The sequence below is a fragment of the Medicago sativa genome, chromosome 5 (assembly GCF_051527215.1).
Source record: "Medicago sativa cultivar Bolivia chromosome 5, Bolivia_mono, whole genome shotgun sequence".
Classification (NCBI taxonomy): domain Eukaryota; kingdom Viridiplantae; phylum Streptophyta; class Magnoliopsida; order Fabales; family Fabaceae; genus Medicago; species Medicago sativa.
Genome location: NC_140753.1, coordinates 66,637,408 through 66,709,496, shown reverse-complemented (window position 1 = coordinate 66,709,496; position 72,089 = coordinate 66,637,408). Strand labels below are relative to the sequence as shown.

At 33.5% G+C, this 72,089-nt stretch overlaps 3 protein-coding genes and 1 long non-coding RNA gene across 4 annotated transcripts; 2 read left to right on the top strand and 2 right to left on the bottom strand.

Annotated features, from left to right (window-relative positions):
- Positions 1-2,925: 2,925 nt before the first annotated feature.
- On the top strand, positions 2,926-3,312 carry LOC146924183 (uncharacterized). Its single transcript, XR_015010059.1, has 2 exons — positions 2,926-2,982; positions 3,092-3,312. It is a non-coding gene; the product is annotated as an uncharacterized LOC146924183 (long non-coding RNA).
- Positions 3,313-6,412: 3,100 nt separating this feature from the next.
- Positions 6,413-8,053, bottom strand: LOC146924182 (uncharacterized). The gene is made up of 2 exons (XM_085709204.1): positions 7,697-8,053; positions 6,413-7,539 (listed from the first exon to the last, which is right to left on the bottom strand). The coding sequence occupies exon 2, from the start codon at positions 7,525-7,527 to the stop codon at positions 6,643-6,645; it is 885 nt and encodes a 294-aa protein (XP_085565330.1). The 5' UTR covers positions 7,528-7,539; positions 7,697-8,053; the 3' UTR covers positions 6,413-6,642.
- Positions 8,054-11,612: 3,559 nt separating this feature from the next.
- On the bottom strand, positions 11,613-25,262 carry LOC146924181 (clathrin heavy chain 1-like). Its single transcript, XM_085709203.1, has 30 exons — positions 25,031-25,262; positions 24,231-24,435; positions 22,791-22,879; positions 22,607-22,685; positions 22,352-22,479; positions 22,033-22,131; positions 21,800-21,908; positions 20,471-20,550; positions 20,154-20,381; positions 20,000-20,065; positions 19,165-19,281; positions 18,557-18,754; positions 18,283-18,399; positions 18,097-18,156; positions 17,809-17,895; positions 17,604-17,687; positions 17,373-17,507; positions 17,225-17,287; positions 17,030-17,134; positions 16,837-16,949; positions 16,486-16,738; positions 16,266-16,402; positions 15,904-16,182; positions 14,818-15,820; positions 13,997-14,482; positions 13,737-13,907; positions 13,470-13,655; positions 12,959-13,081; positions 12,326-12,436; positions 11,613-12,110 (listed from the first exon to the last, which is right to left on the bottom strand). Exons 1-30 carry the CDS (start codon positions 25,073-25,075, stop codon positions 11,946-11,948), a joined length of 5,121 nt encoding a protein of 1,706 aa, XP_085565329.1. The 5' UTR covers positions 25,076-25,262; the 3' UTR covers positions 11,613-11,945.
- Positions 25,263-41,280: 16,018 nt separating this feature from the next.
- EMB2771 (E3 ubiquitin ligase) lies at positions 41,281-71,724 on the top strand. Its single transcript, XM_085709200.1, has 37 exons — positions 41,281-41,576; positions 42,414-42,477; positions 44,590-44,674; positions 45,289-45,527; positions 45,681-45,786; positions 45,878-46,038; positions 46,882-47,069; positions 47,148-47,217; positions 48,019-48,189; positions 48,318-48,808; positions 50,082-50,541; positions 50,898-51,236; positions 52,293-52,376; positions 53,623-53,715; positions 54,380-54,439; positions 54,549-54,647; positions 55,333-55,473; positions 58,687-58,767; positions 61,734-61,805; positions 62,724-62,795; positions 64,471-64,564; positions 64,646-64,725; positions 64,917-64,970; positions 65,093-65,170; positions 65,424-65,545; positions 65,635-65,795; positions 66,020-66,096; positions 66,173-66,286; positions 66,380-66,481; positions 67,011-67,151; positions 67,251-67,424; positions 67,593-67,656; positions 67,765-67,904; positions 67,987-68,144; positions 69,455-69,533; positions 69,683-69,781; positions 70,883-71,724. The coding sequence occupies exons 1-37, from the start codon at positions 41,350-41,352 to the stop codon at positions 71,258-71,260; spliced, it is 5,418 nt and encodes a 1,805-aa protein (XP_085565326.1). The 5' UTR covers positions 41,281-41,349; the 3' UTR covers positions 71,261-71,724.
- Positions 71,725-72,089: the final 365 nt, after the last annotated feature.

The following is a 72,089-nucleotide window of genomic DNA, read 5'->3' as shown; positions in this document are numbered from 1 at the left end:
ATAAGTTAAGGGACCAAAACGAAACTTTTAATAGTTAAGGGACCAAAAGAAAACCCAAAAATAAGTTAAGGGACCGAAACGAAACTTTTAATAGTTAAGAGACCAAAACGAAACCAAAAAATAAATTAAGGGACCAAAAAAGTAATTAAGCCAATGAGAAACACATACAAAGACATATCGTTTTATATAATTTTGGACAAGAATTTGTTCCGAGAAATGTAAATCTAAGACGTAATATTTGAGATGTTAATAATAGTGAATTATTTTGGATTGAAATTTGTGAACCTATTAAGTTTGAAGTTTGTGGACCATATTGCTGCTTTCATTTTGTTTTGGTGAACAAATAACACTCTAACTAATTAAGAACACTAGAGATCAAAAGGGGGATATGTTAATGGAAAATCAGCCCAAACAGATAAAGATAAAAGGAACACAAGAATGCGAAACCATGTATTTATCTTCATGTGACAAAGTCGTGTGAAGAAAATTTGTGTAACAAAGAATGTAAAGAGTACATTGATTTGAAACTTCATGTTCCAATTAGGCTATGAGTTTGAAAAGGGGGAATATTCTTACGGTCGTTGTCTTTTGCATTTTTAACTGGAGCGTTACATGCATGTCACTCTGACACTAGAATGCGTTTGATATGCTAAAAAATAAGGACGGACAGTACATGACAACTCAAGTTGCATTGTGTTTGATTTTGTAAAACTATTTTTAGGATAAGACAATTTGGAGACAAGAGACAAATGGGAATGTCGGGTGTATGTTGGGGAACTGGCGTTTAGCCAGATTGAATTTCCATTTCAGGGTAAGACAATTGTTGTAGTTGGAATGTGCATTCCAACTACAACAATTATCATACCTTTGAATAGAGCAAATTCAAACTTGCTGATAGAGCCAAACCGCAAGCGCACGGCCTATCGAAGTAATAGTAGTAAGTAGAGTATCGTTCCGCTAGGGAGTTGGTCAATTTAATTAACTTTTAATGAATGATTAGAGGAGAGAAAGTTGATTAGAAAGGGTTTGATTGCTGAAGGTAAAAACAATAATAATAATGGGGCCTTAGGATCATTGGTTCATCTTAATAACTAATCCTTCACTAGACAAAACCTAAACATCTAATTTCATGATTTACACACTAATTTCTAAAGACCGGTTTCCCTTAGCCCCTCACCTTTCCGATGAAAGTCCGGTGAGAGTTTACTTCTAGCAACCAAGCCTATTTCACTGACATGATTACTAGAAGATGCATAGAGGATTGAAACTACTCTTTGTCTCAATAGTTGCAAAGACTATTTCACTGTTTTGCAACTATTGTCTAGATTCACTTGTTCCAACATCAAAGCTCCGCTCTCGCTTTATGAATTGATGTTTGGGATGATGGATTAACGATTATCAAACCCTCCGCTTTCGCTTCCACAGTTTGATAATTGTTAATCCACGTTAAGACGGTGAATCTAGATTAGAAATTAGGGTTACATAGAAATTAGGGTTTAGACATGTTTTGTTTAGGATTGAGTCATTAGACTCCCCAATAATCCTAAGACTAAGAAGTCTACTCACTCATGTTCATCGTAGACATGGAGGAAGAAGAGAGAAATACGGTAAAATAAATTGCAAAGAAAGTAAAAGAGAAATAAAAGACTTTTATTAAAATTGCAATTGAAATAAACAAAGTAAAGGATTATTGTTTATGGTGGAGAGCTACTCTATTTATAGCTTTACATCTGACTTAGAAACTAAGCAACTAGAAGGATAAAACGGTAAAGCTGCAACAGGGTAACTTGGGCTTGAAGAAAAGCAGCAAAAGAGTATCCTGGGGACGGGCACGGCCGTGCCACATGTTGGCACGGGCCGTGCCAAGCTTCTGAGTTTGGGGGAACTTATTTTTGTCCCGTATCTTCGTATTCTTGCGCTGTATTTGCTCCAGTCCTCTTTCTTTTGCTCCAAGGCACCTTCCACCATATATTTATTCCTAAAATAAAATAAAAGACAATTTGAAGTAAAATATTCTAAACTAAAATAAAATGCAATAAAATCGAATCAAATCTAAAATAAAACTAAACTAAATAAGGCAATAAATAATACTATCTATAACTCATCACTTGCCAAACAGCAGGACTCCAACATTCGACCGACATTACCATTGTTCCATTCAAAAGATTAAATTCTTGTTAGGTTTGGTTTAAATAACGGTATTCAAGTGTCAAAAGAATGAGGTCCATTCCTTGACACTTCAATACCTTCATCTAAAAAAATCAAAATTTAAACAAACCCTAAATCTAAAAAAATTCTCTAAAACTCAAAACTACAACATAAACATGCAAACATCTAAACATTTAAGCAACACAAGTCATTTTCATGTAAACATTGTATGATTTCTTGCCAAAAAAACCAAAATTTAAACAAACCCTAAATCTAAAAATTTCTAATTTAAGAGAAAATATATAACATATAAACATAAAAGGTTAATGGTGTTTGATTATGAAAACTTACTTGTTATTGGAGTGTTGTTTGATTTGAACTTGAAGGAATTTTGGTTTTGGGTGATTTGAGAGAGGTTTTTGAGATTTTAGATGAAAAATGAGAAAATGAGGTGTTCTGCCTTGTTTAAGACAAGCGTGAGTTAACTAACGATGCGGTAGTTAACTCATGCAGCGTTAGTTAAGTAATGCAGTGTTTAACACTTGCGTTAGTTAACTAATGCAAGAACATTTTTGGCATGGCTGCAGGGCGCGAGCGAAAAGTGCAGGGGGAATAGCTTAATTCTTGTTCAAATTTGGGCTTACATCCCAAAAACTTAGAAGCCCGCCAAAAACAGAAAATAGGTCCAATTGATTAAAGCCCATTTACGTGCTTATTATCTGCTAGGGTTTCTTATCTTCCCTATAAATCGTTGCAACCTTGTCTTTTTCATCTTTCAGCGGCCATCAACTAGGTTTACGACAAAGCAAAACACCGTTCAAGATGAGAGCCAAGGTAAACTATTTCACTGCTTTACTCATCTTACACATGAATTATAATCACTTATTCTGATTTTATCTTAATTTTGGTGTCTGATTTGAACTCTATTGTTTGCTTTTATCAGTGGAAGAAGAAGCGTATGAGGAGATTGAAGAGGAAGCGCCGAAAGATGAGACAGAGATCTAAGTAGTGAGCTTTGGATAATCGATCGTAGTTTGTTTCTTGTTGTTCTTTCGTATGTTTTTGTTGTCAAATGAATCCTATTAATAATTTTGTTGGATATTTTTCATGTTTTGATACATTATGGGTTTTACATCTTAATCTCATTAGTTTTGGTTTAAGCAATTATTTTATTTCTTTGTGTGCCTTAGAATCTCGTTATATTCGGTTTTATTATCGTCTAGTAACTACTTTGATAATTTTTTTGGGAGTAGAGATTCACATTTCATTTTCTTAAATTATAGCGATGCAGTCTAGCAGAAATTGGGAAAATTTATAATTTATACTACTGTACACTTCATGGGTATTGAATATTACAATTTAGCTTAACTTAACCAGAGCGCTATTTTCTGTTATGATAGAGTGACAGTATACTGAAATTTAAACAAACTGCTTATGTTTTGTGATATTTTACTCGGTGTATGTTTATTTTCACTTTAAAGGGGCCAAGATTGATTCTAGAAATGTAGAATTGATTACGACATTATGGTTTCTTTTTAGTAGTTTTGATTTGCATCCAGAACTGATGTTATTTCTGGAAATTGTAACTTCTGAGCTTAGAATGATTTTAAACTCAAATTTGTTCAACTCTTTTACATAAATGTGTTTAAACATAAATTGCTTTGTTTTCGACTCTTAATTATGCATAACCAATTCACTCAAAATCAGTTTTGTCAATATAGAACCAACCATAGACTTATTACTGCAATGCAGCTGAACTTTATCATACTTCTGTATTTGCAACATGGAAAATTGCATCAGTAGACTGCTGCATTACCGTTTTCAATGTGTTGTTTTTGCACTTTTGCTTTTTCTTTTCTAGCATTTTGGATTTTGAGCTGAACTTTGTGTTTATTACTGGGCTGTTTAGTGGGATTGGAGCATAAGCTCCTTAGTTTACTGTAAACAACCGTATGTGTCGAAGGGATTGATACAAATCATTTAGAAGATATATGCATAGATTTCTGTCAGTGGTGTAGACAAGAAATTGTATATTATATAATCTAGAGATTAATTTGCGATGATTTATAAAGATACTGCGTCTTGGTCTATTTTAGATTGTCTAAAATATTCTGACTCTGTTTTAGAATATTAGAAAAAAAATTGAATGTGTATTTTGGTTATCTGGTGGACTTGTGTAAATGATACTGAAATTAAAACTATTTAGCAAGTAAAGATTATCAGTTTATCGAAGTTTTTGTGTTTATATTCAAAATTGGATTGAACATATATATTAGATGAGTGGAAGATATCCACCTGTAAAGTTTAGAATAGATGAATTACAATGATATATATTAGATGAGTGGAAGATATCCACCTGTAAAGTTTAGAATCCCTGTTTGATAATGCATTTGATATGATTACTTAGTTACATTCAAGGTTATTTTCCTAGAAATATTTGTTGAATTGTTGTATATTGAAACATACAAACCTTAGCAACTTAAATGTTACTCCGTATGAGTTTCTGTCTGCAATTGCACCACGCAACAGCACACTTGAAAGCTTTTAGATCTTATAGAAAGAATGAATTTTGTCTCTTGGATCCATTCAAATGAATCTGTAACATGTGCGATGCATTCCTACAAAGAGAAATGCTAGCAACACTCTCTTTTGAACACTCTCTTTATTACTCACTCTCTTATTGGTTTAAATCATTGTGGGTCTACACTTTGAAAATTGAACCTCCACAAAGTGGTGGGACATACATTGATTTCATCCAATAAACGAGTGAGTGTTAGAGAGAGTGTTGAAAAGTGAGTGTTCCTAGCATTCCTCTTCCTACAAATCCCATTTCCTCCATTTGTGAAACTAATTTAGGGGCTCTTATCTTTGTGTTGCGTGAGTGCTACAATATGATATCACATTGCTTTTGAGTAATGTTTTCATTTTACTCCAATGTTACTGAAAGTGAAAACAAGTCAAATGCCCCCCCAAAATCAATCCATGTGATGTGGCAATGAGATGGATGCAAGCTGACGTTGCCATGTAAAGAGTTAAACAGTCATGTCATCTCCTGTAATGTTATGACTAAAAAGTCAAAACACCAAGTAAATTGGGGGCATTCACTCCAAAAATTATAATCAGCCTCAATTTGATCAAATTGAGATCAAATAACTTCAATTCGTTCTAATTAAATAGCTATATTTGCTTATATAAGCAGTTTTATATAAGCAATATCTTCTTTAAACTTTAGAAATCATGATCGTCAGTTCGACATGTAGCATAATATAACGGGTGGTATAAAATAAATAAAACGAGTTCTCATGTTTAAAAGCTCTTTCACCGGTCAGATACATAGGATATGCATTCATATTAGGATGAATGTTTTATACGATCACACCATTGTGAGTTACTCATAGTGTACCACTGCACCGTACATTTTGAACATTACAGATTTTGTATTATATGCGCATGTTCCGACATCTCATATTTATTTTGCCATATGCTAGGATCAAAACTATGTTTTCTCATTAAAGTATAGAGATCGTGATTTTCTGCAAACAATTTTTGAAGCTCGTAAGCATGTTTGAGCCTTCTAGGATCAAAACTAACTGTTTTCTCATTAAAGTAGAGACATCATGATTTCCTACAAACAATTTTTCAAGCACGTTAGCATGTTTGAGCCTTCCTGCCAACTTAATATGTTTCCATATACACTAGCTAGGGATCGATTCAAGGACCACTTGTGTCGCACTATGTTGGAAAAAAACATTTAATTTATAATAACAGTAGAATTGATAGAATCACGTTGTGCCATCATGATTTTTGTAGATACTATAGTGTGAGGTTACATCTAAATCAGAGTGAACCCAAACATATACTCAATCAAATCTTACATGATGTCATTTTCTTGTAGATGCTTATATAAAATCAAACTAGACTCTTGAAAGGTGCCCAAATTAGCATCTCGATGAATATGATGACTACGAACTCTCCCATTCCTCTAGCCATATTCCCTAGTTACAACCTCGTAATCAACATTGAGCTACATTTGTCTAAGCTTTAATAATTCTATATACACCGACAATATATACAAATTAAATCCTTTGTTATTTTACTTCTAAATATCTGTGCAAATATCTACATGATAAGAAATTATTTAACCTGTTTTTTTCCATTAATAGTAGAGGCTATAAACATGACATCCACATACAAATTGGAAATGCAAAATTCATATTTCACATTCTGCTTATTTAACTTATCATTACTCAGTTTCACATTGCACTAAATCAAAACATGGAATCGTTTTTGCGCTATATAATCAACTTTTGAACAAAATTAAAACATGCCGTAAAGAGGAAGAAAATTTACAAGACAGTATTAATAAGAAACCATAAAGAAAATTAAATTAAATGTCATATAGAACTCCAAAAATATATAAAACTAAAAACTAAAAACTTGTCATGTTATAACGAAAAAAGAAAGAAGGAAAAGGAAAAAAAAATTGAAATTTTTTCACTTTCTAAGTGTTGAATCAGGAGCAAACCCACCACCAAGGCGCATGTTATCAACATAATTCCTAACTTCCTCTGCTATCATGCGCTGAAGAACCGACCTCAATTTCTCATTTTTCAGTAACTTCAAATCATCATTACTATCTTCAAAATCTTCAATTTCTTTTTCTTTTTCTTTTTCTTTTCTCTCTTCTTCTTCTTTCAGAAAACCAGGTGGAAACAAACTTAACGACGTCCTAACCACGTTAACACCTTTATTCCCTGCGTCATCATCTTCCGTTACCGTTTCTTCACCGTCACGTGACCCACGTGACCCGCTATTATTCTCAACCATAACACAAGGACGTTTATAACGTGTGCCGAGACTCAACAAATCCTTATAATAATCACCGTCGTAACTTTCATTCACACGTTTTCCGGTTATCACACCGGTGGGAATCACCGGCACCGCCGTTGGAACCCTTTGAACAACCGTTGCAACCGGTGGAACCGTTGTAACCGGTGAAACCGCTGCAAGAGCCGCCGTGCGACGACGGCGGAGAGTTGAATTCCAGTGATTTTTTATCGCGTTGTCTGTTCTACCTGGAAGAAGACGAGAAATCGTCGCCCATTTGTTTCCATGAAGTGCATGTGCTTCAATGATGATGTTATCCTCCGCCGGTGTAAAAGGAAGGTGTTGAACGGTTGGACTCAGCTGATTACACCACCGCAGACGGCAAGACTTCCCAGAACGACCGGGGATTCCGTTGCTTATCACAGACCAGTTTCTTGCACCGTTTTCCTTTACCAGTTTCACCAATGTTTCATCTTCAGTTTTACTCCATGAACCCTTCACTTTATCACCGTTTTCATCACCACCATTTGAATTGGAATTTTCACTGATCATCTTTTCTTCTACCTGTTTGTGAAAATACCAAAGAGAAAGAAAACAGAAAATATTTGAGTTTATGAAATGATAATGATGATGATTATGGTTTAATAATAAAAAGAAAATAACGAATAAAGAAACAGAAAAACTGTAATTGAAAGATATGAATTGGAATTAAGTAATTAACCTTAAAACTGTTTTTGTTGTGTGTGTGTATGTAACTACTTCCAACGTGTTTTGTTTCTGTTCTTCAACTTCTTCTTCTACGCATTCTTTTTCTGAATCTTGAATCTTCGGTTACTAATTTTTGTTTTTTCTGTTTATAACTATGGGGAAAAAATGATAGAAGTTGGGTGTTTTTTCGTTTGGAGTAGTTAGGTAGAAGGTTATGGGTGGGTTATAGTTATATATATTGTTTAATATTAGGGTTTATGAAATTGGATTTGGAAGAAGTGGGTGATTAATAATAGTGGAAGTTGTAACTTCCACACACCTTTATCTAACTGACTCAAATAACGTTTTTTCCTATAAACTCTTAACTAAGATGGATGGATAATTTTTGACTAGTTCGGTTTGTTAAATTTAATTATCATTATCGTCTTAATTAATAATTATCATGATTTGAAAGTTTGTAGGTGGCAGTTAGGATGGAGTGATCATTTTTTCTGGATGGCATGAAATATGAATATAATTTTGACTTTTATAATTTAATTAATTTTTGAAAATGAAAATTATTAAATATTTATGATTTATAAATTATAACCCCTCAAAACAAAAATTATGATTTTTGATGGAGCCAGAGAGGCTAACTAACTGATGAGAAGTCAAAATGAAGAGGAAGTTGTAACTGATGTCGGTTACTAAAGTGTGGTGAAATATAGTTAGAAGGTTTTGGATGAGTGAGGAAAGAAAGGAGTTTTGTAACTGTAAGTTGTTATTGCGGTTAGACATGCATAACATATGGTACTTATTCCTTAATTAAGGAGTTTTTTAGTTTTAATTAACTAAATAACTAGATTTATTCACAAGCAATGCCCCAGTATTAATCCAACTAATTTTTTTGGTTTTTTGGCGATTAAAAATGTTAGATGAAGGAAGCTTTTCACGTGATAAACTCAAAATAAGTCACAAATCTTATACCAAGAGCTTATGATATCGATATACGTAAGAAGTTGTTAGAAATCTTGTCAAAAGAAATGAATTCGATAGAAACATATTGTTATACCTCCCTCAATTTTACCATTTTAATTGATCATCGTAGAAGTATTCAATATTGGGAAATTCTTGTTTACCCATCAATAAAAGATGGGTAACACCACTCATGCTGAGTTGGTCCAATCACAACCATATATTTGTATAACATTAAAAATAAAAAAACAAATAAATAACTTTGATGGTGTTAACTCAGCATGTGTTGTGTTACCCATCTTTTATTGATGGGTAAGGAAGTTGTCACCTTATTTCATATTAAAAAAAATAGGCTTAAATATGTGATTCGTCCCTGCAAATAGGGGTCGCTTAAAATTTCGTCCTTGCAATCGCTAATCCTTTTTTTTTACCCCTGCAAAGTTTAATCAGTTAAAAATTCGTCCTTTGACCCAGTTAATCACCGCCACGTCAGCAATTTACCAAAAATGGCATGGGAATTGACGAAAATACCCCTGGCTTATTTTTTTCCTTAAAAAAAATTTTCAATTTTTTTTTTAAATTAAAAAAAATCTGAAAAAATAATTAAAAATTTCGGACAAAAAAATGTTAAAATTAAAACTGAAATTTTTCGGAGAAAAAATTGTAAAAAAAAATTCGGGAAAAATCAGGAAAAAAAATTTTTTGAAGGAAAAAAAAAATAAACCAGGGGTATTTTCGTCAATTCCCATGCCATTTTTGGTAAATTGCTGACGTGGCAGTGATTAATTGGGTCAAAGGACGAATTTTTAACTGATTAAACTTTGCAGGGGCAAAAAAAAAGGATTATCGATTGCAGGGACGAAATTTTAAGCGACCCCTATTTACAGGGACGAATAACGTATTTAAGCCAAAAAAATATATGAAAGATAAGACACGCTAAAAAAGCCATGTGTTTGACGACACATTTATTACACTGACAATATATATAAATTATACCCTTTAAAAAAGAGTATATACATTGTGAATAATTTAAATCTAGACTTGTTAAATATTTTTTAAATTGTATTTTGTGGGTTCATCATAACCATCACAGTAGGTTTAGTTAGCTTGTTTAGACAAGTTAAACATTAGACAAGGCTGTATTGTCCTACCGTCATTTCAAAAAACATGTGTTTGTCTCATTTACGTGTGGTATTTTATGTTAAACTAATTATATTTAATTTGCTTAAGTTGGTAGCGGGATATAGTTGGAGACGAAAGTTAGAAAAAAAATTATATTTTATTTTATATGACTGAATCAAGTACTTTTTTTCGGTGCAAGACCAAATCAATTAGTTTAACCTTATATGATTTTGAATATTTATTATCAGCCAAAATGTGTTTAAAGATTGGGAAATACGTTCTTTAATGTTCGAGAGTAAGCCTAAGCAAGTTCAAAGTGCTTATTGTCAACAACCATGGGCCATTCGGGTATTTGATTTGATACGAGTTAGATGTAGAAACAGGTACAACAAACTCAACAGAACCTAACTAAAAACTAAAAGGTAGTTAGTTAATTAGTTGGAATTGTAACAAACTACGATTCTATAGTTGTTGAATAATAATGATGTTAAGCATTGGTGCATAAAACAGAAAAGGGAGGTTGAGGACGAAGGTTAAAATATAGTGATGACAATAGTAAAGGAGCAAATAGTCATTTCCTGTGCTGCCAACAATTTTATTAGTGGTTACTAACCGCCAAGCTATAGAAATTAATTAAAGATAAAGATAGCAAGCTTTACTCCCAAATGAGACAAGACAGGTGAAGAACTTGGTAGCCTAAGCCAATTAAGAATGCAAGGAAACAAAAGGATTTCAGCATTGTTAACTTTACTCACAAAGAATAACTCTTATCAGCCTCACAATTGTCACAAAGGTAGCCTATGGTTTGTGTATAAGGAGAAGCATTCCCTTATATTTCTAATTTAGCGAGGAATAAAAATGGGTGTTGTAAATGCATGTTTGAATTTCCAGTGGGTTTAACAAAATTATGGTATCATCGTGATTTTGTTAAAACTCTAGTATTATAATCTTTGTTAGTGGTGGTATCGCGAAGATGCGCCACTTAATATCACAAGTCATTTGGTTTGCTACAGTTCGAGAAATTTGGAAAGAAAGAAATAACAGGCTTTTTAACGACAAAGAATGCTCGGTAATTCAGGTGGTGGATAAGATTAAGGCCCTCGCCTTTAGGTGGTTGAAGGCGAAATTTGTTACACTCCCCTTCAATTACCATGGTTGGTGGTTTAGCTCGTTCACTATGCTGGAAATAGGCTAGCAATTATTTCTTTTCTTGTTTTTTACTTGTACAGTTCCATCATGTAAATATTGTTTCGACTTTGTTGTCTTACTTCAGTACACCTTGTGCTAGGAAAGACACTTTGATTTGGTAATATATTCCATTTAGCCTCTTCAAAAAAAACACTTTTTAAAATCACAATGACTTTCCCTAATTTTACCAAAGTCAAACCAATCCAAACATCCAGTGAAGAGTGAAAAATCCATTTGAGTGGTTTGGATCGGATGATGTATCTATTTTCTAGAACTAGAAGTATGCTGATAGTGAAATATCTCAAATGGAACCTAATTATAAAACAAAGTTCATTTGATGGATAATTTGAGTTTCTAATTTGATAAACTCATTAATCGCTCTTACCACGTATATTAACTACATTAAACATTTAGTATAACAAAATTATTAATTATTAACATTTAAGTGTCGCAGATTGATATTGGAATAGCATTTTTATGTGTACCAGTTATTGCATAACATAAATAACATCTCACCCTTTTTATTTCTCGCAAATCATATTTAATTATCTTTTCGGAATATATTCTGTTTACTATATCTCAGAATCTTGATCATAAGTTGGCATATCTTGATAATACTACCTTAATGACTGAAATAACCCAAGGCCATGACAGGAATATATAAATTTGTTAAAGTCGGTAAATTTCGTATTATACCTTAAATACAAGAAAAATGTTAGAATAAAGAAATTTATCGACTAGCTCAAACCAGCAGCCCAGAAAATACCTCGGCTTAGCTACAACCCGAGAAAGAAAAAGGACTTGCTAGTTGCTATACTATTATTACAACCTTCACAAGAACATGAAATTAACTAGAATCTACACCTCCGCCAGAAGCAAAAAAAAGAATGCTGCATCCAATTCGCACAGAAAATCTACACAAAAATTTGAAAGCAGCAGCTATATTGCTCTCCATAAAATCTCAGATTCATGCTATACTTGCCCACATTGCATACTGGTTAGTAACTGCTACCCATGGGTGGCATCCCAAAAGGAGGCATTTGGGGCATCCCCATTCCACTCACTGGAGGGGGAGGCCCATAGCTTCCTCCAAAACCTGGTCCTCCCATTCCAGGCATTGGTGGTGCAGGCAAAGCAAGAGGTAACAATTGAGCATACATGTTCTGCGACAGAAAACACATTCATATCAGTACTACTCTAAATCAGTACTACTCTAATGTCCAATCTCTTGAAAAGGAAGACTATGATTAAAAAAACAGGGTTTATCAATGGCAAATTAATCTGAAGAATGAAACTGCTGATATTATTATCAGATATATTCTGCAAAGTCACGACAAAAACTATTTTAATTTCAACAGGAAATAGGCAAGATAATTACCTGCTGTGCAACTACATCCTTTTCTTCTTTCTCTTTAGACTTCACTTCATTTTGTGCTTCAATTCTGTCTTTCACTAGCTCATCAACTTTGCCAGTGTATTCACGGATAAACTACAATAGCAAAGAGAAGTGAATGAGAGAACTAGATAGAATGCCAATAAATATATCCATTTTGGTCCAAGGAAGAATAGAGAAATTCAATTGTCAGACTAGAATTCTTTGGATATCCCATGCAATACCACAATTACATAAGACCATCCACAACCTTAATTAGCTAAGCATAGTAGTAACTCATGTTAACCTTATTTTAGTTATCAGTTTATCAATATGAATCTTAAACCCCAACCAACATACATCTAAAAGCAGTTCAAAGCACCTGTTTTAAGCATCTGTTTTAAAACTGCAACCTATAAACTACTGGACTTGGCAAAGACAAACAAATTCACATTTAAGGAAAATTGGGGTTTAAGCAAGCTAGCATGATTCTCAGCAAAACAATCAGGGATGGGAGAGGTAATATCCAGGAATATAAGTTTCTTAAGCCTGATAACAACAAAGTTGTTATAATAATAATAACACATATATCAACTGAAATAGAGTGATACAAATCAGCAACATAGACAAAGCGTGAACCTGCAAGACGTATGGGAAGGCAAAGTCAATCATGTTGTGCATCCAAGCTAGTTCAAGAACAATGTCTGCCCGTATTAAATCATAGCAAACAAATAGACATGAGGCAAAGCATTCCTTCTTTCCCTGCAAAATTATGTGAAAGGATAAATTAGAAAACTATGAGCTAAAAGGAAACAGCTTAGACCCTCAAGCAAGAACACCAGAAGGCTATCCTTCAATAAATTGTTAATTGTAAAGCCCTGATGTGCGAGACCAAAGTTACTAGATTTGATCCAAAAAAAATAAAAATTGAATAGTTGTCAAACCATTTATCTACATGATTTAAAATTGCACAAGCCACATATGGCACCACTGGTATGCAATTTGCATACTGAACATGTTAGACATGATGATTCATATGCTCTTCGTAATTAACAAAACGTGTTGGTCAAGAATGATAGTAAGCCTAAGCAAATGGGATATTGCAAAAAGATTAATTGTATATGCATTTTCAAACTGAACAATTTAGTACCTGATCAATGAAATAAACAAGCAACTCCTCGGCAAGTTCACGCTCGCCAGATTGTGAAGCTGTCTCCATGGCATCTTTGTAAAGGTTGTCCTTCTTTGATAAAGCAATGGACTGCTTCCACCTTCCTGCCTTCTTGTAAATATAAGCAGCAACACGCCTCATCTCAAGAAGCTCATGCTTTTCAATCTACATCATACATAAATAATCTATCAGTTTTCCATAATAGAAACAAAAAAAAAGTCACCCTTAAGAGCAAACGTGCATCACCTTTTGTGCAAGGCCTATTTGATCGAAATTATCATGCAAATCAATTGACTCCCGCAATCTATCATAATCTTCCTCCTCAACATATATCTCGTTCAGGGCTTCATTAACGGCAGAAACGTTGCTGCTCTGAACTGCAACCATGTATGGCTTCACAAGACGGAGGTGACCAGCCTATAGTACATTACAGGGAAAATATCCGAAGGTGTTATAGCAGGCAAATCGCAAACTAATATCTAACAAAACTTTTGTTATGATCCTACCTTACGCATGATGTCAACAACACGTGTGTGGTCCACACGAAGTGCAAGGACATTCAAAATATCATTGATGAGGTCTGGATGTTCTTCCAAATAGAAGTGAACAGCCTTGTAATACAACTCAACATTAGCAACTTTGACAGCAACATCCTTGAACTGCATGTGATCCCACGCTTCGGGTGAATGGTTCATGATGGTAGTTGCGGCATTATCAAACTCATCATATTGGATATACAAAAAGGTCAATTCTTTCCAATGTTGTTGTTCATCACATGCTCTAATAAGTTTTGGGATATTGAGGCGGGTTGAGAATAGTTTGATATGCTCCATAAGCTTCTCAGGGCGGTATCTAGCATAAAGAACTCCTAGCTCGGTGAAGATGCCCATATGTGCTCGTTCTAACCCTAAACCACTCTCCATGAGAGATATTAACTCATTGAAGTAACCTCTATTTTGGTAATATTCACTGACCTCTTCCAAGTCATCCACCTACATAATTAACAGACAATTTGACACAGTAAGCATTGGAAAGTAATAAGCTCACTCCTAGTAATATAGTAGCAGACCAACAAAAGACCCAGATAACATGTGCAAAAGCCCTCCAATGACTAAGCACTACACATTACATTTTGCCCTCCAATGACTAAGCACTACACATTACATATTTGCATACTCCAAGGGAGAAGGGTTCAAATTACAATATGAAGCCCTTTATTCAAATGCTCTAAAGAGAAATCATATGGGAACTGAAATCAAGATAAAGCTTCCTACTTTATTCTTAAAAATATCTGTAGTTCCTTAGAAATTCTGAAATTAACAGATACCTGAATAATAATGTTGAGTCCACATATCTGGGCCAAACGAAACTCCTCTGCATCAACACACGCGAAACAAACTTCCTTCCATGTTTTTGAGCTGTTAGCTTTCCTAGCTGCATCAACTGCCCCTTGGAATTGTTGTAATTTGACCAGTGTAATAGCCAACTTTGCCCAGTTAGATATAAAGGCAAATATTATTTTTGCAGCCTCGTATAATGCTTCATCATACAACCGGTCCCCAACAGTTTGCAAATTAGCAACATTTGGCATCAGAATGAACTCTTCAATGTCACTAAGCCTATCAATTTTTGCATATGCATAAATGAGCTCGCCATCAACCTTTGGTTCTTTTGCCTTCTGTCTTGCCATTAACAAGTATTTAACCAAGTCATGGTAAACATTGGCATCTTCAGCAGCACGGATAACATCCAAAAATTGTGTAGTATCATCTGCTCGTATAAATGACTCTATTGCATCGCTTACAAGCCCTTCCCTGAGTTGAGCCTTCGCTGTCTGACTCCAAACAGCATCTTCTTCAACTCTGAAAGCAAACTCAACAGCTCTATCAATGCTACGAATATTATCAAGCAACACATTGACTGCTTGAACATTCAAGTTGAACTTCTTGTAAATTGCAAATGCTTCCTCATACAACTGCGCTTCTACAGCCATTTCTCCAACTGAAGGCCCGTCAAAATTATCCAGTCTATTGACATAATCCATAACTCTGGATGAATCAGCCTTTATCGCTGTCAAAATGAGAAGATTCTGCAAATTGTGGTTCCCACTGAATGCAGAATTCTGAAGGACAATCTTCTCAAGAAGTTCAATCAATTCATGAGGCAGATCAGCTGTCATGAAAGCCCTAACAGTAGCAGAAACCTGTTCAGGGCTTGAGCTTTCAGGTAAAGCAGTAGATACAACCTGATCAATAAGTTGCCTTCTATATTCATTATCAGGATTAAGAACTTTATCCCAAAGATCGCCATCCATTCTCTCAACGACATACCTGTCACCACAAGTATAAGCATGTGAGCAATGGATACAAGCAAATTGACTTGGTCAAAAAAGACGTACATATACACTACATACCTTGCTTGCAGTTTGAACAAAGAATTTTTACTAGTGACATTGATAAGTTCTTCATCACATTGTCCTCGCCGGTAAGCTACAACTGCCAAGGTTGGGTCGCGTTTCTCACAATACTTGCCCACAACTCGAGAATCATAGTAAGGGTTGGTTGTGAGAAAATTTTCTGGGTTGTTGTTGCTATCAATGATAATTTTACCCAGGGCGTTGTGAACATGTACATCCTGGCTTCCCTCACTCACGAGATGTTCCAAAAACTGTGTGAGCAAACGAAGGCGATTCCTGCATATTAAATAATCATGGATTAAAAAATCATAAATGTGAATGCAAATCAACAATACATAAGATTAAAGGACAACCCTCACCTCTTCTCACACTCCTCCACAAGGGGCTCCACTGGCAGCAAGGAACGAACAGAAAGAATCAAACCTTTGATAAAATCTTCAGGGCACTCATCATCTAGCAGCTGCCCAACAACTAAAGGAGCATTCCCTGGGTTCACCTATAAAGAAAGATATAAGTGCCGACGGGCAGAAAAAGAGGTGGTAGATATCACTCATGAGATAAGCAAGGCTATTATGATACCTTCTGAACATAACCTTCAATGTAGCGAAGCATGTTGTTTGTGTATAGGTAGTGTGTCAGATCTGGAACAAACCCAAACCGATCACAAACATTGATTAAAGGTCGTGCATCTGGAAGCTTAGCCTCCATTAGGAAGTTCTTTGTTTTTTCGGCATCATAGAAATTGGATTCTCTTGTCACACGCTCAACCTCCTTGATTTGACCAGTCTTTGCTGCTGCCTCGATATACTTGAAATGAATGTCGGGGTCCTCGCTGTCCCATATTAAGCATGTATGATGTCAGCATAAAAACATCGGAAAATATATCAGGTATAAACAGGGTCAATTACCGATAGAAAAAAATATATAAACCTGGAGCTCAAATATGATCCAAGAAAAAAGTACAGCCCTTCATATGACCTAAACTGCTCAAAAATTTTAATGCAGCCTTCAACGCTCAATTGTTCAGAATATTCTTTAGCAACCTGAACAAACATAAGCAAGCTTAGGTATCAGTTATTTATTAGTAAGCTCCAAATCATAGAAGACAATGACTCTTCTATACCTGCACAATAATCTGTAAATTGCCCCTAAGATTGGCCAGTAATAAATCTTTCATGCACTCTAATGCCCATTCTCGTGAGAGAGTGCCAAAAAATTCTACAAGTGACTGCAATAACAAAATAATGAGCAAGTATTAGGCTTGTGTTATGTATTGTAAACCCTTAAATTGATAAGAGCAACACAAATCAAAAATAACCTGAGGCTCAATAGCGTGTGTATTAACAATCACACGTTTTATATCTGGCAACTCTGTGTAATGCTGCACCAAGAGAGATGAAGTCAGCAAAGAAACTTAAGCTTTTTTAAGTAGGGAAAATACAGGAAAGCGTTTAGTAAGGCATTACTTGCAAAGCTCGCACGTAAAGGCCAGCTTTTTCACAAAGCTGGGCAACACGAGGACGGTCATAATGGCTGAACATGCCATTAGCCAAAATAGCATCAGCAACATTAGGGAAAGTGACCAGATTTATCTCCAACACCTGAACAACAATCCACAAGAAAATTGTATCACTGCAAAGAAAAAATTATTAACAGAGTAACATAAGGCGTATCAACTAGAAAACAAAGGCCCCAACCTTTGTCTGAAGGAACCCATGTTCAGGTAAATTTGGCTTTAAAACATCCAGGAGAAAAGCTGTTGCCTCACGGATCAGGTTTCTCTGAGCAGACCAAAGAAAATCATGACGCAAATGTCAATAGTGTAGCGTAATAACTCAATGATGAAGCTAAAATATTAAATTACTACTAGTCATGATAACCTAATTAGAGTAGACAATCGACCTGAAGAAACAGATCAGTTATGGTGTTGTAATCAATTGGGCTACCTCCCTCCATTTGAGACATCATTAATGCAAAATTAACAGCACCCTGGAGAGCAAAATAGAAATTATAACTTGTAGAGTTTCTCCTTAGACAAAAATCACGTGACATTATAAACTTAATGTATAAATACTGTTCAAAAAGCACAGGTACAATGCATCCAAAAAGGTGGGCACACAATGGGAAAATTACAGAAAATGTTCAAATAAAATAATTAATCAACATAAACTGCAGAGCTTTCTCTCAAACCTGAGGATCTGTTCGGAGAATTGTTTGCAAGAGGAAAAGGTAGTCAGGTGTGTACCCAACCTATAGCAACAACAAATAAGAAATAAAAGTATTCAGGACCAAATGTTTCCAGTAAATTGGAAATGTAATAGCATTGAAGTAGCTTTGCATCAAATTCAATATATTCTCTAATAAATAAACAAGAACCTGCTTAGAGTAGACCAGAATCTTATCAAACTCCCTCCTCTCAGCAAAAGCAGCAACAACTTTCGGAGTAGCTCTGGCTTTGATGTATATTTTTAAAGCAAGATCATTGTCCACAGTCTACAAGGGAGCATACCCATGAAAATTAATAGAAACTCGCCAATTCAAAAACGCAAATAAGATAAGCAGCAGTACCTCATTAGGCAGCTAATTAGAAAGACGAACATACAAACATAAAAATAATTTGAATTCTTCAAAATGTTTAATCCAACTAAACCTTAACGAGATCTCCTAGCTCCTCACTGCATTCAAGCTTGTCCTCTGCCAACCAATTTTCCAACAGGTTTTTCTTGTTCTGGTTCACAACCAACCGAGACAATTCTAATGATTCGAAGGCATTCAGCTTTCCCCTCGTTAAAAGTGTTCCAAAATACTGCAGCAGCGGCGGAGTTTGACCAGCTTGCACGGGAACACTCTGCGAAATAGAACAGAAAATCACATTTTAAAACACTACTATTAGTTGAGCAGAACCAAAAATGCAGGAAATTGATGGAAAAAGAGAGAAAATTTAGAGTAAAAGAGAATACTTTCAAAAACTGAAACTGAGTTTATTCACTTGAGAGAAATTACAGTGATTAATCAATTTTTGGAGGTCTAGTTCAGATTAACTGATTTGTACTACCCAAGTGAAGCTACTGTATCTGATACAGTTTAACCAAAGTGAAGCTGATGTCAGAATTCATCAGTTTAACTACCCAAGTGAAGCTGATGTCAGAATTCATGAATTACACATGTGTCTGAAAGTTAAACGAGCTACTGTATCTGTAACTAAAGTAACAGAGAGAGCATTATAAAATCCTGAATAGCTACATCTTATCAAAAAACCTGAAATTTGGCAACTGTGTCAGGGGTACGAAGGATTCCTTGTGGAGATTCAGCAGCAAGCTCAGCTGCTTCTTTATACTTTGTTTGAGAAAACAATTCATGAAAACGCTCCACAACCTGTAATTACAACAATTATTGCCATCATGCTATAAATAATAAAGGAACAAAAATACAACAGTCGCCATTTCTTAAGAAGCTAATGCATAACACAGCATAACCAAATTATCAATCTCAAGTAATATGTGAAAGGAGTAAAAACAGATAAAGCATTTAGATTGAGTTGATCAAGACAATGACAAAAGAAGCAACAAAATTGCAGCATACATCACTAAGATTACTTGTGGTGCAAAACATGAAATAAAATATCTAGATAAAATGGTTGATGGTGCAAAACAAATTACAACAAATGCTGGTATGGTAAGGAAACGTATGTTAAACACCCGTGAAATAAACTGCACTACAGACAGACAAAAAGAAACAATGGCATTTAGTTTGAGAAAACAATTCATGAAAACGCTCCACATATTAAGAAATTATAAATTTAGACAAGTTTATAGCTTTCTACCTTTAATTCATTTAGTAAAAGTAAAATGCATTTAATGCATGCTACTGGTTTTGTATGGGTATAAAACACAAAAAATATCATTAATTGTATATTGCATTTTTTATTGGAAGCATATAAGCAAACTTCATTCAAGTTAGTATTTAGCATTTATATGAAACCGAATAACATTTAAAAGACAATGCTTCAAAGCTCTTGGGATCTCCCTGACAACTCCCCCGGTTAAAAAACAGTATTATTACTAAAGCTGAGTTCTACACAAAAGTGGCATACCAGCTTCTCAGCACCAGGAAGATTTCCTCTTTTCGCAAGACTAACAGCTAGCTCCAAATTGTTTAACTGTAACAGTAACCAGCATGCAATGTGTTAAATGCTGATACATTCCCTGCTTCGCATAATTAAAGTTACAAAAAGGTTAGAAACATACTTGACCGCTGACAAAATTCACAATTGTTTGTTCATTGACAGTGGCCAACAAAACTTGGCCTCTCCTATTAATGGCATAAAAGCCTCCTGCTGATGTGGCTTCTGATGTCAAAAATATAGGATCTGGACTAATCCTGTTCCTATATACAGCGGTAGCTGTCTCCAAATCATATACAAAAAGTAGCCCAAGTTTGGTGATCACATAGATCAAACTATATTTGTGGGATATCTGAAAGAAAAAAATTAAAGTAGAAATCAGTTATCTACAGCTTTTTATAAAAATGAACAACACTGACTAGTAAGTAACAACTTCAGTACCTGCATTGCAACTGGAAAGTCATCAGCAAAATCTGGAGGGAAGAAGAGATCTGCTTGTTTCTTTGTAAATGATGGCTTCCCTGACAACAAATTTTAAAAGGTAAACTCCAGAAGTATGATCAATTTAATCACATGTGATATAATGATACACAGTTCAATTTCGCAAAACATCTCTTACAATTTCGGCTTTGGGACTAGAGGTGGGGATTGTCCAAGGGGCATTAGGCCTAGAGGTGAGGATTGTCCAAGCTTTATAAGGCCTTCTTTGGCCATACCTCTAGTCGACGTGGGATCTCAACACACACCCTCACACTTGAGACTGGACATTTTAAGCGTGGTAAAATGTGGGTGGAATAAAATAGATCATGGCTCCATAACAGAATCAGGATACTCTTTGATGCAATCTTAGAATTTAAGTGGGGTTTAACTCAACCCCAAAAGCTCACAAAAGAAATGGGGACTACCCAAGCTTTTATTAGGACTACTATGGTCATATCACTATTTAATGTGGGATCTCAACAATACGAGTCCATCTTCAGATGCCTGATTTTGATACATACAGCTTCTTACGCTTATGAAAGTAGTTACAAAATGCAACTCATATATAATACATGCAATAAATATTTACGGATTCATCTACCAGCCACTTTTAGGACTACATATGTTTATTACTACAATTGAAAACTCAATATGGAACCATTATAAATGCAAAAGGAAAAAAAAAACACATCTGCCACATTCAAATATTCCAATCAGTCAAACACAGGGTAACAGGCGAAGAAGCAACCCTTGAAGCATGGACTAACAAAAAAAATATTATGTGTTTCATCAGGCAAAACAAATACATTGTAACAATTGGGAAAATAATCCTTGTAGCGTGGTCGAACGGAAAAAATAATATACTCATCTGAAATCATTAGCCATAATGAGTAGCTTCCTCCACCCTCTTACATGGATCACTATATTTCATATTTCATCCATTCGCATATGAAATTTATAAAATTCTTATATTGAGTTAAATTATAGCAAGACAGAAGTGTCGTTGTAGTATCTTGAGATATTAAATAAGCGGGTCATTCTTGTTACTAATATGATCACTCTACCTCTAGCTATAGATCAAGCATGATAAATACATATTGATGTAAATAACTAATTTAAATGTTAGATTTTTTTTAAAACAATTTAAAGTTTAGATTTAACAGAAATATTAAATTCGGAAACTCTAGATAGGACACTAGGTTGGCATTACAATATAGATTTAAGTCGAAACCATATTGCCCATAAAATAAAGCATGAGAGATGGATGTGAATGAGGTAAAAATATCAGACCTGGCTGTGCGCCAAGTTCAATGACATGTAACTTCGATATAACTTGACCAGCATTAAATGTCTTCGAGGCAAAAGAAATCAAAACAGACGGATTTTCATTCCCAGGAACCTGTTCAAAAAACAATTAAAATATGCCCAACACATAGTAGCATAGTTTAGTACAATTCCAATTATTTAGGTAATATTTATAAATAATTATATGAAGATTAGCACAGAATCATAAGAAAACATACTTTGAATTGGGCAAATGATGCAGCATGAGCTTCAAGAGCCTGACTACGCTGCTGATCCACGGAGAAAAGCTGCATGTTCCCTTTAACCAATTGTGCCCTCTAAAGCAAAAGAATATGAAGAAACAAACCAAATAGATTAGGCTAGCAAAAATCACAGTTGAAAGATCATAATTCTTATACAATTATACACAATATATGCTGCAAAAACAGAAGTCAAGATAAGCAGTTATGGTCTGAATGAAAAAAGCTAGTTATAGTTGAAAAATTGAAATGTGTTTCACAATGATAGCCACAACTATGACAGGAAGCAGAGATATACCTCGGGGGAACCAGGAGCGATACCAATCAAAACCAACCATTTTTCTGTAGGGTCGCATCGATAATTGATTATCTGGTTGTTTGCCAAATTCGCTGTTCTCTCAAATACCTTAACAGGTTCAGAATCACCTGCAGGTTACCGAGACCAGGGACCATATATCACTCAAAAATTTGCAAACAAACTAGAAGCGCATGAAAAATGTGTATAATAGCAACAAAAATGAGCATAAGCAGATTATAATCATCATTATCTTACCTTCAATGGACCAGTGGTATACAGAGGTTTGTGTCACGAGGCCCAACATTTTGGGGCTAATCCACTTCCAAAAGACTACCTATACATGAAAAAATAAAAATAAGGGCACTCTACATGGATTAAAAATGTCATTCTTATGGATCTAATATGTTACTGCTTATGTATCCTAACACATTATAATTACCTGCTCAGGCATCTGATGTGATTTCATCTTTGTTTTCAATTCAATGTTAAATATTTGTAGGTGATCTTGTGTAGTCCCTTGGAGTTGAGCTTCAAGATAATGATGTAGCTTGTAAGTAATGATAATCCAAAAGCAATAATATTTTAAATACAGCACCAGCAAAAGCAATTGGCACAGAAGCTAGAAACCCGAAGATTGCTTATATTTGGGATTCGGGAGACTTGTGATTTATCTAAATACTGACTATTTAATCTTTTCTTTAAATCACTCCAATCCAAACCAGGTCAAACATTGACAATGTGAAAAATATGTCTAAATGCAACATCTAAAATGCCTAGTGTGAAATTAGGGATGATTAATACGGTAGAAAATGTAATAAACATGGAGAAAATATATTTATCAAATACATTGAATTAAAAGCAATAATTTTCATATATCTCCAAGAAAACTGACTAATAAAATCATAGGTTAACCCTTAAAACAAACCATTACTTCTTTCTCATATATTCCTAAATAAACTCATCTAACAGACTCCCTTCTTGCATCCCTTACAAAAATAACACCCCATTGTTACCACTAAGAACAAAGATGTGTTATTTTTTTTTTCCTAATTTTTTTTTTATTATAGCACTTAAAGGCATGGTCTCTAACTTCTTCAGTATATAGAATATAAAATTTAAAAATAAGTAAGCCAGTTGACTTCAGTTTCTCAAATTAATCGAACATCTCAACATCACAGCTCTGTGTCCCTAACAATCAGGAATTGTGATTTTAAAAAGCTCGCGATTTGTTATGATGTGTGTACAATGTCTACCTTTGATTTGTTATTGAACGGTTGATATTAGTCCCTTTGCACTCTAAAGTGAGTTGTTCACTTTAGAGAAGTCAGATCCACCAATCAGGGTGCCTATAATAGTTGACTGAGCTAGACACGGTCAACTTTTATACTCTAGCTCAAGGTATCAGAAATATGGGCCATAAAAGAATCAGTGTTTATAGTCTAACTCAAGTCTACATCTCGGGATGAAGTACATACTACAGACAATTAGATGCATTCATGTGCTTTGTAGTTAATAGCAGATGGCAGAAAACAGCTGTTGTTCGACAACACTTTGTACTAAATAGTGCATCGCAGAAGAATAACGGTTTGTTCAAATTCCGCTACGCAATAGCGTTGTAGCCGCTATCCAACAACACTTTCATATCAAGTCAAACTAGTCAAAATAAAGTAGTTTGTTTCGTTTCACCCAAGAGTCACATAAACAAAATGATACAGCTATAGTAAGGGAAAAAAAACGAGAACTCAAACATACTACTACAACAAAGCTTCGAATAAATTTTGATGTTTATAATGACTAACAAACTTCTTATGAATATCAGAGTGCAAGTAGATGAAATAACATATAAAATACTCCACTCTACACAAAACACAAAATCTACCTTTCAAAGCAAGGATTCTAGAATTAGGATTCATAAGAGCGGAATCCGCGGTAATCGGCCTCCTCAAAGGTTGATTTGGCATGTTCATATCAACAATAACAACACTATTCTGTGGAGACGTTTCTCGAACACATATATACTTGTCTGATTCCATCGTCACATGCGTGAATGTGATGAATTGTGCATTGATTCCGACACTCGGTAACTGTAATCACAAATCACATCACTCAATTCATCAAAACGATAAAGCTTCTCACTTTCTATAGTTCATAATCATAAATCAGATCGCGCAAATCACATCGCTCGAAACGATTAACCTTCTCACTCAATAATTCATAATTATTCAAAAAAAAATGAAAAAAAAATAATAAACTCAGATCTACATGAATTTCACACATTAAGCAATAAACAAACTAGTGGAGTAAAACTGAAGATTATTCTATTCAACTTGAAAGAAGACAAAATTGAGCAAAATATAAGAACGAGTAATCAATAATTCAATTATTATTTTTCAGTGCGATCAAGCTTCTTACTCAATAGTTCGTAATTAATCAAAAAATACGAAAAAAAATATATACACTCAGATCTGCATGAATTTCATATTAAACAGTAATCAAGCTTTTTTTGAGCAAAAACAGTAATCAACCTAGTAAAGTAAAACTGAAGAGTACTCAATTGCGAACTATAAGCATGAATAATCGATTATTCAAAAAAAAAAATTACGTGTTCGTGTTCTTCGTTGTTCTTCGTTTCGTAGCTAGAAAACTGTTAAACGAAATCTATGAAGGAAGAGGACTTACGGTTAGGACTTCTTTCATGGCGATCGGAGCGTTCGCGGCCGCCATGATTGCTGAGATCGAAGAACTGGAAATGGAAGATGAGAGAGAATGCGAGATCTATGAGTAGAAGAGGTGAAGACTTGGACCCTCTAGAGAGAGAGAGTCGTTGAAAGTTGAATTGGGTTTTGACACGAAATGAAGGAAAGAAACGGGGTGAAGTGAAATTGCTCTTACGAGAAGAGATTAACCGTATATCTCGCTCTACGATCACTCTTTTGGTTTTATACTTAAGTCGTTCTATGACTTTTTGTTGTTTCAACGTTTCTAGGTACCACCCCTAAAAAAAAACGTTTATAGGTAACGTTTGGCCTTATTTTATTGTATTTTCCTCGTATTTTCCTTAAAATCATAAGTTAGGACAAACATTGTTTTTTTAAAAACTCTTATAAAAAAAGTTTTTTTTTTTAAGTTAATAAATGCTTGTGAATTTTTTTATAGAAGTTGTAGAGAGTTACTTTTGAATAATTTTATTTGACTCTTTCAGTATTGCGGTTCTTTTTTTTTTTGGTCTTGCGATTCTCGTGTCAGTATTTTTTATTTTTCCTTAAAATGAGAAGTTAAGCCAAACATTATATCTTTTTTTTGACAAACACATTATATCTTTTAAAAACTCTAGTAAATAAAGAAAAATTTTGTTTTAGCTAAAAAAATGCATATGATATAGTTTCTATGCAAGATGTTGGGAGTTACTTTTGAATAACTTCTCAAGCTTTCTTTCAATCTTCGGTCTTGCGATTCTTGGGGTCAATATTTTTTATTAAACATTTTTCTTGTCTAATATTCTTCGTATTGTCTTTTGAAACAATGAGTTTGATAGAGGAAAAGGAGTGAGAATAGATAAAGAGTTGAGAAAAGGAGATAAAGTAGATTTGCCAACACCCCTACCAATAAAGAAAGGGTTTTTATAACGAGTACTATTAGGACACTCTTTAATAAATCAGGAAATTTTTCTTAAGAAAGGTTAAATATTTTAATTTTTAATGCAATGACTACAAATATTTTCAAAAAAAAAAAGGTAACTCGTAACTTTGATATGTACAAAGCAGAGAAAAAAATAGCACCATTGAATAAAGATGTACACAACAGAAACTGATATTTTTCTAATTAGTATATCAATATATTGATTATAATTTAAAAAATGTATATATCATCTTTGATCAAAATATGAATTATAGAGTTTTGTCTAAATCAAAAAAAAAAAAATTGACAATCAAATCAAAATTTGTTTTGATCCCTATGATGGGATAAAGAGTGTCATGAAAGTAACTTAAAACAAATTTTAACAATACATCCTCCGGTCACTATTATAAGCAAAAAAAATTATTTTAGGTTCATTCATTAAATGATGTATGTGGTCTATAAAAAAGATCGTATACATCATTAATTGAACGAATCTAAAATGCAAAGTCTTGCTTATAATTGTGACCGGAGGGTGCATGTGGTAGCCAACAGTTAAAAAACGTGTTAATAAGCTACTATCTAATGCTAACGGTTTCATTATCTTCTCCTTCATTGTCATCGTCCACAAAAGGCATAGTTTCCCAGTCTAATTTATCAAGACTCGATTATGCTAATTTAGGAAGTCCAACACCGTCATTAAGTTGATTACGTACATCTCTATTGATGTCTCAAAATTTTGTTGCACCTTTATTTGACCCTTCATCATTCCTAGACATAATACAAAAATTAAAGTGCACGTAAACCAATCCTAGGCTCTTTTTGGATCCATTTTATGTTTCTTCAAACAATTTATAAAACCATATGTACTTCAATTCCTTTCACAACAAGAGGAAGAAGATAGCTGCAAAAAAAAAATAAAGTAATCATTTGATGTTGTTGATAAAGTCATCATTTGATGTTTTAAATATTACAAACATATTAAATTTATCCAACCTTGTTTTCTTCTAACTTGTTTGTGTTGATTGTTTTGTGAGAATGATTTGGCCGTATGAACAAGAACATTCAAGTTTCACAAAGAAAATAAAACATTTACATCAAAAGACAGATCAGCAAAAAGACGAAATTTGGCTTTACAATATTACTTAACTTTTGAATCATTGAAATCAAAATCAAGACATTTGTGTTGTCTCACCCACCCAAAGAAGACATTTTATCGTGAACGATAACATGGCATGAACCAGACATTGACTCTTTGCAAAGGGAAAGTTTTATCTTGGACCTTAATGATATTTTCAATCCATTAAGGAAAATAAAACAAGTCCATCCAAGATAAATGTCTCATGAAAGTTTAAAAACACGTAAGAAATTAACACGACGTCATCAAAAGGACAACATAAGCATGTCATAATTAGACAACAACAAACAACTCACTACAGTTGGATGGCTTTCACGTGAATGCATAAAGTTATTGGATATCCATAACGTTATGGGTGTGTAAAAAAACGTCATGGACAAAATGCACTTTATTTTTAGAAGAAAGGAGAAATCAAAGGAGCCTGTGACATCTGGTTTTTGTTGTTTAAACAACCCCTCTACAATTGGTCACCGAGCCTAGCTAAATCTATAAATACAAGATGAATTGAAGGATCAACCATGAGTTTGAAAAGCAAATATATTATCGCTTTAGTGAAATCTTCATTACGCATAAACTCTTCACATACGACAAACTCCAAGCTTTCTCACGATATCATTGGATCACAATCATTCAAGTTTGTTTGTTAGAATCTCAAACATGAGTTAAGAAACATCTTTTGATCCAAAACCCATTAATCATACAAATTGTATTTTATTCTCAAGTCTATTTGTTACAATAATTCTCAAAATAATTGTACCAACCTTTCTTGTGCGAAAGCAAATAACTGTAGAAGCATGTTTAGGTTAATAATAAAAAGTGCGACAGACTGATCTAGTGTGATCAATAACACACAATGATAGTCATAAGTTTTTATAGCTGGATATTATAGTGGACAATCTCGCACAATGTGTGAGACTGAAAGTAGTCGGTTTTGACGAATCAAGATAAATTTCTTGCGTTCTCTTTTTACCTTTATCTTTTTATTATTTGCTCTAACACAACTCACACACTTACATAATATTAATCTTTATTGATAATCTATTCAGAACATTTTGGTCCTAGCTAAATATAATTACTTAAAATCTACATTCATCCAGAGTATCCTAGGTTTAAATCAATTATTAATATCGTCCCGCGTCTAAATTAATCATACAACTGTTATCCAGAACATTATGATCTTGGATAAAACACTTGCTAAATATCTAAGACTCACACTTAATTAATCATACAATTGTTATCCAACACATTATGGTCCTTGATAAAACAACTATTTAATATTCGACACTTAACTGTTTTAATCATTCTTTGCATAAGTTAACTATTATCCACTAGCGAAAAGACGGACACTCACTTAGGGGTGTTGAAAATCGAACCAATCGAATAGAAAAACCGTAAACCAAATCAATCCAAAGTGAAACAGCAAAAAATTGCATTTGGCGGAAGTATACATATCGTTTTCTTCCTCAACCGCATAATTTGGTTCGGTCTGCAGTTTTTTGTTTTAGCAACCAAACCAAACCGCAACATATGAAAAACACTAATTAAACATATGTCACATAGACCAATATTCATAGAAACTCAATGGTAACTTTTATAAAATGACATGTTTTTCTCTTGTTAAGTTTTTTCTTAACTTTTTATTTCAAAAATATGTTTATGTGTTACTTGAACTTTTAGAGAATGGTAAAATCTTATTATTTACATTTCTTATATAATAAGATTAATTTTGCACACGTTGTTAATTTAATTTATGTTGTTGAGAATATTGTTAATTAGATGAAAATGAAATTTTAATATTGGATGAAATTTAAAACACAATTGGAAATATTACTGAAAATTTGTTGTGTTTTAACTATTTAACTTGATTTTAATATTGAAAACAAAAAATTGTATTGACTCGATAAAAACCGCGCAAACCGATCACACCAAAACCGCATCGGTTTAGTTCGGATTGTATTTTAGAGGTCAACCAAACAAAACCAAACCACATGTTTTTTTATCTTGCGGTTTGAATGACTTTTAGCCTCAAACCAAACCAAACTGCACCGTGAACTTCCCTACACTCTAGTGTCCGCATTTTTACACTTTTTATTACGTTAACGCATGTAAAATATGATCGGTATTTTATATAAAATTATGATTTTGATTAAAATTATAAGTACAAATATCTATGACTTTCAAATTGTAACAAACCTAAAATATCATGTTTATTTTTTTTCAACAACAATAATTTAACAAATATAATATAAATCTCTGTCTTTTTTAACACCACCAACAATATAATATATACTAACAATATATAAAAATTGAAGTCCGGTAAAATTTTACAATCATCCTTATTAAAACTCATGATCTCCTTAATTTTATGTGCATAATAATCATTTTGCAATATTTAATTTCTTTGTTTTTTAAAAAAATTAATTGCGTATAATGGTCATCACAAGTGTAACTGTAACACCCCGTTTTCCCAACGTAAAAATTTCTTAATAAAATCAGAGTTTTTCTTCACAAAACGGAATGTCACATTTCTTAAAAATCATAATGGAATAAATAAATATTTATCCTTCAAATTCAATCAACAAATTATTTACTATCTCACAGCGGAATTAATTCAACATCTAAAATATTCTTGGCACGCAGGCCTCATCATAAAAGTCTCATAAATCTTAGTTCAATAATAATTATTAAACTTCAAAAGCAATACGTAAAGGAACAGAAAGTAGTATTAAAATCCCCATCCCGTTACGTATCAGAGCACCTAAAGACACACACTTGTGAGGAGTCCACTCACGACCACAACTACTCTTGATTACCTGCAAGTTACTCATACGAAGAGCAACATTTTCAAGCAGAAGGGGTGAGATTTCTCAAACAATAATATTAAGCTTATAAATCATAAATTACATTTAACAACTTAAATATCATCACATATCTTAACAATAATCATGTAACATCATAGGATTATCTAAACATAGTATTATCATACACATAACATTATCATAATCAACTTCATAATCAAATTCATAAACAACTTCATAATCAATCATCATAAACATCATAATCATTCATAAAGCACTTCATTAATAGCTCATCAACTTGAGATCTTAACATCTTAACAACTCGACAACTTGACGACTTAACATCTTAACAACTCGACAACTTGACTTGACAATGCATCTAAACTCGACTATGCAACTCTTAACATCTTAAACCATCTCGAATCATCATGAAATGCAAATGCATGTGGTACCATTTTAGGGTATAAACCCTCATCGTCGTGGTTGAGCATAAATATACTCTTAGGGCATAAGCCCTCATCGTCGTGGTTGAGCAAAAGCTCCATCGTCGTGGTTGAGCAAAAGCTCCAGGGCATCAAGCCCCCATCTTTAATGAGTATGCAAATGGACTCAACATCTTACGTCTTAGAAAACTTCATGAACATCTTACAACTCTTTGACTTAGACCGACATTTACATCTTAATAAAGATCAACAGCAACATATGCACATATTTATATAACTCGACAACTACACATCTTTAAATAGCATCATCGTCAAACATCACATCTTTTATATAACACATTCTTTAAATCACATATCTTCAAATAGCACATCGTCAAATAGACATCATTATACATCATCAACTAATATATCAATTCAAACCATTTAATACCTTACCAATTCAATTTATAATTTTAAATCCTGTTATATTCAATATCACGATTCTACCATAGTTTAACATGATAACTAGTATCACAATTCTAGTCCAAAAATATATACATATGAGTAGGGCCATTGAATACCACTAATCAAATACAATATCCAGTAAATAACAAAGATCACGTAAATCGAAACGATTCATAAAGGTCACGTAATTCATATATATATTCTCATCGAAGTCTCTAGTTCAAATGAATATGAATAAAACAAATAATAGCTACATAATGTTTTTCGAATTAAAAATTGAATTCTGTTATTGAAAACAACGAAGGTTCACGCAGACAAATTGATGTGCTAAAACCGATCACAAGCTCTTACCGATCCATATTCAAAATTAAAGCAGATAATTATAAAGGATGGACAGGCACACAAAATTCAAGTATAACTATTAAAATATCAAAATATAATTATAGCAGCACAAAGGAACACAATTTAATCAAAGGTTCATCAAAGGGAATAAGAAAACAATAAAATTAAAAACCCTTCACTACCCATATGTTCATACAACGCTTTGGTGAATAGAAATTTCCCCCTTACATCAATTCAGCAGTTTTCCATCATCTAATCATCAATTCTCACTCAAACCCTAATTCCTCATAACCTCACAAATTCATCCTAAAACATGTTAGATGCAATCTAATGATCTACAGACTTAATATTAGTGAAAGATAGTCTCACCCTTACCTTAGATTGTTTTTCTGAAATCAAAAGCAGCGTTCTTCGTTCCTAGGGTTCTCTCTCTGAGTTCTCCTCTTTCTCCAAAAAGCGGTTTAACATCAAAACTCTTTCTAACGTAAGCTTCATTATTTATAATACTACTCACTCTTCCTAAATCTATTTAGGCCCAATAACTTATTCTTCTTTCTATTCTAACCTCCAATTCTACTTACTCTAATAATTCTCATATTCTAATAAATAATAGAATAATGTCACTTAATAAAATACTAGCACCTCACATATTTAAAATAAATCACATAAATAGATTCTAACTTAATAAAAATAATTAAATAAAGGGAGGGCGTTACAACTCTCCCCAACTTAAAAGAATTTCGTCCTCGAAATTCAAGCACAATAGAAAATAAATTTAGTCATTACTTCTTCAAACAAAACACAAAAACCACATCAAGTTAGTCAGTTAATCATGATCACATAAAAAAAACATAACTACTAACTAGAAAACATGACGACACGACACAACGACTCATCTACTTGGCCGGACGGACCGACCTGCTCTGATACCAATTGTAACACCCCGTTTTCCCAACGTAAAAATTTCTTAATAAAATCAGAGTTTTTCTTCACAAAACGGAATGTCACATTTCTTAAAAATCATAATGGAATAAATAAATATTTATCCTTCAAATTCAATCAACAAATTATTTACTATCTCACAGCGGAATTAATTCAACATCTAAAATATTCTTGGCACGCAGGCCTCATCATAAAAGTCTCATAAATCTTAGTTCAATAATAATTATTAAACTTCAAAAGCAATACGTAAAGGAACAGAAAGTAGTATTAAAATCCCCATCCCGTTACGTATCAGAGCACCTAAAGACACACACTTGTGAGGAGTCCACTCACGACCACAACTACTCTTGATTACCTGCAAGTTACTCATACGAAGAGCAACATTTTCAAGCAGAAGGGGTGAGATTTCTCAAACAATAATATTAAGCTTATAAATCATAAATTACATTTAACAACTTAAATATCATCACATATCTTAACAATAATCATGTAACATCATAGGATTATCTAAACATAGTATTATCATACACATAACATTATCATAATCAACTTCATAATCAAATTCATAAACAACTTCATAATCAATCATCATAAACATCATAATCATTCATAAAGCACTTCATTAATAGCTCATCAACTTGAGATCTTAACATCTTAACAACTCGACAACTTGACGACTTAACATCTTAACAACTCGACAACTTGACTTGACAATGCATCTAAACTCGACTATGCAACTCTTAACATCTTAAACCATCTCGAATCATCATGAAATGCAAATGCATGTGGTACCATTTTAGGGTATAAACCCTCATCGTCGTGGTTGAGCATAAATATACTCTTAGGGCATAAGCCCTCATCGTCGTGGTTGAGCAAAAGCTCCATCGTCGTGGTTGAGCAAAAGCTCCAGGGCATCAAGCCCCCATCTTTAATGAGTATGCAAATGGACTCAACATCTTACGTCTTAGAAAACTTCATGAACATCTTACAACTCTTTGACTTAGACCGACATTTACATCTTAATAAAGATCAACAGCAACATATGCACATATTTATATAACTCGACAACTACACATCTTTAAATAGCATCATCGTCAAACATCACATCTTTTATATAACACATTCTTTAAATCACATATCTTCAAATAGCACATCGTCAAATAGACATCATTATACATCATCAACTAATATATCAATTCAAACCATTTAATACCTTACCAATTCAATTTATAATTTTAAATCCTGTTATATTCAATATCACGATTCTACCATAGTTTAACATGATAACTAGTATCACAATTCTAGTCCAAAAATATATACATATGAGTAGGGCCATTGAATACCACTAATCAAATACAATATCCAGTAAATAACAAAGATCACGTAAATCGAAACGATTCATAAAGGTCACGTAATTCATATATATATTCTCATCGAAGTCTCTAGTTCAAATGAATATGAATAAAACAAATAATAGCTACATAATGTTTTTCGAATTAAAAATTGAATTCTGTTATTGAAAACAACGAAGGTTCACGCAGACAAATTGATGTGCTAAAACCGATCACAAGCTCTTACCGATCCATATTCAAAATTAAAGCAGATAATTATAAAGGATGGACAGGCACACAAAATTCAAGTATAACTATTAAAATATCAAAATATAATTATAGCAGCACAAAGGAACACAATTTAATCAAAGGTTCATCAAAGGGAATAAGAAAACAATAAAATTAAAAACCCTTCACTACCCATATGTTCATACAACGCTTTGGTGAATAGAAATTTCCCCCTTACATCAATTCAGCAGTTTTCCATCATCTAATCATCAATTCTCACTCAAACCCTAATTCCTCATAACCTCACAAATTCATCCTAAAACATGTTAGATGCAATCTAATGATCTACAGACTTAATATTAGTGAAAGATAGTCTCACCCTTACCTTAGATTGTTTTTCTGAAATCAAAAGCAGCGTTCTTCGTTCCTAGGGTTCTCTCTCTGAGTTCTCCTCTTTCTCCAAAAAGCGGTTTAACATCAAAACTCTTTCTAACGTAAGCTTCATTATTTATAATACTACTCACTCTTCCTAAATCTATTTAGGCCCAATAACTTATTCTTCTTTCTATTCTAACCTCCAATTCTACTTACTCTAATAATTCTCATATTCTAATAAATAATAGAATAATGTCACTTAATAAAATACTAGCACCTCACATATTTAAAATAAATCACATAAATAGATTCTAACTTAATAAAAATAATTAAATAAAGGGAGGGCGTTACAGTAACCAATTCCCACAGATAATTATGAATCTAGATTATGACATGTTAATCATCAATCTTTTATAAATTGTGTGGCTTAGTATCCCTTTCGCGTGCTCAAGTTTACCAATAACAAAACAAATATAATCCTTCTTATAGGTTAGCGTTTTTCTCGTCTTTTCTTACACAAGTCTTTTCTCTTCTTTTCCTTCTTTGCAGCATTAAACCTTAAACCACTGCCTTCGTTCCTTTTTTCATTAGCGTGCTCAAGTTTTTTGTTCTTGCGATTCCAAACAACAATTCTTCTTTTCTCTTCTTTTTTGCTTACAGCCTAGCTTGTTCTTGAGATTCCAAACAACAAACACGTCAAAAGTTCACTGTTATGCTGTTTTCTTTTTCTTTTTCTGCTTCTTGTGACCATGGAAGAATAGCTCAGCATAACTTCTTCTCTTCTCTCTCTTACAAACCTTAAACCACTACCTTCTTACAACCCAGGCATAACTTCTTCTCTTCTTTCTCCTGCGTTTCCAAACAACAAAAATGACAAAAGTTTACTGTTACTCTGTCTTCTTCTTCTTCTTCTTCTTCTTCTTCTTCTTCTTCTTCTATTTTTTCTTTTTTCTTTCCCTTCAAACAACACCCTCTCCCTTTTGCAAAGTAGGGGAAGAGAAAATTGATTGGGGATATGACCATTAAAGTTTGTATTACAGTGGCAACCCACTTATTGCTACCCAAAAGCTTGCGGAGGCCGTGTGGTTGAGAATAAATTCTCAATCCACGGCCTCTGGCAGGATGGAAAAGCTCATCAACATCTCTGTCAAACTGACGCTTAAGGAAAGAAATGATCAGTGGTATAAGAGAAGAGCTTGAAGAGAAATGACCATCCTTAAAAAAGGGTGACACAAATTTGTCCTTTTGGCAACACGAGTGGAACGCTCGTGGAAAATGTAGTGGTTTTTCTCAACTAGATTACTTTAAAACTGCTCTGAAATTGTTTGATGATGTTAGTTTATTGAAACTGCTAAAGAAAAACAAACTTGTTCCAACTATTCCAAGTCAAAAGAATATGGTCAAACTCCAAACTTTTTCCAAAGTTAAGGAGAGCTTCTCTTTAAAAATTATACCCACTCAATTAATTTTTTATTGTATATATAATTATTATTATTTTTTGGTACAAGTATATATAATTATTTTAAAATATTAAAATTAAACTCTTCATTGTAAAAAATTATGTAAAAATATATTAAAAATAAGCCATCCAATATATAAAATTTTTAAAACTGATATTATTAAAATATCATTTACTAAAATACCCTTATAATTGAACCTTCATGAACTAAAATGCACGGGATAAGTGAAAATTGACTAAAATCTTATAATTGATGGCTCAAAATTACTCACCTATTAAATTATAATTTTTTTATAGCATTATTTACTATTATATTTGTTCTCGCCGACGCACACCTCATCGCTCAACGACACATGTTTCGCCGTGCGGCGCAGCCACGCCACCCGTGCTCAGCACGGGTATCTCGACTAGCAGTACATAGAATATGTATGTGATTTTTTGAAAGTTGTTGGCATCACTAAAATATAAACAAAGCTAATTGAAGACATTTCAATAACATAATTTAACCCATATTAAAAATGAGGTTCTCTCTAGAAAATTAAAAAGAAAGGAAAATGGTTGAAAGAACTTTTGAAAATATATTATATCATTGTTTAAATTTTCTAAATTGCTGGGTAACAAAATTTAAGCCGTTGCAAAGTTTGGTCAGTATGTAAGACCTAGATTTTTTTTTTTAAATTAGTAAGGTTAAGACTAACTAGACTTTTGACCCGTGCGTCGCACGTGTTTTCTCGACCATAATAGAGACCAATAAATAATCTTTAACCCGTAAGATCAATTTGTTAGGTTATATAATTGCAAACCTAATAAAGCAAATGAGCGGGAAAAAATTAGGTTAAGTTGCTGCAGACATAACAAAATTAATAAATAAGGATGTCAAAAACAAAAGACATGAAATTAAAAAATAAAAAAAAAGTGTAAAATTCTTGACAAAAAAAAAGTATAAAATAGGAGGATCATATGTGATCATTGATATGGTAGAAAATATTTTCTTCAAAGAAAAAAGGCAAGAGGATAGGAATGAAATTGGTGTGCAATGCATTTTTTTAGATGAAATTTGTTAGGTTAATTAATTGCAAACCTAATAAAGCAAATGAGCGGGAAAAAATTAGGTTAAGTTGCTGCAGACGTAACAAAATTAATAAATAAGTATTTTTCAACATATTTGGTATTTGGACACACCACTGTAACAATAATAAGGAATATTTGCATTGTTTACTGTGTTTATAAAGTAACAAAGTTTTTTTTGTCAATTTTTTTTACAAAAAATGATATTTACAACACAACAAATTAGTTTTATCATTAGCTAATTTCACTATTTCATTAACCATAAAATTGTATACTATTAACCACTATTAGAATCTATATACTTCTTTCATGTTTAAAACTATATAAAATAATTGCTTCATCTTTTGCATTTTTGTGATTAAAAAAGTAGTCAAAATGATTAATAAAATATATGTTTCAAAGGTGGTTTACAATATACATTTATGTGTTTAGTTCAATTGTTATTGTTTTTATGTTAACAAATTAAGTAAAGTCCGACTACAAATTATTTCCACCATAAGTCAAACTTAGGTTTTTTTTTACGATCGAGAACAGTTATATAATTATTACTAACGTTTAAACAGATATTGTGTGTCCGTCTGCCCCATCTTTTTATTACGCTAATGCATATAAATTACGATCAGTAAATTTAATAAAATTTTGATTACAATTATTTTAATTTTGATTAAAATTATAGGTACAAGCCCTATTAAACAAGACTCTAACAAACAAAGTTCTTATGTGGGAGATAATGAGTTGGACGGGGAATTGAAAGGTTTAAGTCATGGAAACAACTCACCCGAAGGTGATGTGGAACCAACTTCAACAACCACACCGGTGTCTATATGGTTTAATGGGTTTTTAAATTTTTTGTATGCATATTGGGATGCATGCATAGAAAAAATGTGAGTATGACACCATTAAATGATAGGTTGTTGTATAAGGGTGTTAGTTTTCGGTTGTTCATATAACAACCCTTCAATTAGAAATAGGCAACCTTACTTAAAACAAACAAAATTACTGATTGGTTTGCTAAAAACCAACCAATGACCATTTCATAAAAGCAATGTATCATCATTTCCTAATTTAATTTAACATGTTTTTTTTTTAAAATTTAACAACAACTTGCGTAATACTTGTTAGCAATAGCATAATACTTACAGTTGGTGACATCTCAAAGACAATTATATCATCATAGAGAGCACCATCATCACTAATAAAAAAATCCGTAAACCACATAAACCCTTCACACAATATCCATGCTTAAAGAAAGCAACATAAAAGTTAACAACCCCTAACAAAATCACAAAGTTAGAATTACACGCATAAACAAACTTCAGCTTATAACCTATAGCTGCAATAACTGATCCATCTCAAAACTGTAACCATCAACATGAAAATCAAAATCATCCAAAGACAGTTCATCGTTTCCAAGAGCATTTCTAACAACACTGCCATGCATCCCTTCACTTAAAGCTTCAAAAAAATAATTTTCAACAGCAGAAGTCATTCCCCCAATATCATTACTGCTTACCTCTTCATCCATGCTTTATTTCTCATTCTGTTTATTTTCCTTTACACAACGTGTCTTTTTTTTTAATATTTTACACAAACATATCTTTTATCAGCCAAACCTTTATCCTCACACCTATATTCCTTCATCATCCACTTTGATCTCTTCTTCTTATCAGACACTTTTCTAGTAGTATGATACACTAATGTTTTAATTTGCCCAATAACCCTACCATCCTCCTTAACCGACTTATCCTTCCCAGTTGAATTCATTATCAGGGTTGTAACAGAACATGGCATTTATTTAAAATATAAATTAACCTTTAACACGGGGACATTGACTAATGATGACTTTGATTGAAAATTTACGCAATACAGTCAAGGATAGAATCATGATAAAACAAAATTAATTAAAAAAAATAGAATAATAATCAGGTGATTTAGCCTTGCACACCAAGTTCACCATAACAGTCCTAAAATAATTTAAGAATAAGCCGATTATGAAATTTAAGAAATTACAACACCAAATTCACCATAACAGTCTCGGGTCAATGTTGCAAGTTCAGAAACTACTAACACATACCAATATGCAAAAACTTGCAATCAAAATGATGTAGCGTAATTAATCATTCATCGTAATAAAAGAAAGAAATTTGTGACAAATGATACTTACATAATGACTCAAGGTGGTGGTGAAGTTTTTTTAGTGTGTTGCTGAAGTTTTGTGAGAGAGAAATTGAAGTGTTTCTCAAGTGGATTGGAGAGAAACATGGTGTACATTGGTTGGGTTGGGTTGGGTTGAGTTTGGCCAAACCGAAATCCCGAACCAAAAAGGGTACTCTGTTTTGGGATGACAATTGAACCTAGGCCCGATGAGCACCCACAAAAAATATCCGCAATGGGTAGGGTAAAACCCCGCTTTTATGGGTATGAGATTTGGTCCGGGTAATTACCCGCAAATTTAGATGGATGTGAGTGCGAGTAAGGGCACTATACTACCCAACTCCGCAACCCGCGTGCACACACACACACACACACACACATATATAAATTAATATAATTTAAACGAATGGTAAAACATGTAATAATAGTAACTAAAATTTAAAATAATATTGTTAAAGGATAAAATAGTAAATAAATTAGTTTAAACGAACGGCAAAACAAGAAAAGAAAAAGTGAGCCCAAACCTATGTATTTTAAGCTTATTTTCTATACATATAGTATAAATAACATGATTGTCGTTTGTAAAACTACTTTATCCATAACATTATGGTCCTTGATAAAGCAACTGTTTAAATATCTAAAGACTTTCTAATCATGTTTAACTAGCATCTGCCAAGATTTTTCTTGAGTATATAAACTTGTTAAGTTTTAAAATTAAATTTAAGAAGTGTCACGATTCAAACCCTTTTTTCTTGTGACTTTTATTGCTACTCCAAAAGATCCATGCATGACCTACCATTTTTTTAATCTAATCTCGACCTATCTTCAACCGAATCAAACAAAGCAGAATCACCAGCACACGAAGAGAAAGAAATCATATAACTTTGTATAATCTTTATTTTTTTCCTCAATATATAGAAAACATCCTTTCAAACACTTGATGTAGATGAAGAGATACCTATTTTGGCCTTTACTAAATCATTGTTCATTGTAATACTTAATACCAATAGAGATTTTTTATTTATTTTTTATATATTTTGTTGTTTAGAGACAAAACGGTCGTTGATATTAAAAATTTACCGTAGATTCAATGAACGAGTTATGTTGCGGAATTGAGTACAACTATTGTTCCACTTATAAGTGAGTATTCGATGAACAACATTGTAGAAATTAAATACATCATCAGATTGTATTTGTTCGCGCCTGTATATGGCAGCATGTAAGTGTTAAATTGACGTTAATATACATATGTAATTGATGGCACTTATTAACTTATTTTTCAAGAAACCATATGAAAAACCTTGAATTCTTGTAATTGGTATAAAGCCAATATCACATTAGTTTTCTTGTACTTTCACTTTGTTTTCTAACACATGTTGCAGTTAAAGAAACATAAAGATCTTAGCTCGACGAGCCAAACCATTTGCCTAACAAAGCAAGTCAGAGACATAAGCGTAAAACAGGGGAAAATCGCCCAATAAAGCAAGCACCCTGTCGGTTGAGCAACGACAATCTAAGCCCAATTTGCGGAGCTGACCGAAACCCATCGATGAAGAACGATTTGGTTGCCCAGCGAAGAACACACTCACCCAACAAAGACACTTTTCATTGATTTATAAACACATGATTGCAATCTCATTTACTCAAGGTGGGAACTTTTAAGGTTGTAAATCAAGTCGTCTTATGTAACATCTTATCATCCTCCAGTATGCACTGTAAGTTACTCATTACATGTAACTAACTTCTCCTTGTGTTTGGATTAAGTGTAATTGGTTAGGAATCTAATGTAAACACCTATGACTAATATATAAATCATATTTCGTTGCATCGATGCCTTTATTTCTACACTTGATGATCTTTTTGACGTGCAATCCAAAATTGATCTTTTAACTTAGAAAGTATCAGACATATACTTCCCTTGTATTGGACGTGGACATATTTAAAATTTTGTTCATATTTTTCGTGTCCTTGAAGCTCGTGGACATCTTTTCAAATAGTATTGCAAAGTCATATGTTTTCATATGATTTTTTTAAAGAAATATTTAAATAGAAAAAACATACAGTTAACTCATTGATTATAAAGTTTAACATGGATACAACATTTAGTGTTTGCGCATTTGTTTTGCTCTTATCGATGGTTTATTGTGATAGGGTTCAAAGTGTGGTTTTTGATGTCACAAAATATGCACATTTCAGGTTATTTTTATTGGTTTTTGTTTGTTATTTATTTTGCCAATCAACATATGAGTTTACCTTATTTTCTTTCTTATTTTTTCCTAAATAAATGTTAATTATAAAAAGAGTTTTGCCATACGATGCAAATAACTATAAGAAAAATATGAAAACATCTCAGTCAACATGTCACATTATCAAATTTCAATGTCATAAGATCTAAACATTTTATTAACATGAAATTAAATCGGGTTTAAAGGGAGTGTACAAGAAAAAATAAGGGTGCAAAAAGCAAGCCAACTCCCACAAAAAAGCAACCTAGGGTTTAAGTACTATCCCAACCACTAAACCCAACCCACCGGTTCGGTGGCAAACTCAAAATCAACAAAAAATAAAGAGCGGGATTTGAACCCTCGTTTCACAACACACTCCATTTCATATCTTCATTTCACTCACTCATCTTCTTTCATTCGAACGAAGCTTCGAAAAATGTCCATAGGAGTGCGTCGCTTAACGCTTCTCGGCGAGTTCAAACCGTTCGGGCTCATTGCAGAATCTCTCGATGGTAAATCCGTTGAAAATGTAACGGAAAACTATGAATACTTCCTTTTCGATCCAGAAATTGCTCGTGATAGAGATGCTGAAGATGATTGCGATGAAGTTGCTACTGCGTTGAACAATCGCGGTGATCAAGAGCTTTTCGTGAGAGGAAATCGGTAACTTGTTTGTTCATTTCTTGCTGAAAATTGAAAATCACTCGTTTCCGTAGTTAGTTAGTTTTGTAGAAGAAGAAAAAGACGGAAATAAGTTGAATCCGAAGTTGCATTTTCAAATGCGTTTGTGAATTGTTACTGTTTTACGAATTCACTGATTTCGCGTACTGAAAATTGAAAATCACTTGTTTCGCTGCTTAGTTAGTTCTGTAAGAGAAGAAAAATATGGAAACAAGTTGAATCTGAAGTTGCATTTTCGAATGCAGTTGTAAATTTGTTGCTTTGCATTTTATGAACTCAATGATTTCGTGTACTGAAAATTGAAAATCACTTGTTTCGCTGCTTAGTTAGTTCTGTAAGGGAAGAAAAAGACGGAAGAAGTTGAATCTGAAGTTGCGTTTTCGAATGCGTTTGCTAATTTGTTACTTCGATTTTTATGAACTCACTGATTTTGTGTACTGAAAATTTAACATCACTCGAAATCAGTTAAAAAAAGTTGATTCTGAAGTTGCATTTTTGAATGCGGTTGTGATTTTGTTACTTTGCGTTTTATGAACTCATTGATTTCTCATATTGAAGACTGGAAATCACTCGAAATCAGTAAAAAAGAGATGAATCTGACGTTTAATTTTCGAATGCAGTTGTGAATTTGTATGTAACTTTGTGTTTTATGAACTCACTTATTTGGTGTAATGGAAATTGGAAATCACTTGAAATCTGTAAAAAAATTGAAACTGAAGTTTTGGATTTAAATGCCGCTGTGATTTTGTTAATTTGCGTTTTATGAACTCAATGATTTTGATTACTGTTTTGTTTAATACGTGTATTGATTTGTTACAGGATTGTTTGGTCAATTGGTGCAAGAGTATTTAAGAGATTTAGTTTGGAATCTCCTATAGTTAAGGTGTGTTTTTTCATGTTTAGAAATAATCTTCTTTGATCCGTTACATTATAACTCTCGCGACTCTGAATTGTGTTTAGTGAAAATTAAGTTATTTTTCTATTTACCGAGTGATAGCTATGAAGCATTGACACAGACATAGACACATGTCGTGACACGTCGACCCCGGTAATTATTTATTTAAATATTGATAAAATTGAATGTCGGTACATGTTGGTGTCGGACGCTGACACATTCAATAGAGATTGATAGCATTTTAGAGGCCTTTTAGAAGTCTGGCAAATTTCATTTGCAAATTTGATTCAAGTTAGAAGACAAAGTTTCTGGTTTGAGTTCGTTGGGAAATTCTCTCTATTTTTCTTTTATCTATAAGAAATTTATTTCCACACCTCTGGTTTTGTTAGAATTCCGCCATTGTTGAACAATGAGAAAAGCTTGAAAGAAGAGAGAGAAGAGAGAGAGAGGGAGAGAAGGATGTAACCGAATCTGTAACTAACTTTGTATTTCACATTATGATCTATTACAAAGGGTTTACAAGTATTTACAGACTTTAGACTTAGAGGGACAACTGGCACACACAGAACTGCCATCTGTACTTAGCTAAACATTACTTGACAAGCAAGCTACATACTTGTAACTGACTAAGATACTTAACAGTTTAGTTTAGACTATACTCTCTAATAGGTTTGATGGATACGGTAAATTTAAGTTAGGTTTAGGTTTAGTGCTGTGATACTGTTCCATTGTATTTACATTTGTTTACTATTAGTATTTGCGTAAATCTTCTCATAGTATGTTTCATAACGTGGTCATAGCAATCAAGCGTGTGTCTATTGTGAAGCTTCTAGTTGTGGCTTTTGCTTGGACGCAGTTTTTGACTGTGGAATCTCATTCCTAAACATAATCAATTGTTTCCTCACTCAGAGAAACTGAGTATGAGGCCATACTATTCACACATATAGTTTGAATGCTTATACAAAATGGATGAGATAGTGAGCATAGAAGAGAGAGAAGTCGGTGTTTTGGAACATTAATGATTGAATAATTTCCAGTTAAAATGATTGAATAGTTTTATGTGCAATTTTCAGTTAAAAAATGAATTTGTTTATGATAGATAAGAGGATGGTTACTTTAGGCCTAAGGAAGATTCTTTCTGCTCTGATTCCGCATGAAATGTATCAAAAAGAAATAAACTGGTCTCACAACTCTTCAAAGTTTAATCATTCAAAATTTCATTGACTGTGTCAAACGTGTGACCCTCAACTTTACCAACTCTGCAATGCATTGAGATTTGAATTTTATTAGGAGTGGGAATAGGCTTTGCAGATCTAGGCACTGCAAGGGTCAAGCTAGACTTGGTAAAAAATTTAAGGCACGGGCTTGGCTTGTTAGATTTATTTTTATGCCTGAGTCTGACTTTTTAAAAGTCCCTGTTATCCTACTTAGAGGTCTATTTCATTCTGACAATATCATTAAATAGACTAATGATATAATATTTCCCGTCTAGTTGTTTAGTGTAGTTTAGCAAGAGTGAGGAAGGAATAGCTTTGTGGCAGTGCCTGATTTAGGTTGTCCTTTGGATCCTATCTTTTAGTCGGCACTTTGAACTTTAAGGAAATATCCAGCCTTAATTTTTTTTCGTGGATAGGATTTTTTTTATCGGACCTAACTTGGTGGGATAAGACTTGGTTGTTGTTGTTGTTGGATATGATTTTTTTATTTATTTTTTATTTTTTTGTGATGTCCTTGATGTTCAGCATAAGGTTTCTTTTGGGGACCTTATTCGGTAGGTATGTATCTGGATGCTGAGATGTTGTTGGCCTAATTCTATTTCCTTTTGGTTCTGTATTTAATGTGATTATTTATGCTGTTTCTTTCCTTATAAATTTCTCTCCTTCATTCAAAAAAGTCTCGCATGACTTGTTTTGGGTTTTCAAGGAGGTTGAAATTTATCCAGTCAGCCAATGGCTGCTATAGTGTCTGTGCAACCTGTAAGTGCAGCAGCAGAGGACGAAAAGTCTAAAATTAAAACATTTTCCCTAGTAGCAATCGATGCTGCTTTTTTGTTTCATTTACTGAACCGTTTTGCTTTAACTCTTTTTTGGGAATTGTTAGGTGTGCTGGTGTCATCTGGGTCATACAGCTGAAGCTCTTCTATGTATACTACAAGTTGATCGTTTGACGATCTACAGTACATCTGGTGAGTATACTAAATGGAGTTCAACCATCATATGATGGAAAAAGAAGAAAAAATCTTATCTTATGATATGAGAATATATTTAATTTATTGTTGAGAAAGAGGGAAATGAAAAGGCATCTAAATGAGTCCATGTGTTTCACACAGCGTAGCCCTACTGTACACATAATTTGATTTTGACTATTTCATGTGTCACTATTTTAATTTTGACAATGACGTGGTGGCAAAATATGTTTTTATCAACAAGGATTACCGTGTTTGAGTCACAGAAGACTCATTTTGTTGTGTATAGCAAAATTTTCTGTGCAAGTTCAAAATGCCATCCATATTGGATTCAAATCCAGAACTTATCATTTGCAAAACAAATATTTGACACTGCACCACTTAAAACAGTTATATTATTTTGTGCAAAATGTGATATACAAAAAAATGTATGGGGAAGCCACGACTCCCACAAGTCATAGTGGATTCCACCAGGCAACAGACTAATGAGGGTCGTCCGGGGTTTGTTTTGTATCAGATGGTTCTATATTTGATTTACCATATTTGATTTCACGTTATTTTTAAATCTTCATATTTCAATGTTTTATCATCTCAAATTTTCTTTGGTTTAATAGGTGAAATAGTTTCAGTTCGAGTTCCTCGTACTATCACATCTATATGGCCTCTTCCGTTTGGTTTATTGCTCCAGCAGGAATTTGAAGCAAGCACATCATCACGTCTTTCGTTTTCATCTACAAGCCCTTTGCCTAGTGTCCGTGATATGTTGCTTAGTGCGTCTAATCATATCCAAAAGGGGGATGGAAGTTTAGTATCCTCTCATTTGATCTTGATGGATCCATTGGACGAACAGCAAGTATGTTACACCAGTCTATGGATTGTCTCTGAGATTTAGTTATTCTTGGTTTTCTTTTGTGAAATTGTGACATATTCACCGTGATAGATTCTTATTCTGGTATTACCTGGTTTTGTGTTTTAACTTCATACTTTTCTTTTTATGTAATTATAGCCAACTTTTATTGAAGAAAGAGGGAAACTAAACATTATGAAGGAGTATGACGAAAAAACAATTTGGACAAGTGATCAGGTCCCGCTTATGGCATCATATAATAAAGGTTTCTTTCATTAAAATTCTTGCAATTAGTTCATGGTCTTTTAAACGATTTCTTGTCTTGGTAATTTCTGTAATGGTGGTTTGAGTTCCAGGAAAGATGCAGCACTCTTTGTGGGTTGCAGAAATCAGCAATTCTAACTTTGATGAAGCAGCCTCTGGTTTATTAAATGAAGATCCTATGGGTGTATTGCCAAAACACTTGTCCTTTCGTAGAATATGGCAAGGAAAAGGTGCTCAAACAGCTGCTTGTAAGGTTGAATAGGTTTCCAAACAACAACTATCTCACTATCTGGCTATTTTTGGTATTGTGCATTTAATTAGAAAAACTTTTTTTTTTGTTTTAAAAGGAAATGCAAGTCACCAGTTAACTACATACTCGATTCCTTTGTTCTTTTAAGTAATTAATTAACAATCTCAAATGTGGATGCTTACTGCTATATGGCCCAAATAAATGCTGTTTTTCTTGTATTTCTAGCATAGCAGATATGAATTAATAAGTTAAATTGTGTTGTGTAAAATTTTATTACATTTATGTACGCAGTTCATGGAATATATTTGCTTTAAATATATTTTGAATGTATAATTTGATTTTCTATTCCTTTTATAGTAGGTGGCTAAATGCGACCTTGTGGTTCCCTACCTTTTATTGTATCCACACATTATGACAGTACTCCCCCTTTTTATTTTTTCCCACTTGGCCCTGTATCCCACTTTTTTATCTTTTGAATTTATGTCACTCTGCATTTCCCATTCTTACAACGACACTTTTTATTTTGCATATTTTTATTAAGCTCCTACATCGTTCTGTAATTTGCTCAAATTTATTACCTCTTATTATTTGGTTTCTGATTCTATGTTTACAGTTAATCTTGTCAACCTTATCTGACTTGGTATTTTATTAGGGCATGTGTGGATTTGCCTAATTGTTAATGAGATTTTACCTTTTTCTACCACCCCCCTAATTTTATTTTTTAAAAATATTTTGATTACAAGCCATTTTGGCACAAATTAAACTAAATCCTAACAGACATTACATTCTTTATTTGTTTACTATTTCTGCATAATTTATTGTTTTTCCCCTTCAAATGATTACCAGGTCTTTATGGCCACTGATGATGATGCAGCTCCTGCTGTGTGCTTTTTTCACCAAGAACAAAGAAAATTATTGTCTGTTAGTCTTCAAACTGTTGAAATAAATAATGAGATTGTGTTTGATGTTAAACCTGATAAGAGCTGGATCATAGCTGCAGTTGCAGCTTCACCTGTGATGGTGACTCGTCCAAGGTAAATATAAGATTTTTCCAAATTTTCTATATTACTTTTATAATTTTGGACATAATTTTCTACAAATGTGTTTTCCAGGGTCAAGATTGGATTACTTCCATATTCAGACATAATGGTTTTGACTCCAGAAAATGCTCTGCTTCTCTATGTAAGTTTTTAGCTAGTTGGGCATATAGTGTCCTGCCATTTTTCTTTGTTGCACAAATAGAGTAGATTCCGTAGCTCTTATGAAATGATGGCTTGTATAATTTTTTTTTTTGTTGCTGTTGGGACTTGGGGGGTTTCCCAATTCTCTTGCTCTCTTATTCTCTTAATTTAAATCATTTGCCTGTTTTTTAATGCTTTCTTTCAATTGTCTTCTCATCTTCTAAAAAACTGAAATTGATCAATCTTTTTTCTTATCAAAAAGTATTTCTAAATGGTTGAAGGGGAGCCTGGCGTAAGTTGGAGTTGCTGCAGATCATGGGTTCTGAGTTGTGGAAGCAGTCTCTTGCAAATGCAAGGTAAGACTGTCCACAACCGATCCAACCCTTCCCTAGACCTTTCTATGGCAAGAGCTCTATAGCATTAGATTGCCCTTTTTTTCTTAACGGCTTAAATAACTTTTTAACCATTTATCCTTCTAATATACACAATTTTTTTTACTTCTTACTGATTAAATTTTTAGCTGCCCCTTTCCGTAGTGATATTTTAGTTCCAGGTTCATTAATCTGTATATGACTAATTTTGTAGAGAGGCTTTCCCCTCCATAAGTACTAAGTGCTACATCTGATAACTTGTTCTAATCTTCTGAAACTTTTCTTATATGTTCCCATAAACCCTCTATTGACCGATCTTTATTGCCTAGATATGTTTTCTGAAATTTTCATTCTCCATCTCCTTATTCATAATTTATTTCAATAACCTGGCTTCATACTAAAGCTTGATATATCTTTTTGTAATATCGCAGTCTGGGAAGCAATGCCTATGTCAATACGTGCTACCTTCTTGCTTAAATAAAGACAAGATTTTGCATGATTTGGAGCTTCCAGAATCATCTTCTCTTTCCAATGCCTTAAAGATTACTGGCCTTGCCGATGCTGTTGAAGGGCGTGTCAATGTGATAGTCAATAATAAGCAGGTATTTAGGGATTATTTCTTTTCATTTTCACTTTGAAATTGACACATACGAGGTTCTTGGCAAACATAAAACGGTCTTTGTTTCATTAGAACTGTAACTTCTGATATTCCTGGATTTTTTTGTAACAGATGTTTAGATGTGCATTACGACAAAGTCCTTCTTCATCATTAGCTAATGATTGCATCACAGCACTTGCTGAGGGGCTTGGTTCTAGTTTCTATAGATATTTTCTTGGTCTTCTCTGGAAAGATGATTATCCCACTGATTTCTCAGAAGCTGAATCCAGTGTCGATTCAGAATGGGATTCTTTTTGTCGTGTAATTATGAAAATCTTCAGAAAATCTAACATTATATCTCAAAAGCATTCTGGTTTGGTGCCACATGGCTCTTGGAAGTTCCTTCTCAGCAGCCAATTTCACACTAACTTCTGCAAAGCAAACTCCTTGTTTGGAAAATCTTGTGCTGTGCCACTTGATCAGATGGAATCAAATTCCTCTACATCATCTATAGATGGTAAACACAGTTTTGAAGAGCCATTTTATACTGAACTGTTGGTAGAATGTCTGGAATCTCTTCATGCGCTCTATGAGAGCCTGAAATTGGATAATCTCCGCAAAAGGTATTTCTTTATATTCTCTCTGATATTTATTTTTAATTTCCGTTGGTTGCTTTTTCATTTTAGCCTCTAGCATCCTCGCTAAAGCTTCTTCAGCTCATCTTTTATACTACTATCCAGTTAGGCATTTTGTCCAGTGGTGCTACCCTGTTTGTTTAGGCAGCCGCTGATTGATTGGGTTCAGCGACCCTAGCCATTAATCTATATTACATTTTACTTTTTAGTTCAGTGTTCTCATGCCAGCTTGATATGATCAGAATGTGGATAGGCTTAAGCCATGTCGCCACCTATTGCTTTTATTTCATTTCTCGATGATATCCCAACACTTTCCTGTCAGTGATATTTTCATATGAATATAAATGCTCTAGAACAATATCCATTTTATACTCCCTTTGTCCCTAATTACAAGACCCCTTTGGAACATTTGTTTGTTCCTAAATATAAGCCCTTTTGCAAGTTTCTAGATGCACTTATTATTATTTTGCCAAATATATCCCTTATTAATACCTCAAATTTGTATCGAAATATGAAAAGTTAACATCAAATGCATCTATACGCAAAGGTAATTTAGTTATAGTCATACACTAATTGTATGCATTAATTACACTATAATATTTTCTCTATATATGTGATAAGTAGGGTCTTGTAAATAAGGACAGATGTAGTACTTGTTTAGTTTTTAGGTTTATTTGACACATGAGGGGCTTTAGTCTTCTTTTTGTTACTATTTAAGCACTATGTTATGGGGAAGCTAAAGGGGTTTAACACCATTAAGAATTTCATGTTTTAAAAAAATAAATTTATCAAGAATATTCAAAATATTTGGGGGTACCATTGCCCCCCTCACAACATAGCTGCTCCCTTCAATGTAATAATTTGGTCCTGGCTGTTGTTATTAAAAGTTTATAACTGCTAAAAGTAAAGATATTTGATCAGTTCATGGTCTGTCTTAGTCCTGTTTTATATTGCAAAATTTATTGCCAAGACCATCTGTCATATTCTACTTCATTGTGTTTTGCAAAATCTTTAGGTTTAGCTGTGAAGTAACGGGGTTAAACTTGCTTTACTATGCTTCCTGGTCGAAAAAATTGTGCGTTGTGTGCGAGTATTGACCACTATTTTGTTTAATATCTTCTGGTTTTTTTCTAAATTTTTCTGCTTTATGCATTTCATTGTGTACTTTAGGCTGTATTTTCCTTTGTAATTCATTTTTCCATTTTTGTTTTATGTTAAAATATATTTTGCCTAGATTCTACATGATAGTTGTTGGCTACAGGGACTTGGAGCATCTAGCAGCTCTCTTATGCAACATTGCCAATTTTCTCGGTGAGGACAAGTACTTGGACCATTACATCCGTGATTTCCCCATCTTCTGTAAAAAGTTTTTGAAGTCTGGAACAACCATTTCCCCTAAAATTCCTCCAAGTTTATTCAGATGGCTTGAGAACTGCTTGCAGCATGGATTTAGTTATGCTAATATTAGTGATCTTCCGTCTCTAGTCCGCAAAGATGGTTACCACGTGGTTAGTTTGGCGCGAAAAATAGTTTGCTTTTACAGTATACTATCTGGTGCTAATTTGGTAGGAAAGAAGCTTTCTTCTGGTGTTTACTGTAACATTACCACGGGATCACATTCTTCAAAGGAAGAGCTTACTGTTTTAGCAATGGTTGGTGAAAGGTTTGGACTTCAACAGCTCGACTCCCTGCCTTCCGGTGTATCTCTTCCACTTCGTCATGTAAGATTGACTCAAGTGGTGTGAAATATTTGTTACTTATCATTAACTTTTGGCAATTAATGTAAATGATTTTACAATACTTTTCATAGAGTATGTATTGTGGTAGTCTGTCTTTTTGTCCTATGTTTTAAATTGCCTATTGATTTACTTCTGTTTACACGATTCTAATGTTCATCATGATGACTCTGACTAATCAGGCATTGCTTAGTGTTTCTTTGATTCTTTTCCATGTCTCACTCCTATTTTCTGCATGTAATTGCATTGCGACCATAGTACTTGCTTTTTAAATATTATCCTTGACAAGATATTATCAGTACTTCCTGTACTTTTAAACCTGATAGCTGTTATGCTTTTAGGCATTAGACAAATGTCGAGATTCTTCTCCAAATGACTGGCCGGCTGCTGCTTATGTCCTTCTTGGTCGGCAAGATTTGGCGATGTCAACTTTGGCACGTGAATGCAAGTATAAGGAAATTGAAACACCGACCAATGTGAATGTAATCTCCATGTCTACACCTTATATGCTTAATCTGCATCCGGTGACAATATCTTCTACTATTTCTGATGCAATTGGATTGGAAGGAACTAAGCTTGAAGACACAGATTCAGTTGATGGGTCTATGTTAGATGGTATGGAGCATATTTTCAACTCTAGCACACAGTTGCGTTATGGTCGTGATCTGAGGTTGAATGAGGTCAGTTTTGATAAGAATTTTGGAAAATGATTTGATTATTTTTACTTGACATATCTTCACATCCTAGCATGGCTTGTCTATTGATTGCAATGTTGTCAATTGCGGCTAGTGGAAAATAGCTGATTGTTAAAATCCTGCTATGCAATAGTGTTACTGCGCCACTATAACGGCCATTTGACAACATTTTGTACTAAATAGCGTAACACGGGACAATAGCATATTGTGGAACAATAGCGGTTTGCTGACTTCCGCTACGCTATAGAGGTACAGTGCCACTATAGCTTCTATTTAACAACACTGGTAGATTGTAGAAATGGGTGCAGATTTTGAACATCAATTTAAGAGCAATTATTTTAGGCAAAGAAGTACTACTGCTTTATTGTCATTCGTACTAATGAGTCCAGAGGATTTTATTTTTTATTTGTCATGTTTATTGAAAATCTAGAGTTAGAGAAATTTTCAGAATTTGTGCATTTTTGATTGAGAAAATAAAAAAGAGGCACATGGTAAACTTGTTGAGAATATGTTTTGAAAGCGAAAGATGCAGGGCTACGTTTATGTTGGGTGGCACAGTGGAGGGTTCTAGGTAGCAGCAGATAAGCAAAAATGAGAAAAAACCAAGAAAAAAACATTATTGGTCTTAACACCGGGCCCAGTATGCAAAGGCTTAGCCAGTAGTCTCCTTGCCTAGCATCATTTAGCTTAGCTTTAGTCAGACGAGTGTTGAGGTATGGGAGCACCCGGCTGTTGTTTCATGAAGGCTGCTGTTGTGATTTTTCAAACCATAATCACAATTCAAAGTTTTTATTATTTCTCTTCCTTCCTTATCTAAAATCATACAACTTCAACAGTTAATATGGCTCAATGTATAGTTATGAGAGACCAATGGTTACTTAAAGTTGGTTTGTTATCACGCTCTACTGTCTGTCAGTGGAACTGTTATCTTAGACCTTCATTTTACTTCCTGGCCACTGTCAATTGAAGTGTTGTTCCAGTGCAAACGTAAAAAAAATAGTTGTTTCTTTACTAAGTCATTGCTCTTGCTACCTTTGCTAGGTTAGACGCCTTTTGTGCTCTTCAAGACCTGTAGCAATTCAAACATCTGTTAACCACAGTGCCTCTGATCAGGACCTCCAGCAGGTAATATTTGTCTCATTTGATGTTGTCTACTCCTTTGTTCGTAATGTGATTATAAAAACTGATTTACTTGATGATACTCCCTCCGTATTTTATTCTAAGTCGTTTTGACATTTTCACATATATTAAGAAATGTAGTTAATTTTGTATTGGAAAGAGAAATTATGAATGATTTGACAAAATTATCCCTTATTAATGACATGTGAAAAAGAGATTAGAAGAATAGAAATAAGAGATAGTAATAAATAATGAAGGGTATGATAGGAAAAAAAAATCATTAATGATGCATTGGTATTGTAAAGTGACTTATAATAGAACTAAAACATTTTTTCTAAAGTGACTTATAATAAAATACGGAGGGAGTAATATTCTTAGCAAGTCAGCCCTTTTCTGTCAAAATTCTTATATTCCCAGTGTAATGATCCCAAACATCAGACTGTGACATGTAGCATAGAAGTTCAATCTGCAGTTCTATACTGTCACGTTGATATTTTTGCTATCAAACATATACTTGGATTATTCAATCTTTTTTGTTCCCTCACTTTATTCCTTAATTTTCTTGTCTTAAAGTTGCAAGACTTCTGAGCTCAGATTTAATTATGTTATTATCATCAAATTGAGTTTAAGTTATGGTTTTTCAAGGGCTTACAAATCATTAGGTTCTGACATTTGATGCTATTAAGGTAAATGAAATAATATACTTCAATTGGTATTAAGATTGGAGCACTTTTTTAAAGGGAAGATAGAATTATTTTGATCGATTACGGTGTCATGGGTATGTATATGAAAAGTAAAATACGGTTATTTTTACCTGTACTTTTTCTCCGTTTTGACATTTTTCTATTTAAAAAAGCTTAACTTGGTTATTGTTAATAATGATTGTTAATTTTTCTATTAGGTTTTTTTCTGTTGGGCCTAAGTCATTAATCCTGATATGAAATTAACCTTAGAAATTTATAACTGGCATCCTGTACATTGCTCTTGGTTGTTTTGTTGCTCTTATACAGGAAAACAGCTCAGTTAATAATTTCTCCCAGCTGCAGTCTTAAGTTTTTATTGCACAATCTGTAATTGTTCTGTCAAAATTTTCTGAAAAAAATGAAACCTAGCTTGTAATCAGTCCTTCTGTTACTTGCATTACTTTCTGTTGCTGTGAATCTGTGATATGCTCTTTACTCTTGCTGACTGGGTATTTTGTTCTTATGAAAGACTCTATTCCTTTGACACTTTCTTTTTACTATTTGTGAAGACTCAATTGTGGCACCTTGCCCAAAGAACCACTTCACTCCCTCTTGGACGTGGGGCATTTACCCTCGCAACCATACATACTCTCTTAACTGAGGTGCTCTTGTATTTAATTTTTTTTTTGTCCCATTTCGTTTTCATTGTGAGAATTTTTACATTTTTTGTTATTGAAATAGGGTTAATTATGTTTTTGGTCCCTACAAAATTGTGACCTTGTAAGTTTGGTCCTTACTTAATTTTAATAGCATTTTTAATCCCTACAAAAAATGTCTGCACTCAATATTAGTCCTTACTCAATCCAAATTTGTTTAATTTATGCTTAAACTCTTAAGTTTTTCAACAATTTTTTACAGGCGTGTTAAGAACATTATTAAAAGGTCCTCCGAAAAAAATATCGCAAAAATTTGTTTTCTACGTCCATATTTTTGTTACTTATATCTTAAACTTTTGTCGTTTTAAAAAATTCATATTTAATATATTCCATGTTAAAAAATTATAGATTTTAGTAAATGAACCTTTCATAGTGTTCCAAACTTGTATAAAAAGAATCGTTAAAAAATTTAAAAGTTTAAGGATAATTAAACAAAATTTATTTTAGCAGGGACTAAAATTATAAGTAAATTTTTTTTTGTAGGGATTAAAAATGCTATTAAAATTAAGTAAGGACTAAACTTACAAGGTCGCAATTTTGTAGGGACCAAAAACATAATTAACCCATTGAAATATATTGTTTCTGATAGATTTTTTTTCAAATCATTTAGACTTTCAGTGTACCAAAGCTTGTACTAGCAGGTCGGTTGCCGGCCCAACAGAATGCAACTGTAAGTTGAGAGCTTGTGATTGACTATACTCATAATACGTGTTTTGGCTTGTCAAACTATTCAGTAGTTTTTGTATTGTTTTAACTCGAATGATGTTGTATGCTCACAGGTTAACCTCGATCCCAACATTAGGAACATTCAAGAACTCAAGTCTTGGCCCGAGTTTCATAATGCTGTTGCTGCTGGGCTTAGACTAGCCCCTCTCCAGGTTTAATATCAATTCTTGAGGTTCTGTATTTGATATATATATATTTTTTTTTTGCTAGGATATTATTTTGTTCTTTGATGTTCACACACACACGCACGCGCGCGTGCACACACACAAAATAAAAGTATAATTTTAAAAGTAAACAAAACCCTATGTTTAGGGGTCAATTTAATTGTCCTCTAAGGAAACATCAAAAGCTAATATTAAAGAAAGGACAGTACAGGATTCGAATACAATCAACATACACTACTTGTGCTGACTATACATTATGCTTCATGTTAATAACTGCCAAATACCCGGTTTTCATTTTAGTCAACTTCTGATTATTTTAATTAACCATTATTCAATTGAATGAACCACTTTTGATTCGAGTTAACTACCTATCATTAGTAATATAAAAAGTATCTGTGTACCTGCTTAAACTTATATGTAATGTGACTAAGTTAAAGTGGCATTGATAACTTTTGAAGACTGTAATGTTAAAAATTGGTTAAAGACACAACAAAACCTTGAGAAGTCTCTTACTGTTTTCTAACATTTTCCAGCCAGAAGACAGTATTAGTGATACAAAGCTCTGGGTCCGAGACTTGATTATTTGTTTCCATAACTTGGTTACACTACTCTTGGCTGGAATTTTTTTTGGCGAATAGCTTATTTTTAAAAAATGCATATAACCTCTTTGCAGGGTAAAATGTCGAGAACATGGATAGCATATAATAAACCTGAGGAACCAAGTTCTGTTCATGCCGGGCTACTCCTTGCTCTAGGACTGCATGGATTTCTGCATGTATTAAGTGTTACTGACATTTACCAGTACATTTCTCAGGTATATCTGGTGCTCAATGGTCTTTATCAATTATTAGCACCCTTAATACTTATTCTAATGTTTGTGATTTATGCGAGCATTGATGAAATAATTAGCTTTAAATTTCTATTGAAACAATTTTTTTCATGGCATGAATTTGTCGCTGCTGCTGCTCTAAGTCCATTTGATTCTCTCCTTTTCTTTTTCTGTACATATTGTTGTTAGAGTGTGTAATTATTAGGACACATTTTATTCTTTTTTTCTTCATCATTTATTAGGATTCAAGTTTAATATTTTAGAGAAAATAATTTGTAGTTCATCAATCTATAAATTTCCAATTATTCAAACCTTTTAGGTTGGTAATAGAGCCGCTGATCTGGGAGAATCTGTTTCTGTATCAAAATCCTAGTTGCCTTTACGGCAGCCAATTTGGGCTGCTTTCATTACTTTCACTGCACCTTCATTGTGCCTACTTTTCAGTGCTGCTGCAGCATGAAAGGTTGGCTTTCCTGAGACCACCACTACCTGTGCCATCAACATCTAACCTTTGTTGATTTTGCATTCACATCCTGCCTTTCTGCTACTGCAGGTTGTCACACCAATACCAATGTGCTTGTTGGCCTCCTCTACTTAGATTTCAAGTAAACACCCTTTTTTGGCCATTGTTCTCTAAGGCTTTGTTTGTGAGTTTGGAGGGGAAGGGAGGGGAGGGTTTGGAAAAAAAAGGAAGGAGTAAGTGGAAGAAATAGAGGACATCGGACGGAGGGGCTTTGGGGGTTTGTTTTTCTTCAAAATATAAAACCTTCCTCATTTGTGGAACTAAAAAATTGTACCGGAGGAGGGTTTTGGGAAGGTTTATATGAATTCTTCAAATTTATTATATGTTGTTATATTATTTTTAAAATTTAAAATATATTAATCATAGCATTAATTTATCACTCTCTAAAAAATACTCTTTCAAAAAATGTGAAAGATTTCTCAATTTTCCCCTATATTTCTCTCTCCCCAAAGCCTTTCCTTCCCCTCCCCTTCAAACTCCCAAACAAAGCCTAAGGCTACTTTGAAATTCTACCTTTTTTTTTTCCTTTTAAGCTTGATTTCAGCACCCTCAAGCTTGCTTTCAGCAAACCTCTATCTTCACCTCCACTCTTCTATACAATTGACATAAGCTGTACGACCTTCATCTACGAATCCAATACGAGCCTTTCTGTTTAAAGTTTCGACCTGCATAAATTGTAATGATCTTCCAGTCATTCATCTAACCTATCGCCTTAATGGAAAAAAAGTATTTACATTGGACTATTCACACAACTCTCACGGGTTGGACTATGATAATACTTGCAAGGAAAGTCTCATCTTACAAGTTGGTTTTGTTGGGTTGAGTTAGACCCAACCCAAATTCTAATAAATTCCTTGGGATATAGACAAAGTCAGGGTGATCATACATTGTTCTTTGAATATTCACAATAAGATAAACTAATCGTTTTCCTTGTATTTGTTTCAAATATCATAGTAGGAGATTATTTAGTTGAGAAGCAACTTAGAGGAGAAATGGGCCCTTGAATTTGAGGTGAAGTATCTATGGACACTAAGGCACCTTCATGACATTGAAGTAGCATACTTTATACTAGGTATTTTCATCTCTTAATGAAAATATGTACTAGACTGCCTTAAGGAGACCAGCATACTTAGAGATGTTAGCCTACATGTGTTCTCATTGAGTAGAATCATTGGATGCGTAATAAAGATGAAAATCCCAAGGTTGATAAAGCTTAGTAGTAGAGGAATTGATATGCTTGGCAGTTGGCACATACCAAACAATAGCACATGCTATTAGCGTTGCAAGCCAGTTCATGGATGAAGATTGTAGATGATTTGAAAGTGAAGTATAAGATCCTATTAAATTGTTGTGACAAAAAATAAGGTTACAAACATAGTTTATAATCTCGTTCAACATGATCAGACAAAGATATTTAGATAGATACACACTTCATCGAGGTTAAGTTGGATAGTTGTTTAATAAAAATTGTGAAAAATAGACAATTTTTCTGAATGTGCTTGAATTGCATAGCACTCAGCAACATGCTTGCTTAATTTCTATACATGGTAACTGCAATGAGAGTAAATAAGCACTACTTCCTAAGATACATTGAACTTGTTCTACTTGCTATACAGTGGAGCTAAACTATTTGGGAAGTGAACATTAAAGAGGTCCGGGAAAGTGAAGCATTAATGAGTTTTTTGTTTCCAACAAATTGCCTATGTTCCTTTTGAGCTCTAGTTATACTAAGGGTTTGCCAACAAAGCGTTTTCTACAACTTACAAGTTGATTGATAACACATCCCCAACTTCATGTGGAGTGTTAACACTATTGAAAGATAGAATGATCCATTTGTTCCTTTTTTTTTTTTTTGTACATATCACTATATCATTGTGTTGTAATAGAGATTTTATGTCTCCTATTGATTATTATATTTATCAGTATTTATAGTCTCACATTGGATGAGATAATGGTTTGAAAGAGTTTTTATAAGCGGGAGATATCCATCACCTTACTAATCAACCTAATATGGTAGTATTAAAGTCTATTCTAGATCCGTTGGGCCACTTGTTATCAGGCTACTTAGTTCACACTTCAGATGTTTAATCCTAGACGTGAAGGGGTGTGTTGAGAGTCCCACATTGGATGAGATATGATTTGAAAAAGTGTTCAAAAGTGAGAAAAATCCCTCACCTTACAAAGTCCAATCCAAATTCTAAGAATTAGGATTCAGGTTTAATAGTCTATGATTAAAGCCTGTAATTTGTAACTCATACATCAATAAAGTTCAAAATTTTCAGACCTTTGAAGTGAAAATTAGGATGGATATTTGTCTCTTCTCTCTAGAATGAATAATTAAACCAGTTAAAAAAGTTTAGGAGGTAAAGTGCAACTAGATAATTAAACCACTTATTCATCTTAGAATTTTAGTTATTTTTTCAACAGAAGTCTTTTTGTGAGAACAACTGGTGTCAGTGAACTTAAACTTAAGGAAACTTGAATTATTGAGTAGGGGAATCAGCACTGTTTGGTTTTAACGGCCTCATTGTAACTACCTAGACAGTTGATACTGGATCACTCACTTAATTTCAATGAACTTGTTGGGGACAAATCTTCTATCTTCTCTTGCTTTTTATTTGTCTTTCAACTTTTCTATTATATAACGTCATGTTATTGTCTCTGCATATTTTCAGGAGCATGAAAGTACTAGTGTAGGATTAATGCTCGGCCTAGCATCTTCTTATAGAGGCACTATGCAACCGGCAGTATCGAAGGTACAAGACATAAATTTTTATGATGAAATCATTGCACTTCTTGGCACTAAGATAGCAGATTATAGCTTGAATGAAATATAAAATTATTTTCATAGCTTTCCTCTATGTTGTCGATAGCGCGCGATAGCGGGATAGTGTGGCGGAGGAAGCTTCTGCCGCATCACCATTTGCCTGCTACGCGCATTCAACAATGGCAGTGATAACGGCTGCAAATGGGGGTGGAATTGTGGCCCAATTGTGGTTTCACAACTGCTTCTAGGGTTCCTGCCGTTTTCCGGCCATAATCTGTAGTTTTCTGGCCATGATCTTCTGTTTCCCGACAGCCACCCTCACATGTTGAGAAGAAACTAGAAAGAATAAATAATACATGAAGGGGGCGGCGGTGACTGATATATTGTGACCCGGGACGGATTTAAGTGTGATGTATTGGGGGAAGCTGCCGCCACAAACTAATTTGTTTTTGCCTCCACTATGTTAGCAAGTTTAAAAAATATTGGTGAAAAACTTGCAAATATTCAACAATATACTTAATAGTAGCACTTTTGAAGTTTATAATTTTGCTCGTGAAGATTGAAATGTGAAAATGTTTATGTGAGATACATTGAATGATTAATTGGTCATACACAGATTTTTTTTTTTATAGTGTTAAAAATTGTGAAAAAAATCATAACAATTTTAAAATGAGAAGGCACGTAGAACAATTATTATTTGGATACGTTTAAGTTTCTTCAATTTTTTTTAGTATATACTGATATAGCTCTTGTAACCTTCAAATTTAGTTTAAAGACGTTTTTTATGAATAGATGTTTATAAACTAGTGAGTTATGTTTGTTTTCAGGGGTTGAGTCATGAATATTCTAGTTAGAATTCTTTCACTGTCACTCAGCGCATCATCTGAATCGTCTACCTGTATCACAAAATGATAATGATGATAATTATGGCATGTATATTGTATTTTTGTACATACATTTATATTATGTAATCTCGCCTCCACTACTCAAAATTCCTGCACCCGTCCCAAAATGTGAGAGTGGTGCTTTTGAAGATTATGTTTTATATTTAGGGTTTTGAGCTTTAGTGTTTGTCTCACATAATGGGCTATTATAAACCAAACAATGAGCCAAGCATCTTACTAATGTCTAAGGCTTTGTTTGCTAGTTTGGAGGGGAAGGGCTTTGGAAATAAGGAAAGACCAAAAGTGGAAGAAATAGAGGACTCTGAGAGAAGAGGGTTTTGGGGGGTCATTTATCTTCATAATACAAAAACCTCCTAATTTAGTGGAACCCAAAAGTTGCATTGCAGGAGGATTTATATGAATTCTTCAAATTCAATCTATGTTGTTGTTGTTATTATTATTATTATTATTATTATTTTTTTGAAAAAGCTATAATAGCCCACCCATATTGACACCGGGGAGAATCGAACCTGAGACCTTGATAATCTATGTTGTTCTAATATTCTTAAAATTAAAAATATATTAATCATAAGCATTAATTTATGATTTTCTAAAAGAATACTCATTCAAAAAATGAGGAAGATCTCTCCATTTTTCCCGCCTTCAAAGCCCTCCCCTACTCTCTCCTTCAAACTCCCAAACAAAGCCTAACTTTGTTTTGGAGTTTTGAGGGGAGGGGAAGGGAGAGTTTTGGGGGGTTGGAAATATAGAAAAAAATAGAGAAATCTTTCACATTTTTTGAAAAAGTATTTTTTTTAAAGAATGATAAATTAGTGCTTATGATTAATATAGATAAGAAAAACGAACCTCCCAAAGCACTCGTCTCCCAATGTCCTCTATTTCTTCCACTTGTTCCTTCCTTTTTCCCAAAACCCTCCCCTCCCTTCCTCTCCAAACTTGCAAACAAAGCCTAAGTGTCGAACAAACAGGCCATGTATATTCCTATAATGTCTAACAAATGTTTACAGTGGTTGGAGTTTTTTGACTAAAAAAACTGAAACAAAAATCCTCATGTCTAATAAAAATAAATAACTGAAACTATAAAATAAATTATTGATTACTTATATTTAGTTTGACATAAATTATTGATTAAAATACATATTTTAAAGGGGAAATGTCAAATTTGAACATAATTATTATGTATGACAGTCTCTTTAATTTTGTGTATTTTTCTATTGCTGAGTATTTATGTTTAAATTTTACACTTATATTTACCCTTTGCAATAGCAGCTATACTGCTGCTATAGCATTTTAGGGGGTTGGTGCTAAGCGACGCTATCTGGGATTAACAACATAGCCTTTTTTCTATTATATTCACAATTTCATTACCTTTTATTGTGAATGAACATCACTTATCATTTTGTCGTGAAACACAAAATTCAATCTAATGAAACTGAAGCAGAGGCATCTCAAACTGGATTCGAATAGAAAAAACTAATTCTTTCCAAAGCATCATAAATTAAAGCTTTCTCAATTGTATATCCATGTTCCAAACTAATTTATTGAACATCTATTTAGTAAGTTTTGCTCAAAATAAGCTCATTTCAGTGATATGATTCTGCTTGTGGGAGACTTTTAGAAATGAGGGGTGTAAATTGTGCTTGGATGGCTTGTTTTTTATAAATTCTAGGAAACTGTTTCTGATTAAATTCCATGCCCCTATCTCCCCCCTTTCACTCTTTTGTTAAGAAATATCATTGTTCCGTGTTTTTGTAATCACTTACTCAGCCAGAATGAATTTATTATCATTTAATAGGAGTAAAAAGAATATGCTTAGACAAATAGTTTTTGTTTTACACGTGTGCTTATGTATGTACATTGACCTGCAAATGTATAGAAGATTGTATGCTTTATTTTTTTTTTATTTCTGTTAGTGAATGAAATCTGGCTTTTTTATTGCACGAAGTGTTTGGTAATACCCAGTCTTATTCTCACCCCCCGCTTATGTTTCTTACATGTTTGATTTATCAAACTTTATTTAAAGAAAACTGATTGCAGTACCTTGTGGCAGTTACTTTATGTTCATATTCCTGTACGACATCCATCTTCCTATCCAGAGTTAGAGGTTCCAACCTTGCTCCAGGTATCTTTCTTTCATAATATATATATGTTCACTTCAGAATGGACTTTTTTTACCGCAGCCCAGTCGGGTGGGTGGTGGGGTCATGTATATGGTTGGGTAGGTGTAGGAGAGAAAACTGATGCTTGTTAATCTAAGTAACATCAGAAAGAGTTTAAGTTCCCAAAGTTGTGGCTTCAAAATACCATGTTTTATCTGTTGAAGAAGTTGATTCTTATATTAATAGCTTTTAGAGTATGGATTCACTCTATAAACTGACATGTAACTTGTTTTATAATTCTCACGTGTAAGAATTGAAAAGATAGTGTTAGTTGTGACCGCTGGCACGGCTACCTCAGCATAACTGAATCATTTGTTCTAGTTAACTAACTTCAGGATATTCTAGAATACACTATTAGTTTCCTAATCTGTATGTATCTTAGATCACTAGTAAAATCAGAAGTTCAGCTTACAGATTACGTTCTCAGTTTGTCTCCTTCTACTGATTCCATTAGTAGCATTCAATTTGTTGTGTGAGCATTCTAGTTGGGAACACTGCTTTAAATAATAGCAGCTTGTATTAGTGTTTTTTGGCCTTTTGTCAGTTTGTTAGTTAGTGCCACATAAAGTTAAAACATCAGCTCAGGCAGCTATTTATAACTGCCTAAGAGCTTGATAGCTGGCAGTGCAAGTTTGCGTGCCCTGGGTGCATGTTAAGCTCCTGCTAAGTGTAGGATGAGTTTCCTATGTAATCTGTAATGTGAAGTGAATCTTCAGTTAAGAAAAAGATTCAAATGAATATATGGAATTCCAAGTTTACTTTCTCTGTGTTTCCCTTTAACATGTCTGGTAGTATTGCTATTGCCATTTGTGTGCAGCAGTATTACTTTCACCACCCTATGATTATTTTCAAGTTTCATTTATATTATGATTTTCTTTCAGTCAGCGGCTTTAATGTCATTGGGGATTCTTTATGAAAGTTCTGCTCATCCACAAACAATGCAGGTTTTATTGGTAAGTATATTTCTTTTCTTTATCTCCTATTAATTCTATACTTGAACTTCTGCCTGAGATATTCAACTATGTAAGAATGTAATATGTGTCATGTGAATGGTATGAAGTATGACCACATATAGTTCTTATTTATAGTCACAAGGGTTGGGGTTTCAGAAGAATGTCTTTCCGACTCTGTAATTCACGTTTCAGAAAGATTGTCTCTCTATCTCTCGATGTGTTAACGTTTCTAATGTTAGGGTACCAGAAAGGGAAGTGTGGGCTACTGGGCTTGAAAAAAAATTGGCCCAAAAATAATGGGGCAAAACAAAAGTGTGTTTTTAAATGGTAAACTTGTGATTTATAGTAATCTCGGCATGTGAGTTTACCGAGTTTGCGACGTGTCGGTCTGTATTCCGATTTTAACAAACTTTTTTTTACCTCCGAGTTAACACAAATTTGACCCCAAAAAATGTAAACTCGGACTTAGCACTCGATTTGTGTAACATTGCTTTCTTGTATATGAAAATTTGCACAACCTCATTGTGAAACTGAAATACAAAGTTTCTAAATTATTCAAGTCATAATAAGCACTTGTTAAATATGCTTTTTAACAAATTCATTAATGCCATCAAGATAAAGTGAACATAGATCGATTAGGTTGAGCTAATATTACTTATGCCACCGCAGTCCGTGGTTTGATTCGATCGTTTTGCCAACCGTTACGATTTTTATTTTCGTCGCCTCTTTCCCGTTGTACAATTAATGTTCAGCTTTGACGTGTTTGTATTTTCATTATCATTTGTGGGATCATGTTTTCAAATTGGTTATTGAAGTTGTGGTTTGCTTGCACAGTGTCATTTGTATGGTATGTACAGATCCCATTTTTTATTATCATTATCAGTTTTTGTAGGGTTAAGTATGTTTTTGGTCCCTATAAAATCGGGAGCTTCTAAGTTTAGTCCTTACTTAATTTTTATAGCTTTTTTAGTCCCTGCAAAAAGAAATTACATGTAATTGTAGTCCATGTTAAAACTAAATTTGTTTAATTATCCTTAAACTATTAAATTTTTTAACGATTTTTCGGACACACTTTTAGAACATTATGAAAGATTCATTAACTAAAATTTAGAATTTTTTAACATGAGATGAATTAAATATGAATTTTTTTAAACGACAAAAGTTCAAGATAAAAGTAACAAAAATTTGGATGCAGAAATCAAATTTTGAACTAATTTTTTGCGGAGGTATTTTGAGTAATGTTTTTAACACGTCTACAAAAATTTATTCAAAAATTCAAGAGTTTAAGCATAGATAAACAATTTTGGATTTAGAAGGGACTAAAACTGAGTGTAGAAATTTTTCGTACGGACTAAAAATACTATTAAAATTATGTAAGGACTAAACTTAAAAGGTCCAAATTTTATAGGGACCAAAAACATATTTAACCCGTTTTTGTATGTATGGTTCATTTTCTTTCTGAATAATTGTACTTTGTTTTCTATGGCGGAGATAGAGCTTGTGGAGTTTCAGTATATACTTTAATTTGTCACTTATGTTTCTTATATAATTTCTCTTGTGTATCATCTGGTACAAGATATTGTGGCATATTGTTTATTACATTGCTAACCCCACCAAGCGGGGAAACGCTTTCGTAGGTCATTTTAATCATTATATCTATATGCATCTTTTCTAGGGTGAAATTGGGCGCCGTAGCGGGGGTGATAATGTTCTTGAGCGAGAGGGTCATGCTGTTTCTGCAGGATTTGCATTGGGTCTTGTTGCACTGGGTATGAATGTATACATAAATGTCAGCTTTTGGATTGCAGTTTTTTTATTCTTTATCTAATCGAGATATATTTTTCCTGAAGGGCGGGGAGAAGATGCACTTGGGTTTATAGACTCATTTGTGAATAGACTGTTTCTCTACATTGGTGGCAAAGTTCACAATGTATGTTATGGAATTAATAACCATCTCCTCTTTTTCCTCCCTTGTTGAGAACCTTATCCTCTCATTTTTATACCAGTTTATAAGTCTAGATTCAAAATCCTGTAAGAAATTTCCAAATTGATCCTCTGTTGCATGGCAATTTGGACTGCTTTATATGTTTTTTATTTAACACTCAAGTACTTCTGCATCAGGAGAGATCACATTTTTCGACAATCTCAATGGATGAAAATCGTGGTTCTTCCCAGGTTCAGTGAATTCATTTCACCACTTTTCTCCATCATAAATTAAAAATAAAGTTGTATTTGAGATATTTGTGGATGGGATTGTCTCTTGCATAACTAATTCATACATTTTCATTTTATTATAGATGATGGATGGGACAACAATCAATATAGATGTCACAGCACCTGGAGCGACAATTGCCCTAGCTTTAATGTTTTTGAAAGTACTTACTATGAACTCACTCTACAATAAGTGATAAATATGTCAACAAGAAGTCTTTTATGTACTTCCGCAATTTTAGTTTCTACATTTAGAGATTGTTTTGAACTAGTTTAGTATTATCATTTCGTACATAATTTTAGCTTCGTTAACCATTATAATTGATATATTAGTATGCAATTTTGAGTTCAGTCATGAATATGGCATCCTTTGCTTTCTAGGAGTCCTGGTAACATTGGACTGTATTCTTGTTACAGACAGAGGCTGAGGCTGTGGCGTCTAGGCTCTCAATTCCCAATACACGCTTTGATTTACAATATGTACGGCCGGACTTCATCATGCTTCGTGTCATTGCTCGAAATTTAATAATGTGGAGCAGGTTTGTTCTGGTATCTTTATGTTAATGCCACAGTTTATTCAGATCTGTGCCACTATTATTTTGATATATTCCTATTTGTTCTTTTGTAGTGTTCATCCCTCAAAAGATTGGGTTTGGTCCCAAATTCCTGAAATTGTCAGATGTGGTGTGGAAGGCCTAGGTGGTGATGACAATGATATTGATGATATGGATGGCGATGCTTTTATGCAGGCCTATGTTAATATTGTGGCTGGAGCTTGCATATCTCTTGGTAAAATGTTCATCGGTCTTTACATTCCTTTTATGATGAATATAACTTCAATTATTTTTATTACAAAGGCAATTATCCAACTGAAAGCATTTATTTAAATCCTCGTTGCTACTATTTTCCCGGATGATAACACAGATTGTATTAACTTCCTTGCTAGCACCAACTCAGTGGTTGTGATAATATTATATCTTTATCATTAAACTTGTTGCTTATTACCATGTCAGGACTGGTTTTTGCTGGCACAAGAAATGGAAACGCACAGGAATTACTTTATGAGTTTGCTATGTACTTTCTTAATGAGGTTGGTCTATAGAATTATGCTGCCTAACTCCTGAATGGATGTTAATTGGTTTGTTCTAATTTTTTGAGTCTCGCAGATCAAGCCTGTTTCCCCTACAAGTGGAAAGTTTTTTCCAAAGGGACTATCTCGTTATATTGACCGGGGCACATTGGAAACATGCCTCCACCTTATTGTTCTTTCCCTATCTGTGGTATCTGCTACCCCTTTCCTTTCATTGTAAGCTGATTAAGGATTAACATCATGGATAATATTCGATGATTAAACTCATGCATGACATTTACAGGTAATGGCAGGGTCTGGACATTTACAGACCTTTCGGTTGTTGAGATTCCTAAGGAGCAGAAATTGTGCAGACGGGCAGTCAAGTTATGGTATTCAGATGGCCGTAAGTTCTAGTTGTCTTTTTTTTTTTTTATCATTTTTGCTATTATAATTTAAAATATAAAATCTGGCTATATATAAAATCTGGTTGGTAAGATGATTAAAATGATAAATATCACATCCTGTATTTATAAGGAATACTTTGTGGGCTCTGGAACTTGAATTCTTGTACAAAAAGACTGCTTTCGTATTCATATGTGCAAATGTTTCTCGTCTCATGCATGCTTAGAAATATAAAACGACAAAGGGATTTTTTTTGGAGTTATGCACTACTTCCTTTATGGTTATATCAGAGAATCATTTGAAGTTCATTTTGTAAAACAACCCTTATTCAAATTTATAGAGATATACTCGTGTAGAAACTAGAAAGGCTAGTTTACCCTTGTACATCTGAACATGATCTATATTCAGACCAAATTATGCATATCCTTAAATATTACCTTTTTTTTTCTTTTTTTCTTTCTAATATGGTTGTTAATTAGTTTTCTTCAGTCTCCATTCTAAATTTTCGTCGTACAAATATGCCGCTGTAGGTGAGCTTAGCTACTGGTTTCTTATTTCTCGGCGGTGGAATGAGAACATTTTCAACAAACAGCAGTTCCATTGCTGCTCTACTCATTACTCTATATCCACGTTTGCCCATGGGTCCAAATGATAACAGATGCCACCTTCAGGTATGTACGAGGATTGCTGGTACTGTCCCTTGTTATAAATCTTGGCTTTTCTACGGCTTACTCTTTAAAATCATGATTTATGAAATTTGTTTTCTGCAGGCATTTCGCCATCTTTATGTCCTTGCTACAGAGGCGCGATGGATTCAGACTGTTGATGTTGACACAGGTCTTCCTGTTTATGCTCCCATCGAGGTCACAGTCAGAGAAACTGAGCATTATGCAGAGTCAAGCTTTTGTGAGGTCACTCCTTGCCTTCTGCCCGAACGAGCTATTGTAAGTCTAATTGTCTGAATGTCTCTTCAATTTGTCTTGATTAGTTAATCTTTTTTTCCGCACAATTCTTCTGTATGACTTAACTTTTATTTTGGAATAATATACTTATTGTTGTTGGGTTAAAGAAATTCACGTGTAGATCTAATATTTTGGCATTGATGGTTACAGTTGAAAACTATACGTGTTTGTGGACCTCGCTACTGGCCTCAAGTGATAGACTTTAGCCCTGAAGGTAAGCACAGATTGTTATTCTGTTTATGTAATCATTTACCGATTTAAGATTTTTGGAATTATTATATATTTTTTAAACGAGAACTCCAATTTCTTCACTTAATAACAGATAAACCTTGGTGGAATTTTGGCGACAAGAATAATCCGTTTAATTCTGGTATTCTATTTATCAAAAGAAAAGTCGGAGCTTGTTCGTATGTTGATGATCCCATTGGATGTCAGTCACTGCTATCACGCGCAATGCACAAGGTTGAAATTGCATAGTGTTTGATATTGGTATACGAGTTTACACAGTATTATACTCCAACTTTATTTTTTTTGCTTCATCTAGGTGTTTGGCCTTACAAGTTTAAAAGCATCTGATACAATAACCGATGGCCACAGTGGATCTGGTTCTATCACTGTTGATCAGTTGGTCAGTACCTTCTCATCTGATCCTAGTTTGATTGCTTTTGCACAATTTTGCTGTGATCCCGCGTGGTATAATAGGTAATTTCATATTTATAGATTATCTTTTTTATCCCATGTTCTGCTGGGTTATATTTGTAGTATTTAACTCTATTTTGTCTTCTGATTTGTGAAAATGTTTCTTGGTTTTTTTTGATAAATAATAACTGGTCAGTGACTCCCTTAAATAAATTAATAATGAAATGATTGTCAAGCAAACAAATCCAAGGGCACCTATCATAGGGATACTTGGTGCCCTCGGACTGCAGAAAACAAACGGAAAATGTAAGGATGGAATTAATCTGATTCCACATATGGAGTATCTAATTCAAGAAATTGTATTTGTTCTTTATGAAAGTTAACTTATTTTCAACAAATACAAAATAAAAGGAGCAAATACAAAGGAATGGAAATCCTAAAAATTAGTCAGCATAGGAGAGCTGTCCAACAAATTCAGAGGTGAGAAAACACCTTTGAAGTGGAGGGCATTATTTTTTACCCAGAAAAAACTGGAATCACAAATAAATTCAATGCTCACCAGAAATGTCAAAAAATTCATTCCAAATGTATCACACAGCTTTGGAGTGGAGTATTAAATCCCGAAACTTAAAGAATCCAGAGAGAGATTTTAGAAGGGAAAATTTGATTCTAAGACTGTTCTGTATTTTCAATCATGAAGATATATTTCTAGGGAATGACAAAGTTCATCATAATCTTGTTAAAGTAGAACATTTCCTTTATATATAGTATAGAATAGACATCTCTTAACAACCTTAAAACCTGCAGTCATATCATTTTAAACTTAAAACCTTCTAAAAAGCTGAAAGGATAGAGATCATAATTTTGCTGGTTAGATCAGATAATCTTAGGCTTGTATTATGATTAAATGGGCTCTATAGCTCATTTCTTACCTAAAAACCTTTTAGTACAATTAAAATATGCTGCATATTGAAAATACTCCGGAGGGTGAGAAGTTCACTTTCATCCATCGCATGCATCATAATTAGCTAGACACGCCTAATTGAGTGCTCTACTTCAAAACTCGTTTCTTGTAGGTTCCTAAAATGTTCTTTTATTCCCTAGATTGATGTGAAGATCATAGATGATAGACAAATATGCTATAACTAATTACAGACTTATTGCATATGCAATTGCATTCCTTTGTATGATTCATAATTAGCTAGGACGCCTAATTGAGTGCCTAAAATGTTCTGTTATTCCCTAGATTGATGTGAAGATCATAAATGATTGACAAATATGCTATAACTAATTATAGACTTACTGCATATGGAATTACATTCCTTTATTTTAAAGGTGAAGTATCTAAATAAACTAATGAAAAATGCTAGCAGATCCGATGTTGATTTCAAGGAATTTTGCTTGCAAGTGTTATTTGAGTGCGTGAGCAAGGATAGACCAGCTCTTTTACAGGTAATGTACTTAGAGCGAGAAGCCTAATTTTTATTTTCTAAATTCAATGTACAATATAAATTACCCACACAAAGTCGCGCACACACACACAGGTGTCAGTGAATTTTAATTTCTTTATATATTGATTTGTGCTTGGGTTTATTATGCAGGTATATTTGTCATTGTACACAACCGTTGAATCCATGGTCAATCAAATTACTACTGGTGCCGATGTTTCTGGCGACTCACTCTCCATATCTGGTTTTAAGGTGATATTTGTATTTCATCTTTATAATTGCTCTTTCCTTTTGATTAATAATCTGTCTCTGAACTGTTTTTTACCTTCTGCTCGTTTATTTACCATTATGGTCTGTTGAGTAAGCTTTTCTAGGTTAAGACTTAAGTGATGGTTTAGGCTGTGGCTGAAGAGCCAAGCCATCAGTCATATTTGATCACAGATTGTTTTCTGGAAACACTCCATGGATACCATAGTTTAGATATCAATTAAACATCAGTTATGGTAAGAGGGTGAGCTTGCATATTTTGTAGATCTATTTTTGATATATTCTTCAAATCAAATCAATCTTACTCACTCTTTTAAGCACCTGCCAGAGGTGAGCGTTGATGGCTTGACTCTATGGTAAGGTTTGATTAGCCTGTGGTCATGATGTGGTTGACATATAAAACATGGGTATGATGCTGACATGTATACAATATGATACTTCAGACAATACAACCAAATCTTAAAAATGTTAGCAACGGCGGAGCTGTTTCTTTTATTGTGGGTGCAATGACACCAGGAACCATTTTGATGCACAAGCAATTTGTTAGCACAGTGGTTATTTTAGCATTAGTTTTACCCTATGTGTGAGGGTTCAAGTCCTGGCTAAACCATTATGGGGAAAGAAAATACAATTAAAAGATATAAAAATTGCAAGGCTGGGACCCAAACACGTAACCTGGGACTTGTAAGACCTCGTCTTGCCATTGCGCCGGTATATATATATATATATTTGAAATTATGCGATTTATATATAAACACATACAATTTTAACTGTTTTATTTGTATACATATCTTTGAATAAGAAGATTTTGGGATGCCATGGCCACCTTCTGTTCCTAAGAAGATTCGCCACTGAATGTTAGGATACAATATGACTTTAACATGACAGATACAATTAATTAATAAAAGAAATACAAATCTTAGATCAGAAAAGAGTTTTTAAATTTGGCATAACCTTCTAAAAATAGAAATTAAAGTTGAAAATATATAATTAGCATAAAATGCCTCCTCTAAGTGGATAAGTCTGTAAACATTTGACCCTTTATTACAATGGCTCTGACTTAATGCTAGTTGTGTTTTCTTGCAGCTTGCACTAACTTATATTGAGGCATTGATGACTGGAAAACTATCTACTCCAAAAGAAGGAATCGTACAATCAACATTTGTTGGTTCTCTTAGGAAGCAGGTGGAAGAACTTCTAAATAGTTCTCAGGAATTGAAGGATGATTTTCATAAATATTTGAAATTGGGAAAATGGCCTGATGGTGAATCGCAGGATAAACGTTCCATTCTTCTTTCTTGGTTTCTTCAGTGGTACAATGTACCTGCTTCTTCTGTAATCAGGACAGTTATTGATAGAGTTAAACCTAAGTGCCTGTCATCCTCTTCAATTCCTTTGTTGCGCCTGTCTTTACCAAGAACTCATATCAATGTCATTAGTGAGATAGATAGGTGTTTTACTTGATTGTAGTTCAGCTAAAAATTGTTGATTTTACGAATATTTATGTACAGTGTAGTCTTCTCATCACTGACTGGCACACCATTTCTCAACGAAATTGACATTAAGATTTGAGAGGATGTCCCTGGAGACGGTGTAAATCTGTTTATATACAGATGTAATCTTATGTTGACAATGGTACTGGAGATGATTCTTGAATAGAAGCCCATAAGTATATTCATGTTTAGTATGATTTTTTGAGATGAGTTTGCAAGTGTGTGGGTTTGAGTATTACTGTATTTATTATATAGTTTCACATTATGTATAAAGTGTTTCTATTTTATAATCATGATTAGGATTTGTAATGTTTGTAGTTTATTTTGTATGATATAGGTCATTTAAATGTAAAAGCATATGCTTTCACTAAATAGCAAGCAACATATATAGTCATCTATCAAGTTGTGTAATATTATTGAAGTTTGTTGCCCCTCTATTCCTTTTTAAGTGCCGTTTTATAATTTTTTACATGTACCAAGATAACTAATGAATATTGTTACTTTTGATATCATTATTTATATTTTATCTATATTATCCTTATTTATTATTGGTATTATTGACAAATTAATAATTAATGTTGAATTGAACTTTGAAAATAAGAATGCAATTTTCCTTCAAATGTGACATAAAAGGAACTGAGGGAGAATTTACAATTTTACTTAGAAATGAATTATGAGTTTTATCTCCTAAAATATTGAGTCAAAAAATATCCAGCTGTTATAGAAAAGTTCTAGACCAGCTTCTAGACAAGTTTCTTATCTACAAGTTTTGGTCAAATTGCATTTTAAATTTTTAAATT

What these genes read in the sequence shown, in the direction of transcription:
- LOC146924181 (XM_085709203.1), bottom strand. Translation starts at nt 25,075, where the DNA reads ATGGCGGCCGCGAACGCTCCGATCGCCATGAAAGAAGTCCTAACC. An exon ending in ATACCACTGGTCCATTGAAG is followed by an intron (nt 22,480 to 22,606) that starts GTAAGATAATGA and finishes GGTAACCTGCAG; the next exon opens with GTGATTCTGAACCTGTTAAG. An exon ending in AGGATGTAGTTGCACAGCAG is followed by an intron (nt 12,111 to 12,325) that starts GTAATTATCTTG and finishes TTTCTGTCGCAG; the next exon opens with AACATGTATGCTCAATTGTT.
- EMB2771 (XM_085709200.1), top strand. Translation starts at nt 41,350, where the DNA reads ATGTCCATAGGAGTGCGTCGCTTAACGCTTCTCGGCGAGTTCAAACCG. An exon ending in GTGATCTGAGGTTGAATGAG is followed by an intron (nt 51,237 to 52,292) that starts GTCAGTTTTGAT and finishes TACCTTTGCTAG; the next exon opens with GTTAGACGCCTTTTGTGCTC. An exon ending in TTGTTCTTTCCCTATCTGTG is followed by an intron (nt 66,287 to 66,379) that starts GTATCTGCTACC and finishes TGACATTTACAG; the next exon opens with GTAATGGCAGGGTCTGGACA.
- LOC146924182 (XM_085709204.1), bottom strand. Translation starts at nt 7,527, where the DNA reads ATGATCAGTGAAAATTCCAATTCAAATGGTGGTGATGAAAACGGTGAT.